The sequence below is a fragment of the Phragmites australis genome, chromosome 17, assembly GCF_958298935.1.
Source record: "Phragmites australis chromosome 17, lpPhrAust1.1, whole genome shotgun sequence".
Classification (NCBI taxonomy): domain Eukaryota; kingdom Viridiplantae; phylum Streptophyta; class Magnoliopsida; order Poales; family Poaceae; genus Phragmites; species Phragmites australis.
Genome location: NC_084937.1, coordinates 25,246,330 through 25,317,907, shown reverse-complemented (window position 1 = coordinate 25,317,907; position 71,578 = coordinate 25,246,330). Strand labels below are relative to the sequence as shown.

General features: G+C 44.2%; 6 protein-coding genes across 10 annotated transcripts in view; 1 reads left to right on the top strand and 5 right to left on the bottom strand.

Annotated features, from left to right (window-relative positions):
• LOC133897332 (uncharacterized) overlaps window positions 1–4,238 on the top strand; it is a 5,310-nt gene extending 1,072 nt beyond the window's left edge. For 2 of the 5 annotated variants that reach the window (XM_062338026.1, XM_062338029.1), the window contains exons 2-8: window positions 772–1,790; window positions 1,886–2,180; window positions 2,320–2,526; window positions 2,610–2,783; window positions 2,961–3,161; window positions 3,283–3,396; window positions 3,541–4,238. In XM_062338026.1, the coding sequence (XP_062194010.1) occupies window positions 808–1,790; window positions 1,886–2,180; window positions 2,320–2,526; window positions 2,610–2,783; window positions 2,961–3,161; window positions 3,283–3,396; window positions 3,541–3,885 (2,319 nt within the window). In that variant the 5' untranslated portion in view covers window positions 772–807 and the 3' untranslated portion in view covers window positions 3,886–4,238. The other 3 variants (XM_062338027.1, XM_062338028.1, XM_062338025.1) reach the window with 3 other exon arrangements.
• Window positions 4,239–30,662: 26,424 nt separating this feature from the next.
• On the bottom strand, window positions 30,663–32,386 carry LOC133897541 (serine/threonine-protein kinase UCNL-like). The gene has a single exon (XM_062338302.1). It carries the CDS (start codon window positions 32,330–32,332, stop codon window positions 31,031–31,033), a length of 1,302 nt encoding a protein of 433 aa, XP_062194286.1. The 5' UTR covers window positions 32,333–32,386; the 3' UTR covers window positions 30,663–31,030.
• A 12,919-nt stretch (window positions 32,387–45,305) lies between these two features.
• Window positions 45,306–46,325, bottom strand: LOC133897185 (zinc finger A20 and AN1 domain-containing stress-associated protein 1-like). Its single transcript, XM_062337808.1, has one exon. It carries the CDS (start codon window positions 46,162–46,164, stop codon window positions 45,673–45,675), a length of 492 nt encoding a protein of 163 aa, XP_062193792.1. The 5' UTR covers window positions 46,165–46,325; the 3' UTR covers window positions 45,306–45,672.
• Window positions 46,326–49,940: 3,615 nt separating this feature from the next.
• On the bottom strand, window positions 49,941–51,497 carry LOC133897740 (uncharacterized). Its single transcript, XM_062338557.1, has 2 exons — window positions 51,362–51,497; window positions 49,941–51,270 (listed from the first exon to the last, which is right to left on the bottom strand). The coding sequence occupies exon 2, from the start codon at window positions 51,164–51,166 to the stop codon at window positions 50,597–50,599; it is 570 nt and encodes a 189-aa protein (XP_062194541.1). The 5' UTR covers window positions 51,167–51,270; window positions 51,362–51,497; the 3' UTR covers window positions 49,941–50,596.
• Window positions 51,463–52,282, bottom strand: LOC133897741 (uncharacterized). The gene is made up of 2 exons (XM_062338559.1): window positions 51,951–52,282; window positions 51,463–51,828 (listed from the first exon to the last, which is right to left on the bottom strand). Exons 1-2 carry the CDS (start codon window positions 52,279–52,281, stop codon window positions 51,599–51,601), a joined length of 561 nt encoding a protein of 186 aa, XP_062194543.1. The 5' UTR covers window position 52,282; the 3' UTR covers window positions 51,463–51,598.
• Window positions 52,283–59,656: 7,374 nt separating this feature from the next.
• LOC133896736 (zinc finger protein WIP2-like) lies at window positions 59,657–63,285 on the bottom strand. The gene is made up of 2 exons (XM_062337340.1): window positions 62,510–63,285; window positions 59,657–60,279 (listed from the first exon to the last, which is right to left on the bottom strand). Exons 1-2 carry the CDS (start codon window positions 63,233–63,235, stop codon window positions 59,806–59,808), a joined length of 1,200 nt encoding a protein of 399 aa, XP_062193324.1. The 5' UTR covers window positions 63,236–63,285; the 3' UTR covers window positions 59,657–59,805.
• Between the last annotated feature and the right edge of the window lie 8,293 nt (window positions 63,286–71,578).

The window sequence follows — 71,578 nt, the reverse complement described above, 5'->3', positions numbered from 1 at the left end:
GCCAGAACCCCACCGCCATGTGCCTCCCAACTACCTTCTGCCCAAGCGAATTACTTACTAGTCCTATAGACATATTATCTGTACCCAATTCTCTTGTTAAGTTATTAGAGCATTTATTTTGTTTTGCCTGTGATGTTTCTTAAGATGATTTTTTTTTGCTTAGCTGTCTGGTCCTGGAGGATTCCTGCAGCGCAGCTATTTATTTGATGCCCCATCTCTTTTTTTATGATGTCAACATCTGCTTCTAAGTATGCTAGTCAGGACTAAGGATTCTGGAACCGACTGCCGTGCGCTATAGTGAATGTCTTATTGTGAGCTGCTTTTTTTTTTTTTACTTAGGGTGATGTGCAATCTTGTTTTATGATTTATAGTGGGTGTCTTTTTGGAAGCTACATTTATATACTTACGATCTTTTTCTTTTTGAAAGGGGTTTACTTACGATCTGAATATACGTTTCTTCCTATGCTAATCAGAATTCAGGAATTGAGCATCATGCTCTGTAGGGATTTCTTACTGGAAGCTGCATTATTTTAACTTGGAGTGCAGAGGACATTACCTGTCGGCTCTGAACTTGCACTGCAGCTTCTCATTTTCTTTAGTACCAGTAGCAAGTTATGTGCTTGTTTTTTTTATATATTTTATTTTCGCCATTTCATAATCGTTTGTGGTTTGTTGGACCATCTTGGAATCCCTTTTGCTATACTGACTATTGACTTACTCAAGCTTTTAGAACTTCGCTCATGTTGCTAATTTTGTTGATGGTCTGTCCAGGTATCATATTTCTAGAACATTATACAGGATACTGAAATGGGTGCCAAAGAGAAGGGAGAAGAGAGAGATGATCATTTAAGCGATGTGGAACGAGGTGGTAAACAAGGGAAGGAGGCTGAATCAGACTACGAACCGGCTAGAGATTCCCTTTCATCTCAAGGTGAGGCTACCAGTAATGAAGATTCTAAAGTGAAAAGAGTCTCAAGGGTTCCAAAGAAGCTAGCAAAGAAAGAGTCAAAGCAAAACAGCCCACGCTCGGCTAGAAGTAATTCCAATCGTCAAATCCACACTAAGCTGCAATATTTATCTTCAAACAATACGCAGAACAAATCTCCAAAACCAAACAAAGCAGTTAATGGTGCTAAAACTGTAGAGGTGAAGAAGCCAGTGCCTGTGAAATTTCCTTCTTGTTCTTCATCTGAGGTGTCTGAGGAAACAGATGAAAAAGCTATTGAGGATAGAGCCACAGATGATAAAGCCATTGAGGGCAGAGTCAAGGATGATAAGGCCATTGAGGACAGAACAAAGGATGATAACGCCATTGAAGGTAGAGCCACTGATGATAAACCCATTGAGGGCAAAGTAACCGATGATAAGGTCATTGAGGGCAGAGAGACTGATGACAAAGCTGTTGAAGAGGCAAAGGAGATCGATGTATTGGATGAAGCTCCAAAATGTGATCAGAGTACTGGTACTGATGATGAAATTGCTGATACGGAACAAAACATAGTTGATGGTGACAAATCAATTGCTTATGAAAAGAATGATGAATTAGTTTCAAAAATTGAGAAGCTGGAGCAGGAGCTACGTGAAGTTGCTGCGCTTGAGGTTTCTCTCTACTCTGTGGTGCCAGAGCACGGTTGTTCATCACATAAGTTGCATACACCAGCTCGCCGTCTGTCTAGGTTGTATATTCATGCATCAAAATTTTGGTCCCCACATAAGAAAGCATCGGTTGCAAAAAATTCTGTTTCTGGGCTTGTGCTTGTTGCAAAGTCTTGTGGAAATGATGTTTCAAGGTAAATGAGGGCTATACTGCCTTTTATTTCTCCTTATGCTCGCTAGCATCAACTCCTTCATATTAAGATTTAAGAAGAATCTAACTTTTATGTAGGTTGACATTCTGGCTATCGAACACAGTTGTCCTAAGAGAAATCATTTCACAAACCTTTGGCATTTCACGGCAATTAAGTCCAGTTATGAAGGCTTTCAGCACAAACGGTAATGTAAAGAAGCCTGACAGGAATTTCGCTCCAATGAGATGGAAAAGTAACTCCAATGGCAAGCATGCTAGACCCAATATCATGCAGCTGCCAGATGATTGGCGGGAAACTGGCACACTCTTGTCTGCATTGGAGAAGATCGAATGTTGGATCTTTTCTCGGATTGTCGAGTCTGTGTGGTGGCAGGTAATAGTTTACTCAAATACTATCTTGTCACCCTCCAGAAAGCTGAGTATGATTTTGCTTCTGTATAACAGTGATGGTGAAATCTATTGCTGATTCATTCATGTTGTCAAACTTTTCTGAAGGATTTTTGTTTCCCCAGGCAATGACACCCCACATGCAAACCCCAGTGGAAGATTTATCAACTCCAAAGATCGGAAGGTTGTTAGGGCCTTCTTTGGGTGATCAGCAACATGGGAATTTTTCTATTGATCTCTGGAAAACTGCATTTCGTGATGCTTTCAGCAGAATCTGTCCTCTTCGTGCTGGTGGACATGAGTGTGGATGTTTACCAGTATTGGCAAAATTGGTACGCTTTAAGATGTTTTTTGTTATTTGAAAATAATGACAGTTTTTGTGAAGCCTATTCATGAATGGTTCTTTTATCATCAGGTGATGGAACACTGCGTAGCCCGTTTAGATGTTGCTATGTTTAATGCCATCCTTCGTGAATCAGCAAATGAGATACCCTCTGATCCTATATCTGACCCAATCGTGGACTCAAGAGTTCTGCCGATTCCAGCTGGCGACTTAAGCTTTGGATCAGGCGCACAGCTGAAGAACTCGGTATGTACATAAATTGCAAAGAAATACATCCTTAGATTAATACCACTTTACTTTGGAATAATGATGCTTGCAATTGCATGATGGACAAACAAACAAACAAACTAGCAGAATAGGGACTTTGCACGTCCTCTTCCTTGCAAACACTACTTATTGTTAACGCATGAAATGCTTCTGTAGGTTGGGAATTGGTCCAGATGGTTGACAGATACGTTTGGCATGGACGCTGCTGAATCTGAAAATGATGGTCAAGATGCAGAAGATAATGGTGATGACAGAATAGATTCAGCTGAATCAAATTGTTTTAAGCTACTCAATGAGTTGAGTGATCTTCTGATGCTCCCGAAGGACATGCTTATCGAAAAATTCGTCAGGAAAGAGGTAAGTGTTGACGCTTTCTCACAAGTCCTAATTTGTATTCTGCTACGGTGTTATTATTTTCTCTTCAATGTAACCATCAACGTGCTGTAGTTAAAATTTTGACCTTCCTGTTTTTTGTTAGGTCTGCCCTTCTATTGGCCTTCCATTAGTAACAAGAATACTCTGCAACTTCACTCCTGATGAGTTCTGCCCTGATCCTGTTCCTGGCATGGTTCTGGAGGAACTGAATTCTGAGGTATGTTTTCTCTTTGCTAAAATTGATTGTCTTAGATGTAGCGCTATAAAACACAAACATCATCTTGCTTACAGTATGCTACATACGAAGAATCGAATATACTTATATACCAAATCAATTGATGTTGTATCTAATGTCGCGCAGAGCTTGCTGGAGCGCTTCACGGAGAAAGATGGGATCAGTGCATTCCCAGTCATTGCTGCTCCACTTGTGTACTGCCCCCCTTCACTGGAGGATGTTTTAGAGAAAGTGGCAGACACCGGTTCCGGCAACGCAGAGTTGGACCGAAGGGTCTCAATGGTGCAGAGAAGAGGGTACACCAGCGACGACGATCTGGATGGCCTCGACGCCCCCCTGGCATCCCTATACGATAAGAGCGCTCCCCCCTCACCCTGCAAAGGCGCCGCGCATTTCAGCACGCAGCAAGGAGCCTCCATGGCGAATGTCAGATACGAGCTCCTGAGAGGAGTATGGTCCGAGCGGCGGTGATCGAGTAGCCTGTGAAGCCTCTTATGGTTTCTGCTTTGTAGAAAGGGTGGGATGACACTGAAGAAGAAACTGCTTTGGTTGCAACACTGATGCTGAAAAGAATCAGAAGTGATTGCTGATGTTGCCTGCTTAGGTCTTTCAGAATTCGGCAAAATGCTACATATGAATAATTCGGCAAAATGCTAGTTCATCTGTGAGCTCGTGCATTGATTATTTTTTGTAGCATACAGGGAAATTGGAAGTGGAAGAATATAGCCCCTTCATTACCTCCCATTGTGTGACAGTGGCTATATGACTTGTATTCTACATTGGTACGGATTTGGTGATGAAAGATTGGGTCGAGTATCACACTATAGTCTATAGCACACATTGCCATCATGCCATACATTATTCTGTCCGTCCTTTTGTTTTTTGAAGAAATATTCCGTCCGTCCTTGTGCCCTTGAGCGTCATTGATTTGTGGATTTCTTCTCTTCACCGACAGCTCGGTCAGAAGGCCACCTGTGCATGAGCTGTTTCCACTTTTCTTGTCGTGCTCGGTTCCAATCATGGTGATGCCGTGGCGTGCCAGCAAAAACCAGCCATCCAAGGTGGCGACGGTGAACGCTACTGACGTTCCACCGGCCATGGATGATGGATCACCTCCAGCTGAGCTGGAACCACGACGATAGGCGATAGCGATTAGCCGGCGGCCGTTTCGCTCGAAGCGCACCGTCCCCGTGGAGAAAAGAAAACGGACGTGTCTCAACAAGGCGCGAATCGACCCGGCCGTGGTCGGTGAACGGAACGGCGACCACCTCTGGGTCTCCTCCCCTGCACTGCACCCATTGGACCACACTGGCACAACTGTGAGGCATCTTGTTTTTTTTAGCCGTTGCTTATTTGCCATTTGTTTGTAGTCATTCTTGTTTATTCTTTTCAGCCATTGTTCCCTGCTAATTTCGCTCTACGGTTATTTTATTAAGTAAAAACATCCGTTCTTCTGTAATAGATGACAACGCTCCTGTCACTCTCAAAAACACAAATTAACACGTTAATATGAAGAAAAAAAAAATCTAGACAACTCAAACCAAATAGTACATATTAAATACGATAAATAAATAGCAAAATTCGGAATTAAAAATTATGAAAAATGGCAGTTCAATTTTCATATGGTTTAGGAAGCAAAAACATCTAAATAAAGAGTCCAAATAAAATAAAATAAAATAAATAATAATTGAAATTATGGTTTGAATAGAAAAAAGAAGGATTATCAAATATAGTCTCAGAAAAAATAAAAAATAAAATAAAATAAATAATAATTGAAATTATGGTTAGAATAGGAAAAAGAAGGATTATCAAATATAGTCTCAGAAAAAATAAAATTATTATAAAAAAACAAATACCTAAATACATGTAAAATACAATTAATCAATAGCTAAACTTTTTAATGAAAAATAAAAAAAATAAAAATTATTACTAAAATAATAGATTAAGAATCACCGTATAGCTTAAGATCGTCGCACCAAGCAAAGCACACTACAGAGGCAAAAGCATACATATTCTGATTTTTGTTAGGGTACCTACACCTAACACACAATTTTAACAGTTGATCAAAACATATACGAATCGAACTAATATATAGATATATACGATTTGGATACAAATTTAATGCATAAATAATTTTCGCTTTTCTTAATATAATTTTTATCTCTTCTTCTAATTTTATGTATTTTGCAATTATATGATACTAATCTCATAAAAAACTAAATATCCTAATTCTATTTAAATATTATTATAAAAAATATTACAAACAGACTGGTCATGAGAGCCACCTTAAAAAGAACTGCGAGGCATCCCGGCACAAAAAAAAAAACAAAAACGAGAGAACCACACGATTCCGCGGCCGGCCTGCATGCTAGCGACCTAGGCGGACCAAAATTGGGCCGACCAAGCTGACGTGGCTCTCAACCCAAGTCAATTCAGCCAGTGCGCGCGCAGCAGCTGGACCGAAACCCAAAGCGCCCAGCAGCTCGGTGGGGGCGGCCTCTCTGCCATACTCGTCGCGCCGGCGGCCCAACGGAAACCGCAGGCTGCTCGCGCGGCGCCCCGACATGCGAGTGTTTTTTTTTATATATTTTCCAACATTAATATTTAAATAAATAGATTTCTCGTAAAAAGATTTATAGAAATAGACGTCTATTGCTTTTTAAAAAGACTGCATCCCTTTAAAAAGCAGTTAGCATATCACGATAGCACATGTATTTCTTACCGTTCTATGAGAGAACGATTAGACCCCACTCCCAACACAGAACATGTACCACCCCTATCCGCCCACTTAGAGGACATGTATGCCCCCCTCAAGTACCCTTTACCACCCTCTCAGGGGCAGTTAGCCCCTCACTGCGCGTATCTCCCACATCCAACACACTATAAATAAGTTAAAAATCAGTCAAATTAGGCATTTAAATCTAACAAAAAAGAAAGTAGAACGAGAGGAGAGGGAGGCAACGCGGCGAAGCCTTACTATTTTTGATCTATGGATTTAGGATCTCGGTTTCTGGTAATTTTTCTAGACTTATATTTTTATTAATAATTAAAATATCACTAGATCCAGGGTTTAGCGACATAAGACTAGTTACATTATATGAGACCTAGGGTTTAGCAAGGTAATTAAAAAATGAGGTTTTTCTGTCTTTTGTATTATATTATAAAGATCTATTTCAATATGGTAGGTAACCGAAACCCAAAGCGCCCAGCAGCTCGGTGGGAGCGGCCTCTCTGCCATGCTCGTTGCGTCGGCGGCCCAACGGAAACTGTAGGCTGCTCACGCAGCGCCCCGATCTGTGAGAGTTATTTTTTAAAATTTTCTAACATTAATATTTAAATAAATAGATCGTTTATAGAAAGATTTGTATAAATAAGCGTCTATCGTCCTTTAAAAAGACTACGACCTTTTCAAAATGTGGTTAGCATACCCTGGTAGCACATGTATCTTTTACCACTCTCTAAGAGGATGGTTAGACCCCCACCCCTTAGCATAGAGCCCGTACTGCCCCTACCCGCCCACTTAGAGAATGTGTAGGCCCCCGAGCACCTCTCTTACCGCCCTCTCAGGGGCGGTTAGCCCCCTCACCGTGCGCCCCTCATCCACCCAACACACTATAAATAAGCTAAAAATCAGTCAAAATAGGTATTTAAATCTAGAAAAAAGAAAGAAAGAAAGGAGGACGAGAGGAGAGGGAGGCAGTGCGGCGAAGCTTTACTGTTTTTGATATATGGATTTAGGATCTCAGTTTCTGGTAATTTTTTAGATTTATGTTTTTATTAGTAATTAAAATACCAATAAATCCAGGGTTTAGCGACATAATAGTAGTTACATTATATGAGACCTAGGATTTAGCAAGGTAATCAAAAAATTAGGTTTTTCTATTTTTTGTATTATATTATAAATTTCTATTTCAACATGGTATGATAGCCATAAGATTTATAGTGGTACTTAGAGTACGGTAGTTACGATCATTTAGATTTTACAAAATAGTGATGTAGGTAATAATTATAGATAATTAGAAACTGTATTAAGTACATTGGGGTTTAATTAGTTTAAATTGGTTAGTTTGCTTAGGAAAAATATTGATCGTAGCGAACTAAACGTATTGTTAGGTGATCATCGGTTCCGGTAATTTTGTCAGAGATTTGATAATTAGAAGTATAGTTTTCCGGTATTAACATTGGACATATTTTCGGATGTTTCCAGAGATGTCCGATAAGCTATATTTTCAACTATATTATGGTGAAGGTTGTATTGGTTACGGTCCTAGCAATGTAGATCTCTCTAAATTTTAGCATGTCGCCAAGGGACTTAGTAGAGCCAATGAGAGGATTATAGTGGGTATGTGCAACTGGTAGATGCGTCATTTTCAACTGGATCCCCAATAACATGAGCTTAAGCTGAGAGTTGTACTAAACCGTGCTACTTAGGGGTACTTCGGGGAGCTCATCCCGATTAATGCGACATCTACTTGGAGACAGTATGTAGATATAGCATGTGAGCGTGGTCTCCCTCTTGTGCCACTAGCTGAGGCGTACCAGAAGGATTCAACAGAGAAAAATATTAGGGAAGAAGTAGAAGGAACAAGTCAGGTAGTGGTGGATGAAGCACACCCGGTAACTGTGAGGGATGAGCAAGACGTTAGGGATGTGCATGAGATGTAGCCGATGAGGGGAAGCACATCTTAGCATAATTGAAGAGATGGAGAGGGAGGATCAGGAACTCAAGGAATCTATTCCTGATGAGGATTCATCCAACGAGGAGGAAAATACTCATGTTCCTATAGAGTGCAGGAATCAGGAATTTTCAAAGCTAGTGATCAGTAAAGGTCATCGGACACCATGGGAATATCATGAGAACGAGATGTCCCAGGGTGCTATGTACCCTACTAAGGAGGTTGTTATTGATGTAGTGAAATTCTAGTCACTGTCTCTTTGGAGCCAGTTCAAGGTTGTGAAGTCAAGCAAAAGGGAGTATGACATCAAGTAGTTAGTGTTTGATTGTCCGTGGCGGGTGCATGCATTTAGGGGAAGTGGGTTGACCATCGGGAGTGTTCAATAGTTAAGGACCATAACAATCACATTGAGAAAATAGAGTTGTCCCATAGGAACCTGTCATCTACTTTTGTTATCAATGTTATGTACAAAGAGATTATGGATAACCTAAAGTATAAGCCACATTTAATAATCAGTGCTATTAAGGAAATTTTCCAGTACACAATAAACTACACCAAGACATAGAGGGCGAAACAGAAGGCTATTGAAATGAGGTTTGAGACATACGAAGATTCATATGATAACTTACCACGTCAACTAGCCACAATATGTGTGAGAAACCCTGGAAATTACTTTGACATCAAGTATTACCCCTCGAGTGAGAAGCCTAGAAAGCGAGTATTACATCGTGCTTTCTTTGCATTTACGGTAACCATCAAGACATTTAGGCACTGTCGACCTATCATTTGCTTGGATGGGACATTCCTCACTAGAAAGTATAAAGGATAGATACTGTCTGCAATTAGGGTAGACAGGAACAACCAAGTCATGCCATTGGGGTTTGCATACATTAGAGTTTGCATACAGAGGACGTGGTCTGTACCCCCTACAGCCACATGATGATACAAGACCATGTGTCTTTCGGTATGTCTCCATTGTGTGGCCGCAACGAGGACTACTGGCTTACGAAGAAGCCGCTCATCTTTGACATCTACGTCGAGGAGTACTCACCCCACCGCGTGATGAGGCAGTTCGGATGCTTTCAGGCGTTCCCCCTCATCAACGTTCGTAGGTTCTGCCCCACGTTCACAGGTAACTAAAATCAAAAACATAATCCATAGCATGCTTAATCTCATTTTTAGTTTATCTAACGTGGTTGACTTGCAGGTATACACGTAAGGACCAACCGGGTGGTAACCTATGGGCAGATTACTTGGCACCAGACGTCTCGGCGTGGGCCTATGCCCTTGAGGATGTCGTCAAGGAGCCTCATCCGTTCGCCAACCCACGAGGAGTACCTGCGGTGGTACATCCCCCGTACACGTACATGAGTCACCTACACCCCAGGTAATATCCAACCATACGTCGCTTCGACTATGGAGGCCTACTTGGGTCATTGGGATGAGTACACTGCATTAGTGGTATGCTTAATTAACGTATCTTTTTGTCATCATATAATCCCATATGAACCGCTATGAACTGAAATTCCCAATTTATGTTTGTTTCAACAAGCCGATATCATATACGATATCCGTAGGGATGTGGCTGGAGCCATGGGACGCCTCAGGCAAGGAATTCAACTTAGTGCGGTGGATGTAGCGGGATTTGTGAAACGGGTTTTCAACAAGACCGTCCGGGCCCTAAAGCTTACCTCATGCTGATCCATCGCAGACGTTGCTGGTGCTCCTTCCAGGTCTAGTGGGTTCCACACAAAGTCGTCCAGGAGGTCTGATGTGCAACGACCTTCACTGGGACCGCCATCCACACCGCCACCTCGACCCCGGCCTCCAGGGCCGGTAACAACAGGTACGCATTTTTTATACGCACGGCGTTTAGTTATATCTTTTTGTTACTGATGCATCAATTTCAAAAATTATATTAGGTGCACCTACAAACTTATCAAAACTGACACCTAGACCATGGCTAGCACCGACACCTTCACCATCTGTAGGCCTCTCAGGTAATGGGTGCCAATATACTGCCGTATTCAATATATTCAATAGTATATCTAATGTCATCATCCTTCCGCATGTTACTACGGTGATGAAGTCAGGACGTCTTCATCTGCACCTCCACCGTTCACACCCTACTTCGGCACTCAGGCCTGGCCATCTACAACTGCCCCTGCATACCATACATGTACCACATTGCATTTTTTTTCTAATACATTCATTTCCACATTTACCGTATCTAATACATTCATCCGTTCATATGCCCCTCTAGTGATTATGCATGGATGACAGTGGCACCATCGTAGTCGTCTTACCCGAGTCAGGAGGATGAGCCTGGGTCAGACCCCCCATTTAACCTCTTTAGGGACTTCTTCGAGGGCACACCAGACTACGAAGTCCTCACACGATCCCAGTTTCCCACTGCTCCACTACCGACGTAGCAGACCCAGGAGGAGCCCTCGACTCCCTTGATCGCTACGAGGCCTACCAGATAGGTTATTCCACAAAACAACTTGACCTACTCTAGGGGCCACATGAGGGTGAACTAGCGACAGCGGCGACATGACTATGATGGTGGAAACAGCCAAGGACAGCAAGGGAGGTAGTAGTAGGATTTTATCTTTGCTTTCGTAACTTAGATGTTTGTTTCATGATGCATGTTCGATTCACAAACTAGTCTTATATATTCAGACGTGTCTACTTTCTATGTACTACATGTGACGGTACGCTAGTGTCTTTTTAGATTAACGAAACCGCTTTTTATGTGCAATGTGACCGCACATCTGTTTTCTATGTATTACAAGTTCAAACATTTTAGATTAACGAAACTGCCTTTTATGAGCAATATGGCCGCACATCTGTTTTCTATGTATTACAAGTTCAAACATTACTACTTACCATGTCATTAATGCATTTCTTAATCCCCATGTGACATCACTCTACCAGCTTCTTAGAGTGAAGTTGCATCTCGCTGCCACCTTTTCAGCGAGATGTGACCCCTCGTTGTCAACTTTTTAGACTGACAAACTCTTGCAACCACCTTTTTAGACTGATGTGACCGCACGCTGCCGACTACTCATAGTCCAGTGACCACTCGCTGCGGGAAGGTATCAAATGTGTTGGAACCTAAGTTCCCAGACAAGAAAGGCCTTCGATCTAGAGGGGAAGCCGAAGGCTTCGAAGTGTGACATGTATTAGAGGGTGAGATAACCTTAATTTCTCTGTCACCTCAGTTATAGTGCTAGCCTATTTATAGCCCATACTCAACCACTCCACGCTAGGATTTACAGTTTCACCCCCCAACTGTCACATTTTCGGCATATTCGGGGGTATTATAGTACCATCAAGTACATCTGCACATTTACAACTATACCCTGAGCGGCTACACGGGCTTCGATGCCCACCAGGCACCTTCGGCCAGCCTCGGTGCTGCACCCCGAGTCACCCTTCGGTCTCCACCCGAAGGTTCGCCAGGATCTTCACCTATTCTGATCCCTAGCGCCGTGGGTCAACCTTCGGGCTCCGATCGAAGGCCCGCTAGAGCCTTCGCCTATGCTAACAGTTGGCATCGCGAATCGTCCTTCGGCCTCCGACCGAAGGCCCGCTAGAGCCTTCGCCTGCACTTCCTGAAACACAACTGCAATATTCATCAGTGCTCAACCACTGACGGACTTCGACTCGCCATCCGAAGGGGTACGAGAGATCATCCCCCAAAAAATGCATGCACTGTCTCTAAATTACATACCTACACTTGGAGCATACACCATCGATCCCTGCTTATAAAAGGTGAGGCCGAGGCAATGAGAAGGTCATGACATCACAGTTTTCTGAAACACCACTACCATCTGATACCTAATACCAAACCATGGCTGCCTCCTCAAGCAGACATTTCTTGTGGACATCCAAATTCTCAATGATAACCCTATAAACTATGAGGGAGACCCAGGCAAAAAGTGACGATGTGTTTAAGGAGGAGAACCTGAATAAAGTGCTATCAAAATGGCAAACCATGACCCCCTATCCTTGTTTCACCACGGAGGAATGGCGACGAACGGTAAGCTTTATGACCTCCATGGACCTAAAGACGCACTTGTTAGAGTGCCGTCAGAGATATATTAGGGTGTGCGAACTAGCCGACATAGCAAAGTGTTTTAGCAAGCGAGCACACACGATACTTATACACCCTCAACAGTACGAGGAGCACATTAAGGTACGTTCATTGTTATTACATGTCCAAGTTAATTGTTATGTTGCACTTCTAAGACACATTTATATTTCCGTATGCTCTTTTTGTATACTAGGTATTCCCTCGTGATGAAGAGTTGCTGAACAAACCCATCGAGAATTTTTTTTGTGCTGCATCTACTCTTCGGTGACTGCTACCTACCTGGACATAACTGGAGATACAAAGGTGGTCATTCGAGACCTTCATACCGTTGTGAAAGAGGCGGTGGTTTGAGCCGCCATGAAAGAGGTGGTCGTTCGTCAACAACCACAAGAGGATGTGCTTCTACCACTTCCGCTAGTTCCGACAATATTGTCAAGACCCCGACCTCGGGTTCTCCTGTGCCTCCTTTATCAGTCCTTGGATCAAGTAGTTGATACGCACAAAATTCTCCAGAATGATATCAAATACATACTTCAAATAAAATAGAGTAAAATAATTATCTGAAAATGATAAAAGATGGTCTTTTGGATAAGGATCCACAGCAGACCAGCTAGGCAGAAAAGCCTACAGTGGAGCGAAGTGAAACAATGGCGCAACCCAATGCCACAGGCAACTTGGGTCCGGACGGGACCTTAGACTTTTTCTCTTTAACTTCATCTAAGTTTAGATTGATCTCCATCTTAACAATCTGAAAGCAACAAGACTGAGTACGGAAGGTACTCAACAAATTATAATACTATTTCAAAGGGTTGAGTAGATGCATAAGGGAGGTAACCAAGGATAAAAACTATAGGGCTATAGTTTGGGCGCAAAGCCAATTTTATATGCAATGTCAATTAAAGTGTAACACTTAGTTTAAACCAGTTGAACAAAAACCAAGTTTAACTGATAAATGTTGTTGGCCCTGAGGGAAAGCTATCCATTCCCCGTAGTTCCCATCTTTCTGCTGGTTGACACGTAATCCAACCAGTTTTCTCCAAAATACAGGCACACTACCCATTCATACACCATAGGGGTATGCACACCACAAAACTAACCATTGTGAGTTTGTAACTTTAGCATGTTCATGACCATACACGGCTATTCGAATAGGTTTACACTCTGCAGAGGTTATACAGCTTTACCTACATGATATGCTTAGCTTCCAACTGCTGCAAGCAGAGGAGAAAATCATAACGAGTTCCCGTATCCATTAAGCATGTTTCTACACGGTCACCACCCATGGGAATACACCGACCATAGGCCTGCAGCTCCAACACTCCTTGAAAATGGCTCGAATCCGGCCATTATAATATCACCAGCCAACTTCAATTTCCGGAAGTCTTTTTCTGGCTCCCGTTGCACTATAGCCTCTAAGGTGGGTACCGAGCTCAGCTAATAGAGTGCGAGATCAAGTCCTGCCCATTCAAGACATGTGGTTGCACAGGGTAGCTAAGCACGATCACAATTGATTTGGTCCTTACATGGTCAGGGCAAGCATCTTCAATATTGGCACTAAGTATCACCTCAAGTCCCCAAGAACATCCTTCTTAAAGGAATACCCGCATGAGATAGCCTCCAACTTTTAGAGGACTACCCTGCTCACCCCTGCCAAAGCGGTATTCATGGTTTTCTTCTTAACACCAACGCCACTTTCCATTATTCACACCATCAAACACCTCAACACATTTCACTCATTTGCAAAACATGTGATCATAATAAAAAGTGATTAAGTACTCTCTGAAGAGAGATCAAACGTCTCCGAAGAGAGCAGAGTAACTACTCCTAAGCATACTAGTTAACAAGGTTTCATCCAATATTATTATATCAGGTATTAGGAGGATCCTATGGTTACTATTTGAATATTGTAAGTAGTGGTTGTAGTATGGCTCGGTAAATGGGTTATAACTAATACCAGAATTTTTAAAGAGAAATCTTTATATAGCATGCAAGTATAACTGCCATGTTTTTAGTTCGTCATGTTATTTTATTGCAAACATGGGTTCAATATGATCGAGGAATTAGGACTTGCCTCGACGAAGGTCAATTCACGATTGGTCTTGTCGTTCGAGCATCCTGGGTTCTTCATCATCGGTCTCGCCTTCAGTTCCTTCCTTGCATCCTTGCTTAGATTCTTGGCCCCAAGTCTACGCAGATTAACGACGAAAAAGTGTACAACAACTAAGCAACGGAACACAAGAGCAAAACCAAGGAAAACACCAAAGTGAAAGAAAGAACGACTGTGAAAATGATGAAAGCTATCATAGTGGAAAGATGATCGACAACTATTAGCTAAGCGAAACTGATACATAGAGACTATCGAGGTTATCTAGTGAAGTTATGTCAAGTTATTAACTAGTTGTTTTATTAACTTAAGAGAAAAACTAAACAAGCTATTAATAACTAGGTGAGCATCTACTAACTTAACTACTGGAAGTCGACAGTTGGGGTTTCTGCGTGTAGGTGAGTGCACGTGTATAGACATAAACGTATGTGTGATACTTACGTCTATATGTATGTGAGCATGTATACATATATAAGTAAGTATAACTCGAGATGATTATATATGCTTAAGTGTTAAGACTAAAATTCTAATCTACAACATTAAACTAGATTTATCTAGTAATTAATCTTAATTACCTAGTATTGTTTAATTTCCACACTAATTAAGTTATACTTTATTGCCATTGTAAAAGCATGCATGTAATTAATTAACTAGGTTAAACTATTATTTAAAACTAATTAATTAATTATTAAAAAGGTATTCAATTAATTAATTAAAAATGTTAAATTATTTTATCATATTCTAATGACATGTATTTATTTATTTATTTGCTACATTGGTTAATCTTATTACATTAATTAAACCAAGATTAATCTATAACTTAAGCATGAAATAACAAATTATTCTAAACATTTAAATTAAAGATTAATTCTTTAATTTATTCTAAAAAACATTAATTAAACAAAGATTAATCTATAACTTAGGCATGAAATAACAATTATTCTAAACATTTAAATTAAAGATTAATTCTTTAGTTTATTCTAAAAACTATTATTTAATTAACATGATGATTAAACCTACACTTAAGCAAGATTAATATAAGTGACTAATCTATGATTATAACCTGAGCATAATTATTGAATTATCTGTCGTCAACTTTATTTATTAAAAGACAAATCTAAATATAGAATAAACACCGCGACACGAATTAAATACCGGATGAGGAAATTAAATGAACTTCAAAAATTACAAGACTTAGTTGAGAGATAGATTATGATTCTAGAGAAATATTGATGAAAGAATTGTTAAAATCGAAGTTGAAACAAAGGAAATATGACTATCGAAAGTTTTGCCAAAATTGAAAATTCCTAGAAATAGAGAGAGCTACTATTTTGCGGACTTGGATTGGGTTTTAGGTATAGCAGTTCTTTGGGTGGGATCATTTAGGATTTGAGTCCAAGGTTAACTGGGCCGAGAACTTTGTGGTTCATCTACTCAATTCAACCCTAAATGAAAAACTGGTCAAATTAGCCTGAGATGGTCGCACACATGACTGAGTCCATAGTTAATTTCGTACTGGACTGAAAAGTAACTTGTTTTGAGCTGGAATTTGCTACAGGGCTCTGCGTTACTTGGGCTGGGTTCATGGAAAGGTCATCAGCCCATGGTGGCTTTGTGGTCCAGTAAAGGGTATATGGTCCTTCGGGCGTTTCTTCGGCTTGGGCCCATGCTAACAGAAGCTATCAGGAGCTCCAGCTCCATGCGCTGGCCTGCCATGGCCGAGTTCAGAACCTCAAGCCGGCGGCATGGGACTGGCCGGGGTTCCCAAGTAAATAGCAAAATGGGTTACTGAGGCTATGGCGAACACGACGTGGTGTCGGTATGGAGGTCGGCGGCCGGTGTATCGCTCGAACGCGGAGGTTCCTCGGTCGGTCGGCCGGAACGAACGGCAGCGGCCAAATGCTAAGGCGCAGCACTTACTTCGCGAGCTAACAGGTCACGCAACTCTAAGCTACTACGCTAGCGTCTCGGCCGCACGAGGCGCCCAGGGCCATCGGCCACGAGCGACACGACCTGCAAGGCAGACTCCTACGTGCTCGTGCGTGCACAGTGTGATGCGAGCCTAGATAGAAGTGAGCCGAAGCTCGGAGATGGACGGGCGGGCCACTGAGAAGCTCACCGAACGAGTGACGAGGAAGAAGCTTGGACGGTGGTTGACGGAAACGGAGAAGGTGGCTTGGCGGCGACGGAATCCATGGCCGGTGACGGCGGCCTTCCCAGGTTCGCGGCCATGGGTGCCTGCCGAGCCGAACTGGTCAGCACGGTTGGCTTCGCTAGGTGTGGCGCGCAGCTGAGCATTGTGCCGGCGGATATACGCACAATGACGGAGACCGTGCGCGGCGGCGCACACCGGCGCGCGTTCACGCGAGGCAGGTTGGCTCGGGCGCGGGCAACGGCCCTTGACGGCGAGCTCCTGCAGTGCTACTGTGTTGAAGTAGAGGAGTGCTACTGGGTTTGAGAGATGAGCAGCAACAGCTTTTTGCTGCCCCCGTGAGGAAGAACAGGGAGAGCAGAGGTGCTGTGAGAGAAAGAGACGAGGTTGGAGGTGTGGCACAAAAGGTTGATGATGTCCTGTCCGGCTGGTTAAATGGCTGCCTCAGTTCGTCGGTTTGGCTTGCACGAGGGGGAGGGAGAAAGGAAAGGCATCAGGCCAATGGGTTTTCTCGGCCTGCAGCAACCGGAAGGAAGAAAAACGGCCAAACGGGGCTTGGCTGCTGCTTTGCTCCCGTGAGAAAGATAGGGAGGGGTGAGGTTAAAGATGTTTAAATAGTTCGTGTCTATTGGGTTAGTTCGAGGCACGGTATTGTAGGTATAGTCTGAGTCGAGATGGGTCGGATCGGCATGGTACGAGGTCACGGGTCGTGCCTGAGCCGAGCGTATGGCATGACGGGCCGGCACGGCATAGCCCGGTTGAGTCGGGCCGGCAGGGGCACGGCCCAGCCCAGGTCGATACGGGCACAGCCCGGCACGACACGGCATGGCCCAGCACGGCACGGTCGGTCCGTCACGGTACGGCCGGCCCGGCACAGCATGGCCCACTGCGCCGACTCAGCACGCGGCTGCCCACGGCCCGGTCGGCACGCGGGGGCACGACGGGCCAGCGGGGGCACGCAGGTTAACGGCCCGTTAACCTGATATTTTTGAATTTTATAGCCGTTTTGTGACCGTTTGAGCTCCAAAAAAATCAATTTTTTTTGCAAAAATCACTATTTTTCACCTATAAATAGAGGAGCACCCTGCCCTTCCATTCCACACCAGCAACACCATTTTCTTTCTTGTTTCTTTCTCTCATTCTTGTCTCAAAGTTCTTGAGAATTAGCGATAATTTGGCAAAATTAGTTTGAATTGTTGCAAAAAAATCCGAACAATTCCAAAACCGTCATCCTGCTGACTTGCTGTCTTGAAGTTGAAGAAATCTTGGTGATTTTTTTTGCATCGTTGTTGAGTCTTATTTTATTATTAGTTTTATTACTTGATTATTTCTAACTCTGAATATTTGTAATTTTTGTAGTGTCATTCGACATTGATCATGGATGCCGGTGATCATGATACATCCATAGATCATGATTTTTTTCACCAAGGACTCACAGGGGACTACAACCCCTTTGATACCAGTGCTGCAGGTGATGATGGATCCGACGATGAACCTCCGGTTGGTTCACATCCAGGTGATGCAGCAGCAGTTTCATCGCCAGGCTCTACAAGTGCGCAAACATTAGCAAGCACCGGGTCTAAAAGATCAAGAGCCGGTACTTTCGAAGTTTGGCAAGACTTTGAAAAGTTCTACAAAGAGGAAGATGGGGTAAGTGTCAGGTATGCTAGGTGGTATATTTGCAAACATGAATTATCTGCAAAGCCCTCGGGTGGAACGGGGCACTTGAAGAGGCACGCAACAAGTTGCAAGCGAAAGAGTGGAGCAGCCATGAAGAAGACGGTGTTGCAGTACAACCCTGATGGCTCTGTTCGTCATCGGGAGTACGACTCTGCCAATGCTCGAAAAGAGCTATGTCGCTTCATTGCAAGAGCGGATCTACCACTCAATATCGGTGAGTCTGTTGCATTTGAAGATTACATTAAGCAAGCTCATAATCCTAGGTTCACACATGTTTCTAGACAAACAACTAGTAGGGATATGATAAAATATTACAATATGTGTCGTAGCAAGCTTAAAGAAATGTTACAAACATGTATATTTTTAGTTGCTTTGACCTCGGACATATGGGCAGGTAGAGCTAGAGAGGGTTATCTTAGTGTGGTTGCTCATTTTGTTAATAATGATTGGGAATTAGAAAAGAGAATAATAGGTTTTCGTTTGATTGACAACGCGCATACCGGTGAAAATATTACTGTAAAAATATCTCAAGTAGTTGCAGACTTTGGTCTCACGAATAAAATATTTTCTATCACTTTAGATAATGCCGGTGTAAATTCTAGAGCAATGGATATTCTTACTCCATTGTTTAGTACCTATACTGAATCTTTCTTGTTACATCAACGTTGTGCTTGTCATATTATCAATTTTATAGTAAAATCCGGTTTGAAGAGGTTGTCGCGATACCTAGACGATTTTTGTACTGCAATATCTTTTGTGAACTCCTCTAACCAACGAATTGCAGCATATAAACAGTATTTTGTTGCAATGGGTGTGCGTCCACGTAAGTTTGCTCTGGACATACCGATGAGATGGAACTCTACTTTCTTGATGGTTAAAAATATTATACCATATAAGAGCACATTACCATCAGCATGGGGGTCAAACTTTACTCACAGAAGCGCATTGGTATGTTGCTGAAAGGATACTGGAGTTTCTTGAATTTTTTTATGATTTAACTGTGAGTTTATCAATAGTTTATTATCCAACATCTTGTTTAGTAGTGCATAATATTGTTAAAATTGCTACTCATTTAAACAACTATGAAATCTAAATTCTTAAAGTATTGGAAAGAAATTCCTTTTTGTATGCATTTGCCTTTATTTTAGATCCTAGAGCTAAAATTGCAGCTTTCTGTAGAGTTCTCGCAATTCTAGGTGATGCTCTTGGCCATAATTATTCTAATTATTATACTAATATTCGTTGTAAGTTATTCGAAGTTTATAGTAAATATGAAATAAAGTATGGCGGAGTTCGCCTGCAACGACCTCCACTAGCACCCACAACAAGTAAGAAGACGACAACGTGGGGGAAAATATTTGGTGCAGGTTCTTCATCAAGCAGTTCAGACTCTTCGTCACGATCGTCTACGAGCACCGAAATTCCAACATCCGGAGGGGAGCTAACTACCTTCATCGACAGTGACGTTATCAGCCATGAACAAGAAAACTTCAACATACTGCAATGGTGGCATGAGCACAAGACAAATTATCCAGTGCTTTCACCGTTAGCGCGAGATTTGTTAACGGTTCCTGTATCTATAGTTTCTTCTGAGGCTGCCTTCAGTCTTACTGGAAAGATAATCGAAGAGAGAAGAACAAATCTGTCAAGTGAGATGGTTGAAATACTCACTATAGTAAAGGATTGGGAACAAGCTGAAGCTATATTGCAACACACTGCAGAAAACACTAAGCTTGAAAAATCATTCCAAAATTTGTATCTAGATGCTGATGAGAACGTGTAATTTCAAAAATTTTGAGCTAGGTTGTACACTTTTTTCCTTTGCTAGAAAGATTTTTAATGAGGCAACCTATCAATAAAGCTCATTTTTAGAATTAATCATGTGTCCCTATTATTTCTAAGTTTTTTTTATTTTATTCATATTTTTTATTTATTTTTTTAAAATAGCCCCCACGGCCCCACCCCACCCCCCACCCACCTCTCCTCTCATCTTGGCCTATAAATACCATCTCAAACTCCATGTGATCTTATCGGCCACCCATCTCTCTTTTTCTAGTTGCTAGTCAAGTAGCCAGTAGCCACTTCACATCAAGAAATCAATTCCATATTTCAATTCATGGATCAAGACGTCGAGAACTCGCGTGCATGGTCATGGGTGTGGCAACATTTTGAAAAGGTCTTTAGAGAAATTAACGGGGAACAGGTTAGATTTGCATAGTGTAATATATGCAGTAAAGAATTAGGTGCCAGATCTCCAAATAGAACAGGACACTTGAGGAAGCATATTAAATATTGCAACCAAATTTCTAGGGTTTCTAATGAAATCATGTAATTTTCGGAGCATAATCATAGGTTGTACTCTTTTTTTCTTTTAGTAGAAAAGTTTTTAACGAGGTAACCAATCAATAAAGCTCTTATGTATTTATTTTCTATATTTTTATTGATTTTTTGGAATTTTTTAGCTATTATTTTTGATTTTTTTCCTATTTTCGAAGTGCTAGCGGGCCGAGTGTGCCTCCACCGTGTCGGCTAGGCCCGTCGTGCCGAACAAGCCGGTCATGCCGGCCGGGCCCATCGTGCTGATCGTGCCGTGGGCCGGCCCGGCATGACACGGTGAAAGCTGGGCCATGCCGTGGGCCGACAACTCGGCACGCGGGCCGGCACGGCACGGCCTGTTATAGTAAATGGGCCAATCGGGCCATACCGTTTTCGGGCCGTGCCGGCCCGATTAGCCCATTTGGTCATCTTTGGGTGATGTGGCGTCGTGGTCCTCACGCGCACACGCAGGCACATGGACAGATCGAAAGTATCCGGTAATTGAACGTGAGGATAAGGAGATGTGATCGGGGAGAATAGAGAGAGATGAAAAGATCTTGAGATGTAGTGAGAAGGATTTGAACGGTGATTCAAATGAATCTTTCTTTATATTTACTAATTGAAGGTTCTTTGAAAGCTTCACGGTGATTCTAGATGAGACGTGCTTAAAAAAAGATAAATTCTAGAAATTTTAATAAAAAAATAAAACATCCAGCTATTGATTTGGTAGACTAAGAACAGTAACCATTGGATCTAACTTGTATCTAAATTACCAACCTATACCATTATAAAATAATGATCCAAAATATCTCCTAAACCAGCTTCTAAATTACCCACCTATACCATTAAAAAACCCAAAATACCCCTATATATGTTTGTAAATTACACATCTTTGTCATTATGAAAAATCAAACTCAAAGTATAATGTATCATGCGGGCCACCATCATACATGCATGCCGCCATGAATACCACTGTGGCTGCACTAGGCTACCAATGAGATTAGGAGGGAGCGATGAGCATATCGATTTCTAGGTTTAGTAATCAAGAAAGATGTTTCTTTAATATTAAATAAGAATTATGTAAGTTTCTACTATAAATTAATTTATTATATTTAGACCAAAATATTATAACATTATAACATATGTATATATAGTTTTATTATAGATTATAATATTATATCCGGTATCACGAGAACTGTGGTGCTGGCCGAAGTGCCTGTTTATGCCATTACAACAACTAAAGATGCAATATATGAGTTGGAATCCTAATTTCTTAATAAAATTCAAAGAGAGTGGTGCAACAAGAACTAAGGTTTCAACTTAATATGAAGAGGTAAAAAGTTGTTTTTACAACTACAGCCGTTAAGAATAAAATTGGGAAGCCAAAATATGGATTCATGAAATTACGATAGACATACTGTAGCTGAGAACTGACATAGTCCGAGCTAATGTTTCAATGAGACATGCGTCGAACTCAGACGGAGGTGCAATGCGGAAGGGCAAAAACTATAAATGAGAACGACTAGCCCGTGCAAAAGCACGGGTTGATGGACTAGTGTAATATAATTTGAATTGAATTAGATTGGCATAATTCAAATAGGATTTGAATTAGGAATTGACATGACTTTGGAACGAGGATTCAAATATGAGATTCAAACTTAAACTTGATTCGAATCGATTTGAAATGAATTGGATTGAATTGAATTTGCGAAACGATCAAACTTGAAATCATTTGCATATATCTCGAATGATTCAAATTGCATTTGATACGAAATTGATGATGATTTGAATGATTCTTGCTTTAAGATATTTGGGATTAAATTCAAAATAGAAGTATTTGAATTTAAGATTTGGATTTGAGATTTATTCAAAAAGAATATTTGAGTTGGATTGGAAGATCAATTTTCACACATTAATTTGGATTAGAAAATTACCAAAAGGAATTAAAACATATTCGAATTTAAGAGATAGTCAAATTCGAATCGCCACACAAGAACCATAAAAGCAATAAACAAAATACTTAGGCCCAATTTATTGCATCGATTATTTAGAAATTAATTTAGTGATCTTTGAAATACTTAGCCAAATAATATATTTGAATATATACATATAAGTATATATACATCAAATATATATTTTATTGATTTTATACTAATTAAATAATTAGAAAAAGTTTTAATTTAGAGTGAATTTTGCTATTTTCTAAAATACTAAAACTCAGGGTGTTAAAATAAGGACACCGTGTTTACTCCTAAGAGAACTCTACGCCGTTACGAATTCTCTGACAACGAGACCGATGACTGGGATCCTAACTTTGATTATTTTTCGTATATCCAGCATCACGTAGACAAAAATCCCTATAATATGATTACCATTTGATGGAACGGAAGATACGATATAGAAAATCTCCAAGGGCTATTTTATCTATAATATTTATGCTACTAAATGTTGTACTTATTAAATTCAAGATGATTATATCATTTTTAATTAATTACCTAAGTTGTGTATATATCTTAGATGTATCACATGTGCTACTTAGTAATGTTCAAATTCCATATACTCATCTCATGTATATATTTTATCTAACATTCACTGTGATTTTTTTATTTCACTTACATGTATTTATTCTATCTTCACTTTAATATTTTCTGAGATTTTATTATTTTTTATCTTAGATAACTTTTAAAATTTTTGTTATTTTAATAGTAAAACTGACTAACCGTCCCTGAGAGGACGGTAGTGGCAACCACACTCTCAGAGGACGGTGAGAAGGCAGGCACGGGAGTGAGCTTGGTATGGGTGTTAACCGCACTCTGAAGGACGATAAAGGGAGTTTATGGCTTAACCGTCCTCTCAAAGTACAGTAAGAGATACCTGTGCTACTATAGCATGCTAGCTGCTCTCTAAAAGGGTAGTCTTTTCAAAGGACGGTAGACGTTTATTTGAACAAATTTTTTTCTCAGGATCTATTTATTTAAATATTAATATTAAAAAATGTAAAAAAACATAACCTGTGACGTGCGGTCGATCGCCCGAACGAATCGAAGCCTAGCCCCCCGTGCGCTCGTGCGGCTGCTCCTGCCTGTAGTCTACATGCAGCTCAGTCGTTTTGTTTGGATTGCCCCGATCCCTCCAATCCACGTCGCGTGCCCCAACCACTGCGTCGGCCATGGCCCAACCCTCACTTGCTCGGCGTATGGCACCGTCGATGACAACGAGGGAAGGAGATGCTGAGTACCTGCTGCATCGTGACATGATCGTAGATATATAAATCAATTTTCAGTGAGTCTCACGTGTCACTAACGACATAAGAGAAACCACTTCTGAGCAAGTGTTCGAAGCGTGTCAGCTTTGAATGGTTCATGTCTTGTTTATTTTTTTCTCCCCAGAGAAAGCAGCAGTTTTCTCTTCTGAGCAAGCATTCCAATTTCTTTTTAGCCCGTAGTTACAACAGGGAGAAAAACTGAGCTCTCGTGTCGCTGCCCTGAGGGGTGACATAGACCCCGCCTGTTAAGGTCACTGCCTACAGGCTCTGTCGTGGCCACCGCCAGTGCTAGCCAGCAACGATGGCCTCCAGCAGTGGGCCTCCGTGGTTTCTCCTCTCCACTATGCTCCCTTCTTTCCTCTACTTCCCCCTAAGTACTCCGTCGTGGTAAAATTCTGGCTTCCTCGTCTCTGGCCGAGCGGATCTAGGCGTCCTAGGGCCCGATCTGCTCATGACGGTGGTGGATCTTCCCTTTGGGGTCCAAATCCGAGCTCCACCAGTCCTGACTGGTCGCCCCTAGGTCGGCTGGCTAGGCCGACAGCCATGGCGGGGTGGATGGCGACCTCTTTGGCCAAGGGGGCTTCGGGGCGTCGCTGTCGGTTGGCGGCTCTATTGCCCCCTGGTCTGTTGGTGGGGAGGTCAACTCTGCCTCTCGTCGCCTACCATTGCTCCTTCCCTGGGCTTCCTCCTTCTGGCCTGCGAGGTCTCCTCGGTGTAGTGCTTGGCGATTGGGTGGTGAGAGTTCATGATGTTGTTGTGCTTTGGCGTGGCCTGGGTCTCTTTGCAAATGCCTGCCTCCTCCCTTTGCTCGGTCTGGGCTGCTTTGGTTTCACTAGAGCAGCTGAGGCTCTAAGTCCTAGGAGGCTGACGTTGTTTGCCTCGGTGTGGATCGGCATCACCGACGTGCTGGTGGCTGCACTACTCCACCCTCCCCCTACCCACCCCCTCGGCTTGGGCTACTCACGGCTTCTCCCCTCTTTTGCAGGGACATCTAATGGGGCTGCAGGGTCTCCAGCTTGGGGAAGGTGTTGGGATGGTGTGACTACGAGGTTTGCTGGTTGTCGGGCCCTGGGACAGTCTTACTTGGCTTCTGCCATCTTGCGTAAACATTGAGGTGGAGGAGTTGCAGGTGAAAACCTTGCTTGGTTGTGTGCCAGTGCCGATGACGTTGGTGTCCTTGGGCATCATCTCATTCCTTAAGGTGTTATTGGGGCGGATCCTTCTCCCTTGTTGCTCCTTCGGGTGAAAACCCTAACCGACTCTCCGGTCAAGCGATGATAGCGTCATCGTCGCTCTCTTCCTGAAGGTGTCATCTAGGATGCCTACCGTGCTCTTTGATGTCTGCATGTTTCTTTGTAGGTTGACCCCTACATCTTCTAGTTGGCAACAATTTTCCTTCTTGATCGGCGTTTCTTGACTGCCGCAATTGTCCAATATGTGCTTCTCCGAAGCGACACACTGTTGGCTTGTTGGTGAGAAGAGGTGTGGCGTGGGAGCAGAGCTCCACCGATCGAGTTGAGTTGATGGATCAATTGGTTGGTTGGTTAGCGTGTGAGTTGAGTTAGGTTAGAATTGTCCGGTTTCTTTGGTTGTATCTTTTGGTTGGGTGTTTTTTTGTTGATTAGAGATCGTATTTTCATCTCGGGGTCGTCAGCCGATTTTATGCTTCTAAACTGTACTTCAGCTATATAATTTTCAGATCCAATTTCACTTATAAAATAGACTAACTCTTCTCTTCTATTATAAAATTGGCCGCGTGACATGCTTTCGAAAAAGAAAAAAACAGCAGTTTTCATCTCGACAGTATCTTTGTGCAATGAGTACGGGTTTAAGACTCGCTAGCTAGCTCCTGCTTTACAACTGCATATTTGTAGTGGTATTTCAGTAGACGGATAAACAATACTCGTTATCGAGCCTCTAAAAATATATCGATCGACACACGACTTTCTCCGATTTGTCACCGCATGCACGTCGCCGTCGGCTGACCGTAACCTTGTCCACCCTCTTATGAGCAAACACCACATCAAGGTAGGACCTACCGGCGGACAGGCCGGCGCCCATTATATTGTTCTCTCCGGCGGTTACCGGACCGCACGGTATTATAAATCGAACGGTTTTCGATTTTAAATTTAAAAAATTAAAAAAATCCTAAAAGAAACTTGAGACAATTATAAGACATTCAATGAAAAAACTTCAAATATAATGTCGTTTGAATCCTATTTTATATGGAGGAAATTTGAAAAAAAAAAGTTGAGGCGTGCAGCTCATTTATTAACTTACGTTAAGAAAAAACTTAATATGTAAATGCAAATTTTCTTGTATAGGGCGTATATTAAGATGATATTTAAAATTGGTTTCATTTTATTTAGAGTTTTATTAATTTATCCATAATTTTTACAAAGTTCACAAGCATAAAGTGAATATGTTAAGAAACAATATTGTAATTAACTTTTTTATGTCTACTATTATTTTTCCTACATAAAGAGTAGTATAAGTAAACTAATAAAAGTGGTTTCACTAATTTGGAGGTGTGATGGATTTGTTATGAATTAATCTAGTTGCAACACATTTACACAATCCTACATCTTACGATAACTATTTCATGAGTTCATATGAAGACTAAAAAAAAATTGGTTTCATGATTTTTGGATTAGCAAAGAGTAAATTATGCATTTAACTTGGTTCAGAAATTACATTTTCTCATAGAAAATATTCAACTTTTTATGAGTATAAATACTTTTATCATATAGATCATGTTACAGGAAAACCAATAAAATTTATTTTACTTTATTTGAAGCTTAGATGAATTAATTATTGATTTTACAAGTTTGAGCCATTTTTTAGTTTTTTATTGAACTTTACTGAAATTCGAGAAAACTGTTCGATAAATCGCTAAAACTGAGCGGTTACTGACAGATTCGAACGGTTACCGATAATATAGAAAATGTGGGAAAAATCGGTCGATAAATCGTCGAATGCGTTCGGTAACCGATGTAATTCAACCGGTTACCGAATGTCAAATTGATTGATTTTGTCTCTAAATTTTAAATTTGATCGAGTACATTTTGAGTAAATTTCTACCGAATTTTGAGTAGTTTTCACGATAACTGCAAATTTCCGGTTACCGTGGAGGAGCGATTTTCAGGGTCCAAACAATTTTTTGAACCTTGATCGCAGCTAGCTATAGCTCTTGTTCCTTAATCCTGAGCAGGGATTTCAATATAGTTTTACAATTTTCTTCATCCACCAACGAAAAGGTCAAAATTCGTGAAATTGCACAGGAATTACAATTATATTTCATCCTCTCTGTGCATCTCACATATCAGTGAGAGAAAAATCCGAAATTAGACATTTTATTCTCCACCGAAATTCCCAAAAAGCGAAACTTTGGTGAAATAGTGCTAACCGCACGCACAGATCATCGATCCGTCTGTCCGGTTCATCCACTGGTTAACGTGCGTGCGATGCGATGCGAAGCTAGCTTGCGATCTTCCTGCAGCAATTGTCGTTATCCAGCAAGCTTTCTTTTCACATGCATGCTTGTTGCCTGCTGTTAGCTAGCATGCATGTGAGTTGCTTTTCACTTGTCTGTTGCAAAAACATCTGACGGATTCTCGGATTATATATTCTATATTAACCCACCTTCTGCAGTCAGTGTGGCCCATGCAGCTGCATGCATGGGGGCGCGTTGCAGGAGTCAAAAGCTTGAGTCGCGTGTGGGAGCTACAGCGAGCATTTCTGTAGTTCTATGCATGCACACGTGTGGTCGATATGCATTAGGGAAATGCAATTCCTTACGCCCATATGCACACACGACTTGTCCCATAATTATTCCAATATCTCTTTCGTATAAATCTTAATATAAATAAATGATCTTAATAATCTATGTATGTGCAAAGATATGTGAAAAATTCAGGTTCATATGCATGTGTACATGATACTCGAACAAACAGGTGCAGTTCTTACGCCATATATTTCCTTTCCCGAAAAGCACAATCAGCTAGCGCTTATAACTATCCGGCCGGTCCGGTCTATTCGAATACTAATTGCCACATGTTGTGTAGCGTTGAAGCTAACTTAGCATGCTGCATGCATGTTGTGTTAATAATCAAATTGGGCGTGATCGATCGATCGATCGATGGATGACACCAAATTAACAACTCATGCCTGCGTCGCGTAGTACGTGCTGTGCATATATGATCATGGCGCGTCGTGTTCATCTGGATTCTGGAGTAGATGTGTGAGGTGATCTATCGCCGTTGACCATCGATCAATCCATTAGTGCATGCCAAGCTAGCCGCATGCATGGTGATCTAATCCAGGCCACACCTTTCACGGAATCCGATGTTCTTATCGTGCCGGACAAAGCAGCATGCATCACAGTGCAGTTGCCGCGCGCGCCCGGCGGCCATCTCTCGCAGGCGACGTGCATGAGGATCACGTATTCACGTACGTGTGCTCCCGAACGTGCAGCTCGCCAGTACAACTGTCTGGCTTGGCCATATATATGCGTAGTCATTTTGCGATGCAAAAGTAGCCGGGATTGAGCAACCAATTTACCAAAATTATGTACCAATGCCTGCATCGGTTTGCTTACGACCTCAAGCAAAGATATTAGCAGCTAAAGTCTATCAAAAAATTTAATCTTACTTAGAGATGGGCGTAAAACGATTCGTATATCTATTTTAGTTCAACTTAATTAACTAACTAGTTATTTTAACTAGATCAAAATAACTAAGTTGGTTAATTAAGTTGTGCTAGCGTGGATCCACAGATATCTATTCAGGTTGCACGTCCATCCTTAATCTTACCGGTTGGCCCGGCCGTGTGTATGCAATACTCTGAAAGCAAGCTCTGGTCCAATGCCTTCTAACCATCGAACACTCCCCATCAACCATCCCGATCGCGCTTCGTAAATTACGTGGCTAAAAGTGACGTTTTCATATGTTTAAGTTGCGTTGTCGCCTCTGAACCGGCTGAAATACTCGATCGCCGTCTCAGTGACCTGTGAGTGCCTGCACACATTATATAAACTTCTGCTCAAGTAGTACGGCCGGTCGGTCGCTAAGCGCCAGCATTGAGCAATTAAGTATACCTTGATCAACGGTGACCTGCCTGCAAACGCATGGTCAAGTATAAAGCAGATCACCTAATTCTATCTCTCATCTCTGAGATGAGCAATCTGTATGATTAGCATATTTGTTTTCAGATCAGATAGGCTATGCACACGCTCGACGAACTATACGCTCAGAAATCAGAGATTCTGTTGAAGATAACTAGTGTTAAACTGTTACTTGATTTTGTAATTTACCTCAGTTCTATTTGTGTTGAAGTACAATAACAGCAATCAAGTAATATTAGCATCTTTGGTCAGTAACGAAGGACTAGCAATTTGGAGCTTGCCATACCGCATTCGTCGCCGTCATCCTTCACCAGTGTTTGAGCTGTCGGTCTTCAGCTTCACCACCTCCCACAGTGCTGCCCACTCGGTCGTCGGTCGGTCTGCTTTCCAAGAGGTTCCAAGCAAGCTATACTATTGGGCAGGCCTGGTCCTGATATTTCGGTGGTCCGAAGCGAGATTAAAAATAGGATTTATTATTAAATATAAATCCTTCAAATCTAATTTTTTTCAGTTTATTTTTAGACCGATATACACAGTATATATATATACATATGAGGCCTTTGAATTTTGAGGGTCCAGGGCGGTCGCACCGCTCGACCCTCCTCCAGACCGGCCCTGCTATTGGGGGGCATTTGTTGTTAGAGTCTTTAGGAGTTTCAGGCTGGTCGTTCGAGAGGCCTTTGAGTTTGTTGTCGTCGTTTGCAGATGTTAGCCAGAGATGCAGATCGACCGTCGAAGAGGCCTCGTGGTTCTTATATCAGTTGTTTCAATTCTGAAGGCAAGCAGGTTTATCATCGATGTGCCACTTAGGAGGAGGCGAGGAGTTGGGGCTATGTGCAATGCGCTTCTTCTGTGTGCCGTACACCATCCTGAAGATCAAACGGCCAGCATTTCTCTTACTAAAACACCTTGCCTTTGCTTCTATTCTTCTATCTCAAGCTCTGTGCTGTTATGGTCCTTCTCATCGCCAGGAGTTTGTTTGCTTGGCCGTGCGATGTGTTTTAGGCAGAGTAATGCTGGCTGTTTTGCTAGTGGGCATTTCGCCTCCAGCACGAGATTTTGCCTCCAGCACGGGGTGTTCAGTTGAGGGTTCCTCTCGCAGGTGTGGAAATCGCCTAGTTTGATCTTGGTTTTTTTTTCATGTTTAATCCGCCCTATCAATAAAAAATTGGTAGTTTGTCTTACGAAAACCAAAAGTTATGCATTTCCCATAATTTTGTTTGCGAACGCGAACACTCATTAAAGCATGGATCCGTCAGGATGCACGTACGGGTACCAGAGGTGGATCTGCAGTAGAAATTAATCAGAGATCATGGTTGTAAATATAGAAAGATTGTGAGCATGCACGAACGAGTATGTAATGAAGTACGGAAATATATATCTAGAGCTAGATATTTTGTATGATAGGAATTGTCTAAATATTACTCTCTCTGTCCGTTTTTGTAAGCCCTATTTTGGTTTGAAAAAGTTAAATTTTGAAAGTTTTAATCAATAATTTTTTTTAATGCGCAGCCAAATTTGCGCGGTCTTTCAGGAGACCAAGGGCTGGTGCAGGACAGGGGAATTGAACCCCCGCCGGTCGGGCTCCCACCTTGGAGCCTAACCATTGGGCTCCTGCCCGTCTGCATAATCAGTAATTATTCAAATTATATGCATGTTTAGTACACAAAAGCTATATCAATAGATTCATATTTCAAAGTATATTTAATATAATATTGATTTTGTAGCAATTGCTAGAATATTCTAAGAGAAAGTAATGATCAAAATTTATTTTTGGACAGAGTAACAAATTGGATAAGACTAGATGAATATTCTAGGCTAAGATACCTGTAGAGAAATGGTACTTGAGTGCTTTCTACTTGGCAACATTCTAAGAGCTTTGTAATACTGTCTTAGGGTAGTCAAAGATATCTAGATAAGACTTCGTTTAGGCGCGTCATACAAGGAGGCTAAATGTCAGCTCTTGTGTATTTTCTTGGAGTTACAAGTTGTATACACTTAATCAAGCAGCTCACATGGCTGTGGCTCCTTCGATGTTTGCTTGGAACTGGCTCAGTTATCCTCCGGCAAAATAGTGTTCGCAGATACCGCTATTCGTTAAATGGAATCCCCCATTTACACCCCTCGTTACCATACATAGTGCCTTTTGAGGGTGCAAAATGGAATAACAGGGAGAACAAATCTCGAGTGAAACAGCCGACATCAGAACTCTGGCAAGAGCTCTGCCTCTGGCGAATGCTCCGCCGGCGACGGTGGAGGCTGGTGAAGCTTATTAAAGTAGTCTACCAAGCTGAATCCCTCGAAGGCGACAATGTCATCGGCCAGCGGGGGGATGTAGGGCGGCCGGGACACCTCCCCGAGCAAGTCCCACGCCACCCCGGCGAAGAACGGGTGGGACCGGACCTCGTCAGCGCCGCCGGAGAAGCCCAGCCGCCTTCCGGGATCTTTTTTCAGCAGACGTGAGATGAGGTCGTTGAGCTCCGGCCACCGCCGCCGCGCGTCCGCGGAGAACTCCGGCTCCCGGAGCAGCACGTTCCGGAACGTCTCCTTCCGGCTCCGGCCCCGGAACGGCGTCTTCCCGTATGCCATCTCGTAGACGAGCACCCCGAGCGCCCACCAGTCGACGGCAAACTCGTGCCCATCGCCCCGCACCACCTCCGGCGCCACGTACTCCTCCGTGCCCACGAACGAGAACGACCTCTCGCCCGCGCTGACGGTCGCGGCAGAGCAGAAGCTCGCGCGCTTCTTGCCGCGGTCCATCGGCAACACCCTCGCCGACTTCGTCTTCTTGACCTGGTCGACCCCGCCGTCGCTTCTGTTCAGGTACCAGGCTTGGTTGTGCCGCTCCTCCTGTCCGGACGTTGTCGCGGCCACCGAGGACTCGCTCCTCTTGAAGATGCGCTTCAGGTGGTGGTACTGGCTCCGGCCGTGGCTCTGGAGCTGAGGTGGCGGCGACGACGTCGCCGAGCCCGACGACGAGGTAGACGTGGACGCGGAAGGGGACTTGGGCGGGAGGAGGCGGGAGAGGTCAAAGTCGGTCAACGTGACGTGGCCGTCGGTGCGGAGGAGGACGTTCTCGGGCTTGAGGTCGCGGTACGCGATCCCGGCGGCGTGGAGCTCGGCGAGCGCGGAGACAACCTCGGCGACGTAGAACCTGATGGCCGCGGGGGAGAACACACGGTCGGGCTGCGCGTGGCGGAGCTCGTTGAGGTCGCCGCCGGGGCAGTAGGGCACGGCCCACGCCAGCATGTCGGGCGTCTCGGCGCAGCCGAGCAGGGACGGCAGGTGCGGGTGCGCAAGGCGGGACAGCACGGACACCTCCCACCGCGCGCGGCGCGTGGCGTCGCCCGCGGGCGGCCGCCTGGACACCGCCGCGGGGGAGCGCTTGTCGAAGACCTTGAGCGCGTAGGCCTCGCCGCCGCCGTCCACGACGAGGAAGACCGTGCCCATGGCGCCGCGGCCCAGCACGCGTACCGCGCGCACGGCGTCCAGGTCAATCTCCATGGGCGGCACTGGCACCTGCACGAGCTCGCGATGTAGTGGCCGGGCTAGAGCGAGCGAGCGAGCGCGCGCGCGGGGGCGGGCTGTGCTGCGTCGTGGCGTGTCGCGTTGCCAAGGGCGAGGACGTGGAGCGGTGATATGAAGGTAGGGGAGGGTAGGGGCCGGCTAATCATAAGGTGGCAGCTTAACTGGTTTGCTTGTCTTATCTCATTTCCCTGCAAATAAAACAAATCAAGTGGCGTTGCCACAATGCCACTTCGCATGGACCAAACTTAAGCCGAAATGACAATAATATCTTCATTTCATATTTTACAGATTGTTAATAAAAAAATTCTTTACCCTGATACTAGTGCACTACTTAAGTCAGTGGTGAATCCACCGGGAGGAGGGCTGAGAGGGCTCAAGCCCCTACAGTGGTGCACCATGGAGAATCGTGGAGAGACGAGGGAGAAAATGTGGGAGAGGAAGAAAGAGGGGACAGGAAGAAGGTCAATCCTCTCCGGTTATAACAATTATTAAACATATCTTATCTGATATAGATGAAAACTATTGAGTGCTTCGATGATAAAACTTCGCAACAAGAGTGAAGTATAATAGTTTAAAGTCTGAAACGTGTAAGACTTGTACTAGTATTCAAAATAAGTTTTCACTTCGCCATGAGAATTATATTACACTCGTTGGCGGCATGCCGTCATCTTTGTGACCCAAAAGAAAAAGAACTACACTGGGTGGTTGCAAACAATGCAGGATTATGGCGTACGTGTGGCTGGTGCAAATAAATCAAATGGAGCTTGCTCATATGATCATTTCAGATGGTGGTTTGACAGGCTACAGTGCTACCAGCAATGATGCTTGCATCGGTTATTCGGTTGCTCGATAATCTAAGCGAACAAGAGAGATCATTGGGCGTTTAGCTCAAGGAGGGAAAAGCCAACCCGTACACGTGTGGACAGGAGCAGGAATCGGAGAAATTCCTTTCAGGGACGGTTCAAACGAGGACTCAAATGCTCATGACAAAAAAGATGGTGATGATTCGATGGGACGTGTCGTGCCTGGAATTTCGCTTGGGGATGCGGCTCGTGCCTCGCTCTCTTGTTCACGTACCGTGCTCTCGACGAATCTCAAATGGAATGAAGAGGCCAAACCTGAAAACTACACAACAAAATCATCCTTCAGTGGAGTACGTTCAGTGGAATGTACTAGCCCAACTATGCAACAAAAACATGCATCCTCTTCAATGGAGGTGACACTGGCTGAGATTGACCTGAAGTCAAAATCTGTCAATTTTTTTCACAGAACGCGCGAAAGCTTTGCATGTAAGACAAAATTCGCGAGGTATATTGCTGTCGACGGCTCCACCTTGAAAATTTATTGAAGAGCCCAACAAGGCGAGTAGAGAGCGGGGAGGGGTGGAGTGAATACAAGCCTCACTAAATTTTTGGACGATGTTTTTTAATTATCACAATCACGTCTCTTCTTTAACATAGACAAGTTTATATACTCATAGCATAGCAACTGAACCTAGAAACTAAGCTAGAGACCCCTTGATGTAAAGTGGAAGTAATAATGCAAGAGGAAAAATCAAATCTCAGCACATTGAATATTTGCGGTCTGACCATAATAGCTTGGTGGTCTGATTGCTTGGTTGGTTCAATCCAATCATGAAGGGAACAAAGAGATTTGAAATCTGTCTCTTTGGCGGTCTGACTACTACCCGTGGTGGTCTAACCACGGCTCTGACGGTTTGACTCCTGGCACTTCACATTGAAAACATAACAAAAACCCTCTCGCGCTATCGAGATTCAAAAGGTGAATCCAATCCAACAACTTCCAAATCCAATAAAATTTGAACCAAAGGAAAATATAGACATGGCGAATCCCAGTAAAAAGATTCATCCCAAAATATCAAGAAATCATCACAAAGTTCACGATTTTCACAGAAACCAAAGTGAGGGATGAACAAGTGTAAGAATTCTAAATTTCTAATGCTCATGAGATGGATTGATCCAGATCATTCAAGAGGTATTCTCACACGTCCTAGCACCTTGGAAACTCACAAGAATTCATTCAAAATTACAGCACAGGGAGGAAAACGAAAATCACCAAAAAGAGGTCAAAACCGAGCAAACCAAGCAAATTTTGCAATTTCTTCACCAAACTCAAACTTGCTTGGATGTATGGGTTGATATGAGAATAGAGAATATTTCACACCACTTACACCATGGAGAAGGTTTTTCGACCACACACAAGAAGGGGAAGGCAAACAGTCTAGAAATCAACTCAAGAACAAAGAGATGAACAATAAATACATGGAGGCATATGGATGGGTGAACTTAGCTATGTATTACACTTGGATAGATGTTGTTTACAACCAATCTTTAGCACACTCCAAGTGTCACACCCGATTTTTTCCAAAAACAAAAAAAAAACTTTTCTTCTCTCTCTCACCTCCATCCTCTATCCCGTCCCATCATACAGTGTCGCTTGCGTCACCGCCATCCTCGCCGTGCACTGTAGCCACGCCCCTGCCGCCGTCATCACCAACCCCATCGTCTCGTCATGACGTGTGCGGCACGCACGTCCCACGATTCGTAACGACGCCACTCCAGTGCCATGTCAGGCCCACGCCTCGGTCGCCACTTCTCTCCTCACCGGTCGCCTATAAAAGGAAGGCGAGCCCCCCCTACCGTTCCTCTTCACCTCAAGCAGCACCTCCTCTTTTTCCCATCTTTACCCGAGCACAACATGTCCGTACTGAACCTGCCACCACCCCGGTCATCATCCTCGTTGACGACCGCCTCTCACGATGAGCTCCCTTCTCCTCTCCTCCTCCCCTTCCCTCTCCCTCTCTCTTCCCCAATCGAGAAGCCCCAAAATCTTCAAATTCGAGCCACATAACTTAGTCACTACTTCAATTGCCTCCACCATGGTGTAGATCAGGCCATCCTCGCTCCATTTTGCCGATCACCGAAACTTCTCCTGCCCCAGCTCGCCACCGACTGCCACTGTCGGCCATCTTCTTCCTCCTCTGTTCATCCCTCTCTCCCTCTCGATCGGTTCTAAGCCACAGAATAACCACCGCCTCTCTATCCCTTATTGTCGGTGACATGGGAACCAGAGATCCCCGAGTCCCGAGGCTAGAACAGCAGAGTGCCACGTGGCGCTCTCCCTTGGGGGTTATCTCCCGGAGGTCCGAGAAGACCAAGTCCCGAAAGAGGGTGCTCGGGGCCATGCACAGTGGTCCCCGAGCACCCGAGTTCCAGGACAGGGTGCTCGGGGCCATGAACAGTGGTCTTCGAGCACCCGAGTTCCCCGTTGACAAGAGAAGTCAGTTCCAGGAGAGAGTGTTCAGGACCGTGAACAGTGGCCCCCGAGCACCCAAGTTCCCAGAGGACCCGAGCAGTCAAATTCCGGGAGAGAGTGCTCGGGGCCGTGAACAGTGGTCCCCGAGCACCCGAGTTCCCCGAGGACCAAGATAGGGCATATCCGGGAGAGAGTGCTCGGGGCTGCGAACAGTAGTCCCCGAGCACTCACAGTTCCCGGATGGCCTGAAAAGTCCTTCACCGGTGGTCCCCACAGGGGCTCAGCGGTGAGGTGTCAACTGGTGAGAGGCCCGATGCTGCATTTAAGAGGGCGCGTGGCCTGTCACTTCCAACCACTCCCCACACGCTTGCTGTCAGTCCCTGCCACGGTCTGGCAGAGAGGCGTGGGGACATTTAATGCGCGGGTCCCATCGCGCGTCATCCGACGCGCCTCGAGATAACATCGCAGGACTCGAGGCATATCGCCTACCGCGCCGGTGTGTCAGGCGCGCTCTGACCGGGCGGGCACGCGGGGCTGCTCGGTGGCTGCCTGGCGGGCCCTCCACACTGCGCCCACTGAAAAACGGGATGATGACGACAGGACCGGACGGGGGCGCGTTTTCAACCCTCCCGTCACCTCAAGATGCAGCCAATGATGGTTGCTTTTCTATTTATGGTGCCTTGGAACTCGCACCACCCTTTTTGGGTACGCTACCTGCCCCGACAGGTATAAAAGAGGGACGGGCTCCCCGGAGAAGGAGGACTTGGTTTTGGATAGACAGAACACATCGGACGGAACACATTGAACAAGCTCAGAAGACAAGTCGACGAAGAGCAAGGAGCACGAAGCTCTAAATTTAGACAAACATTCTTGTAACACAGCAGATCCTCAGAGAGATATTTTCAGATCATTTATAGCATACACACAGGAGTAGGGTATTACGCTCAGTGCGGTCCGAACCTGTCTAAAAATCCCCTGAACATTTACTTCCTCCTGCATCCGATCATCCACTCCACATGCATCTCATTTACTCCCATTTATTTCACGTACAAGGTGAGTTCAGAATCATGCCCCTGGCCGAATCTCAAAGGGGTCCCTCCGGATCCCCACTTGAGGAGTTCACCCTCCGACACTTATCCCTTCACGCTGACATGTGGGCTCTGCACTTTAGCTGAGTCGCTGAGCTGTTGAGCCAAGCCGTGAGCCATCTTCCCCCCGAGCCGAGCTGCCCTTTTAAATGAACCCGAGCTGATCATTCACCGAGCCGACCCAAAAATGAGCCTGGCCGAGCTGAAGGAATATTCCTTTTCGTTTTCTGAATTAATCTTCTAGTAAATCTTCCAAAGCTCGTTTCTCCTCCATCCTAGCTTCGTTTCCGTTGATTCTTCCATCAATATTCATCTAAATTCAAGATATATCCAATCATGTAAATTTCATGATTTTGCTAATCTAATTATTTTTTAATAATTTGTTTAAATCATTTTTGCATTGCTAAAAACCTATAATTAGCTCTTCAGCTAGTTTTATCGTAGTTTTAGATGTAGATAAATTAGATAATCATGCCCTAGGCTATATAACAAATCTTAGTGCCTAGTTTATGCTAGTTTAATTTGTGCAAATAATAATTAATAGTAATGTCCTTTAGGATAAATAGTATCTTAATTAGAATAATTAATAAATAAATACATGTTTATTAGGTTAAATACTAAATATGAATTAGGGAATATGACACACATGCACTCAATAGTGTAGAGTAATCACTTAGATCTCATGCCTCAGTTTCCCAATATATAGCAATGGAGCCTACCCCTCTAGAGCCGTTAGACCCGTTCTCCCTAGTGTTCGTTCCTCGTTAGAAATCCGTGTAGTTATTTTTCGATCAAGCGCTTATCGACGTTCGCTTTCGTAGATTAGAAGAATAAGTGATCAAAGAATACCCCGAGGACCGGACTACTAAGAAGAAGCAGACGAAGACTACAACGAAGGCAAGTCCTGTACCGTTGATCATATTGCACCCATGTTTGCAAACACAACCAATAGAGCCTTTGTTTTAAATTATAGTAATATGCATGCTTAAGTTGTTAACTCTAATTTAAAATACTGAGATGGTTATGACCTAGCTTGTTATAGTCATACCTTGTTATTGATTATCTTTATTCCGTTGAAACCCTAGAAGGTCCCCCAACATCAGCTATATTGATTTTTTGGATGATTGATTGCCTACTAGTATGCTTAGAACTGCTCTGTTTAAAGAAAAGAATCACCATGATAACCTAAATCATGTTTTTTTTCAAAAGGTGTGAAATGTGGTGTGTGCACTTGGTGGTGTGAGTGTGTGAGTGTGTTAATAAATAAATCCTAAAGATGTTTTGACAGGGGTGAGTATGATGAGCAAGATATTGGGAGACACTCACCTCGATCGCACAAGGACCAGTTCATTTTGACATCTCACCTAGCGACCATCTGTACAACCACATGTCGCTAAGAATGGGTAAAGGGTTTGGCAACTCACCTTTCGCCCTTTCTGAAGGACCGCCTGAAGGTAAGCGTTACAGCGGGAGCTAGGAGAAGACTCGAGTCGTCCATTGGGAGGCTTAAGGTACAGCTAGAGGTTATTACATTCCGTATAAGCCCTAAGAGGCCCTAGTCCTGAGCGGCTGACTTGAAAGCCAAAAGCCCCTGGTCATGGATTTCCCGTAGATGGGAATTCGGAAGGTTCGATTAGCGAGTAGCCTCATTATGCCGCTCCACTGCTGATCCCAATTGGAGGTTGGGCATATCATGTGGGTAAAGTTGTACACCTCTACAGAGTGAAAATCTATTCAAATAGCCGTGCCCACAGTCATGAGCGACACTACAGTGGCTTTAATGATTAGCTCTATGGTATGCGTATTCCTTGATATGTGAGTGGGCAGTGTGCCAGTGTTTTGAAAATGCAGGCTTTGAGCCTTGAGTAGGTAGGGATGCAGTGTGCACCAACTATAAAATTTGGGAGCTGGCGAGACAGATTGCATCTCCCCCAGGGCCAACGACCCCATAATAATAAACTCAACTATGGTTTCCTCAACTACTTTGAAAAGGTCTTTGCAAATTGAACCCCTACATCAAAAACTGCTTTCCGCAAAACCTAAAAACCCTATAGCCTTATCCTTGTTCTACCCTTATGCATCTATTTATTCCCCTTAAGGTAGGACTTAATGAGTACCTTATGTACTCACCCTTGCTTTGTTGAAATTCGGTTAAAGATCATGAGAAAGATTGCACCGATGGCTATGAAAAGTAGAAGACTAAGGTTTCGTCCACACCCAAGTTGCATGTAGGGCGTGGGTTTACCCATTGAGTTCCGCTGTAGCGTAAGTCTTTAATTCAGGTAATTTTCGAAGTATGTCTGTGATATCCATTTCTGTTGAAATTGTGCGTATCAGCTACTGATCCAGGGACTGATACTGCTTGCACAGAGAGACCTAAAGGTGGGATCCAACACCAAGCCTAGGATGACAACAAGCTCATCTACAAAAAGTCATCTCCTCTCTTCCTCTTCTTCCTTGCCTCTCTCAAACCCTAACTCCACACCACAAAAATGGAGGCCTCAAGGGGCAGCATAATCAACCCTCTCACCTTATCCTCTTGGACATTTTGATGTTCCCAGAATGCCCCTACATTAACTTACACACGTGCCCTTCCTGATGAGAATTTGATAATTAAGAATTTACTAGAAATACGATATATCTTGAGAATAGAGTACCATCGTACATGTATCTGTTACCTTGTACGGTAGGTTTAATAACCACCGTAAGGTAAATAAGGCATGTGCGGATATTTTAGGTAGTTCTTCGTGTTCCACACGAAAACTATTCTCGGATTAGGAAAGAATCATTCAGATAACACAATCCAAGAATGTTATGCTCAAGAATCCGTGTACAATACGCCTCCCATCCCGACTATATAAGGAAAGGGTACGTCAGAGTGAGGGGTCTGATAGAAGCAAAAATAACTCATTGAGATCCACAGCAGATTCAAGTCACAATTAGATTCATCCGACAAAAGCTTCAAGATCTAGAACATGAGAGAACTCACCAAGATTCATTGGAGTAGATCTAGACATACCCCCATTGTAATTGTCTTTTCCTAATATTAATCATGACAGCACAACATGTATGGCTATTATCCTAAGGAATGCCCGAATCTATATAAAATACCATGTCCTCCTCTTCGATACACACAACTGGCCTGTGAACAAGTATCCCTACTTTAAATAAGTATTAGATAATTGGCTTTACTAATTGTCGGCACTTACATAGGGGCATTTTCATCCAACTCTTTTCCCTTTGCCCGAACGTAAGCTTTGCAACGTTGCCATGAGCACAACTATCAATCGCCTGTGATTTTGAGACCAAACCGTCATGAACGCTTCTAAAAGCTTGACTTCACGCTTGCTTCCACCCGAAGAGAGTCTTCTCATTCTTGAAGTGTGTCACCTCGTCCCGTGATCCTCCATGTTGGCGTGTCTCTCCCGCTTCCACTCTCACTGACAACCTCATCACTTGCACCGACCCTAATCGTCTTTGACGTGTCAACCTGCCATCTTGATCAACCATCTGGTGCTTCTTGACCTCTCCATGTGTGTTGTGTGGATCACCTATGACTTCACTCGGCATCCTGATAGTTTGATCCTAAACATCCGCCTTAGTCTTGATCCTCTCACCATTGACCGTCGTGTTGACTCTATTGACTTACACATCATGGGACAAGAAAGCATATTTCTCCAATTCCACAATATAGCATCCATCACCTTTTATTAACTCCGGTCAGTCATATAACCATCTCCATACATTACATGCACCTACATATACCTACATGCACCATAAGCCATTCCATACAAAAACATGAATTGCAACAAATAGACATGCTCATGCAATCCTAAAATCCCACATGTCAACTCAAACTCCAAACTGCATAATATCAATTAGTCATCATAAATACTAAATCATGGCACTATCTCAGTATGGCTTCTCATAAATCAAGAAATAAAAACCAACACATTTCCCCCTCTTGGTCTCTAGTGAATCAGCAATTCAGCACTAACATTGTTTAATGTGATGTTTAATTCATGGTTTGCTTGCTTTTCTATTTATGTACTACTTTTTGAGATGAGACTTGAGTATGCACTCTGTGGCCAAAATCAGAGTTGAAGTTGACACTATGCTTAAGCGCCACCTAATTACAGTGCTGATGGGGCCTCTATTACTGCCTCTGCCCCTCGAGCGATTTAATTAGCTAGTGTATTTGGCTCCTGTCTCCAGCTGCTCGAGTGCGGTTGCAACATGCAGCGACCAAACCATGTTGGCCTTTGCTTCAAACCTGTCAAATGGACCCCAATTCAACTTGATACTTCTCTCATAGAACGTTTTCTTTTTCTTTTTTTGCATGAAGATTTATTTTTACATTTTTCCCCTTTATTATTCAGTACGAGCACTTGTGGCATAGGGCACTGTTCAGTATGATCGATCTCTTGTTGCAGAAAATAGGCCCCAGATCAATGATTCAGGTCTATGTTGTGACTAACTAATTTTAGCTGCCATGCCAGAGTGCCTGTATGTACTATAACCACCACAGTGCCACAGTATATCAGTAACAGTGTGTACATATATTAAGATGTGAATCTGTCATGTGATAAATAAGGCACTAATTTCTTATTATTTCAGAAAAAAAAATGCTCGTTTGCCCAAGAAAAGACAGTGCAATGCAGGCCCTATCTATTTATCATGAACAGAAGACAACCAAAATTGCCTGAAATCTAGCACCAAGTTGCAACAGGTTGAAATGGCCAGGTTGGGGGAGGCAAATTTTCAGCCAAGTTTCTTAATCAAAAGAAAAATGGATTCAATCATCGAGAGGGGCCACTGCTGCATATATTAGTATTACTGGGTTGTTCGTAGTACAAAGGTGTACTTGTCTGAAAACCTTGTGTGGAGTTATCTTGAAGTTAAGTGCCATCTACTCGACTATTTTTGTTCTCTTTTGAGGGGATGTTTGATTGCCAATGAGTGTCGATTTGGATGGGGAGCATATTATCCCATTTCTGTCTCTTCTGGGGACTTGTTCATGGAGCCCAGCCTGAATTTAAGGGCGCTGGTCAGCCTTAGCTACACATATTATTCATTAGAAACCAAGAAACTGTACTAAGTTTTCTAGTTGCATCCTTACATTTCAATCTACAACCAAGCTTCATATATGTTAGAGAGTATCGCTTGTACGACAATATTATTAGGATAATAGAATCACTTGCTGTCCGATCTAGTTTCTTTCATATCTCTAGTAGATTAAGTCGATTAGTATTTGTATTCGTATGGTTCCTTATATATTCGATTAGCATGTTAAAATTGAGACGATAGAATAGAGAGCACTGGAGCATGGCTAAGAGGGACCATTAATTCGTGCAGGATCAGGCCCCGGTTTGGTCAAGGCTAGACCTCGTTAGGTGGTTGCCGTTGTCCCTGATGAGCCGAAACCTTCTTTGTTCCGTTCCTGAAACAGTGAGTACACGAAGCAGGGTTGGCGAACGTGATTAAGCATGGCGTGTTTGTGCGTGTCACGCAGCTGCAGGACTCCCGAATCACGTTATTACTGCTTCATGTTGATTGCTAAATAGCAAGCGCGTTGCAGCCACCCCCACACTCTCTTCGGTGAAGGAAATTAAACTGTAGTTTCAGAATCCAGATGGCTACGCCATCACTGAAGCTCTGAAGCTCACTTGGCGCTTCGGCATGTTCTTGTTTCTGTGTTGAGTACCTGCTACCAAGTACCAACTGATCACTGGAGGAGCTAGCCCTGGCATTAACAATTCGCAAGTGGAATGTGCTCAAGTCGTAAAGCGAGATGGCGAGTTGCCAACATGCTAGAATGCTAGCCCACCAGCGCGAGGGGCGGAGCAGAGGAGGAATCGAAGAGAAACTCCTCGCTCCTTTTCTACAGCCGGCTTGGTCGGCCATTACACTGCAACTGCAAGCTTTCTAGAGCGGAGGAGCTAGTGCCGCCACCATTTTTGAGCATGATTCGGGTAGTTGTGAAGCGGTTCCTGGCCGTGCAAAGGGGGGACAGGGACAGGGGAGGTAGGAAAGGCCGGCGTCCGGTACATAACAAGAGAGCTTTTGATCTCTTGTCTTCTCCTTGCTTTGTGATGAGCAGCTGATGATGAATTAGGGTAGGGGGGCCTAATCAGTAGGTCCCTCCTTTGACCTTCGGCGCTGCGAACAAGGAGTGGCTAGAAACTCAAAGCTAACTGAAATAGTGTTTCGGGTTTCAGAGTTCAGAGTGCATGCTTTCAACCGGGCAACATTTCGCACGGTTCGCAGCTCGCATCTCTCCTATCTCCTGTCGGGCCGTGAAGCCGCGCGGCCCATGGTCCACGCCAGCGTTTCTTCGGTAGAAATGGGCTTGTTTGCTCACTCGCGCAGACCATAGGAATCGATGGACGAATTGGGCCGCCCAAACGTGCGCGCCGGCATTCCCAAGGTATCCGCGGCCGCGCCCGGCAGTCCACGGGCTGCTGAGACCTCCTCGGGAGAATTTCATGGGCTCCCACGCGGCAGATTCTTATGGGCTACATAGGTACCCTGCCGGCATTGGGCTGTTCCGCGCGAATTTTCACTTTTCTGGGCTGTCGTTGCTAGGTTGGGTTACTCGAGTCGCCCAATGCCGGCAGGAAACATTTGACTTGTACAACTGGGCCTGGATTCTTCTCGAACGAATTGCTACGTGTTGTTCCGTGCTCTCTGCTCTTTGGAAAGGTGCAGTGGGATGCGACACATCACCATGCTGTGACGCATAAACGCCAAGCCTACAAGTGTAGCGTTCATTATCCCTCTAGTACCTCTGCTGTCAACGATATGCATCCATCAGGCAACGCCGGTAGAGATTTAGAGAGGGGTTGATTTGTTAGTTTAGAAGAGATCCTCAGAAAGGAGATCTGTTTGGTGAGACAGTGGAGGCCCTACCGGCCACGGATGACAGAGAATAATCGATAGGCTAGTGTTAAAGCGGGGAGGTAAGTATTTTGAGTTAGCACAACATCCAGTAGCACCGTCACAAATAGGTGGAGGAGGGTGGATGATAGGAACAAGCATATGAACTTGATTGAAGGGCGGATGAGAGTGAGGGGGAGTCGTCAGGAGGTTAAAGATGTTATGGGCAGCTGAATATAACCACTGTCGGAAGAAAAAAACTAAAAACACCCATTTGTATTTTAGTATCACCCTTAATAATAATTAAATAAACAACTAGCTAATTTATCAAGCAGCCTAAATAAGAGCATCTTTAAGAGACTTTTTAAAACTCGCCCATATATACTCGTATAGGGAGTCTTTTCAATAATATTTACTCCATAAATCTCATTTCTCTCCAATAAACTCCTATTATCCCATTTTCAATATTTATTCTTATATGTCACCGATAGGTGAACCTCACCTGTCATATGTATCTTTTCTCTTTCTCTCTCCACTTTTCTTTTCACGAGCAAACAGAGCAACACTCAGCAGGGGCGGAGGCCGTATGCGAGTCCGAGCGAGAGGTCACCCGCATGGCCCACCAAGACATCGCCATCGTGTTGTGCTGCACAGCCACCTGCCTTGAGTGGGCTGAGAACCTCCGCACCTCGTTGGTGGCCCTTGACGGAGAGAGCAGTGACGACCCGAACAGGGGAGCGAAAAAGCCCAAGGTGGCACGGGGTTCTTGAGCTTGACAAGATAGAAGACGAAGAGCCTCTTGGCCGAGGTCCCGGCGAGGAGCTCAGCATCAACGTCATTGGGCACAACCTTAGCTCCGCCCTGGCGCTCCTCATGGCCGATGAGGTCACTTTGTGCATCCCTCTCGCGCTCCTCGTCGTCGTGGTCTTCTTTGGAGGGCAAAGGCCGAACGGATAGACGACGAACGGCAACGAACAGGTAAGTAGGGACAACAAACGGTGACGAGTGAACAGAACAGCAGCCAAGGCACGGGCAGTTGCACCCAAGTGGGTGGGTACAATGGGATCGTTAGTCTAACTGGTTTTCTACTTCAAGGAGAATGAAGAATGATACTGAGAGTCTCTAAATATTTAAAATTATATGTGATATTTATTGGAGATGATTTTTAAAAATAAAATCTCTAAATTTAATTATTGAAAGTAAGGTTGGAGGATTCTTGAGATGCTCTAAGCAACCTCTCGACTAGAAACGCAACTCGCCAACCATCACCAATAGTTTACTATCACATGGCACAGCAAGATTAATTAAGGACGGGTGGCCAGCGAAGAACAAGTCAGCCGCCGATCTTTTTTCTTTTTTTGAGGCAGTCAGCCGCCGATCTGGACTCGGGAGGGCGATGGCAACTGCGAGCCTGCGAGGAAGAAGACGAGTCGACCGGCCGGCCATCACGAGCGGAGAGGAGGCGAGCCGGAGGGAGGAAGGAGGCCGGCGTGCGTCTCCACTGCGGTCGAGCCATGTGGCGTCCACGACAGCGACCGCCGACGCGCGCGTGACACGGGCGGCGGGTGACGGCCCCCGAGATGGCGCCGATCGACCGCGGCGCGATAATGCGATTCCATTGTGGAGCAAGTGGGCCCGCCAGGCTTATGATTCTGCTGCAGAAAAGGCTTTCTTCTCGGGGAGAAACGTGGAAGTTGAAGAGAGAGAAATACGGAATCGGCATAGATCAACTGATTGATGCTCATAAAGCTATTAATTCATAAGCTTGAATGATTGAGCAATCATCATACCGGTGTTTTTTGGAATTTCTACGAAAAATATAGAGAAATGGAAAATAGTTTTGCACAAAGTTGTGTGTGAAAAATACACCCAATCCATTTTGTTCTTCGTTTCCCCCAGCGACCTCCATTATTACACTATTCTTTTTCCACCTCTTTCCCTCCCATTTCCATTAGAAAAATTAAAAAAAGGAGATTAAAACCAAACACTTTCAAGAACAGCATAATAATACCCCACACCTTTCCTTTTTTTTCACTTTCTTCCTTGTTTTCTTCCCCTCTGGAATTTCTCTCCGTCTCAAAACCTAACGATCTTAGCGGCGCGCACCACCGGGTTCTCCCTGGCGATGGCGTCCCTGGCGGCGCCCTTGTAGTCGTAGCTGCAGCCGTGGCGGTCCGAGTACCGGTGCTCGCCGCAGAACAGCTCGTTGCACCGGCAACGGAACCCCATCAGCCCCACCCGCTTCCGGCAGCTGGAGCACCGGTTCACCGACGTCCTCGACACCTTCACCTCCGCCGCCGGCCGTTCAACGGCAGCAGCCGGAGAGGCCAGCTCCATCGGCGCGTCCACCAGCGCCGGCCTCGGCTGCGACACCGCCGCCTGCGCAGAAGAAGAAGACGAAGAGGTAGGTGACGACGGCGACGACATCGACGCTGTGGCTGCCAAGAAGCAGCTCTGGCACAGGTTCTGCGTGGCCGGGTTCCCGGGGAAGCCGCAGTTGTTCGCGCACAGCGTGATCTCCGGCGCGCGGAGCTCCGTGGGCTCCTCCTTCTTGTCGCGCTGCGCCATCCGTCTAGCTAGCAAGAACCTGGACAACCCTTGCGTGAGTGGTGGTGCGGGAGCGTTTCGCAGGAGGACCGGAGACGGAGCAAATTGGGAGGTGCGTTTGATCGGCGAGCGAGGAATGGACGAGAGACGACGGCTTTTTATCGGGGAGGAGACGGGGACGCGGACGCGGACGCGGACGCGCAAGCGCAGCGGCAAAGGGCAACAGCCACCTGCCCGCGTGTTATTCCCGGCCCGGCCCGGCGCGGCGCGGAGCGGAGCGTGTCAAATTGCCGACGCTGCCCCTGCCTCCCGGTTCTGGCTGTCCACCTGGTTCTCCCGCGAACGGCAAAGGAACGTGAGCAACATGCGACGCGTGGACGTGGCGCGCTGCGGGCCACGGTTGGGTTCGGATCGGTAGGCTGGGTGGACGGCGAGGGGTAGAATGGTCAGAATGTTTTAGGACGCGGTCGCACGGAGGGGCCGTGTGCGGGTGGGTTAGGTTGGATTGGGTGCCGCTGGACGGGTCAGTAGCCGCCCGGGCTGACCATGGGAGACGCGCAGCCGCCGAAGGATGTGAGCAAGAAACGGAGAGAAACCAGCCGAAACCAACCATCGGCGGGCCGTCGCGGGTTTTGTTGGCGTACGCTGTGGGGCTGCAGCCTGCAGTGACTTGGAAGCCGTCGACGTCGGCGCCGCCCCACCGCACGTTCTGTCCCAAGGCCCCCGATAAAACAGTAGAGAGGAATTGAAGATAGTAATAGACTTATATACATGGATGTGACAGGAGTGTACAATTTATAAAATATAGTGTATATCGCAAATATAGTGATTTAATTCTTCGACGGTTGTCACTAAAAATAGTGTAAATTGTATAGTAATAGTTTAACATTTTGATGGTAGTAAAAAAAAAAGTGTAGACCGTATAGTAGTGAGCGAGTAATTCGTTGTTATGAGCATAATATGCAAATATTGCAATAGACTTCATAACATCCACATATTGTATTATACCAATATTTGTTGAGGTAGTCACTTAATTTTGTATTAATTCTGCTTGAATTAAGTATTTTTAGGCATAAAAGCTCTTTGAGCTTAATTAAATTGAATTAATATGTAATTCTGCAAGAAAATTATCATTTGCAAAATTAACACGATCGTTAATTCAACTGCATGTTATAGGAAATACTTAATAGCAAGCACATTAAATATTACATCTTTTCCAGAAAAATAATGTCTAGAATACAACTTTACATAACTAAATAGCATACCCGAGTGGGCTAAGCCAACCTAGGTTGCAGCCCAGGCGACCTTTCCAGCCCACTCGGCCCAGCGGGCTCTCCCACCTCACCCCATATATAAGAGGAAGGAGCGGCGGATTAGGGTTGGACGCTCGACCTCCCTCATAGAGCGCAGCCGCTGCTAGATGGCCGGGTCACGACGCTGCCACCACGTCAAAGACGTCATCGCCTGGCCATGAGAGTTGGTTGCCACCAAGAGTGGTGCGTCCGGAGGGGTGAGGGACAGGTGGATGGGTGGTGACGCCAAAGGGCGCGACCGCAACCCGAGGAGGTGTTGAAGGAGTCTGCCTGAGTGCGGTTACGTCGGAGTGCGGACGGCGAGGAGGCCTCGGAGAGCGAAGGGGCGCATCATGCGCCATCGATAGGTGGAGGTGCGTCACCATCAAGCGGGCGAGGAGCCGCCAGGTGGCGGCTGGACGTCGCCTCCAGCCAATCAACGTGCCGCCGGATTTGGTGTGGCCATGGAAGGCCGCTGCTGAAGGGACTGTGTAGGGCGCCACCGTCAGGACGGCTAGGTGCCGTCGAGTGATGATGATGTCGTGGTAGGTTGGCACACCCTCTCTGGGAGTAGGGCTTTTGGCGCAGAGTAGCCCGTCGAAGCGTGTGTGCAGAGGCGCTATTGGGACCGGCGGTGGCTCGCGCGGTGACTCACCGCATGAAACGACATAGCTGATAACGTATTAAGAGTAGAGAAAACAGTGGAGAGAAATTGAAGATAGTAAAAGACTTGTGTACATTGATGTCGTAGAGTGTGTAATTTATATATATATTTAAAAAAAAAACAGGTTTCAACCGTTGAAATCCCAACCGGTGCCTCTATAGGATATAACTGCCTAATACAGCACATGCTATTATTTACAACAAAAATCAAGCTCTTTACGTCAAAGTGAAATAGAAAATAAAAATAAAATAAAATAAAGCTCAGCCCGCCGCGCATGGCGTGCTTTCGGACGCTGAGCTGTCCGGATTAGCACGACCATTCCCCTCCCCTCCCCTGTCCATCTCACTGTCTACATACCACCCCTCTGACACTAGCACCAGGTCGCTAAAAGACGCGGGAATAGTAAATCATGTGACTTCTTCTCCGACCCAATTTGCGTGTCGACATGGGAAACTCATGGCCCCGGCCAATATGCCATCTTCTGTTCGGTGCATGCGGCTAGCTCCAGCTGCACGTAAGACTGCTAAAGGTTTGGGTTTTATTTTGGGTAAGTTTTGGTTGGAGTGAGAGTGGACTGAGGCTGTAAATGGATTGGTTCCGTCTGGGTTCCTAATTAAAACGGCTTGGGGTGGTTTAGTGTGGGCTTAAACAGGAGTGTGCTCAACTCTTAAGATTTTAGACCAACAAATGCCACATATGCAGGCAACTTGTTGAGCATCTTCTGAAGATTGAGGTCGTCTTCTCGAGCTATACTAAATTCTATAGTCAATAAGGGAGATTTGCTAGATTGTGAGCGGAAAAATAAAAAATTATACAAATCATGGGACATGTTCTCACCAAACTAGTAAGTGCAATAATCCTATTTCCCTGCTCTTGCTGAGCACTATAATTTTAATTTCCTTTCATATATTTAAGTTTTTTAGTTTAAAAAAGTTATATGATTTCTCCATCTTTTATGATTTGAGATCTCGTTTTCTCACGTGTGTCACTCGTTTTGACCGAGATCATATCCTCCTGTGTCCTTGTTAGTTTAGCACTATACTTACCTCGCCAGACATTATTCAGAGACACAACAATGGTTTGAAACTGGGTTGAAGAATCGGATTGGAACCGAGATCTGAATTGGTTTGGTTCGGCTTGGGTGGAGAAAGCTAAGTGGGCTGGATCGGTTTGGGGGAACAGCAAAGTATGTGGGCTGTGTTGGTTTCGGAAGTAGGCTAAGGTTTGAATGGTTTGGGGTGGGTTTGGCTCGATTTCACACCATTAGCAAGTTTAGCTGCATGTGGGCCAATCGAACAGAAAAGAAAAATACAAGGTGGCCAATCTGCGACGGACAGGCAGTGCGTGCGAGAGCGATCGCCGATCGGGATAGGCAGATGCCCTCCTCGCGGGAGAAAAGACGTACAGGAAGAGCAGCAGCTTTCCCCCAGCTCGCGTCGCGCAACTGGCATCCCCGAACACGAGACCCCAGCTATTTCGTGCGGATAGTATGGCTGTGATCAGACCACGCGCGAGGTAGGCCAGCAGCCAGCAGAGCTCAGCTAGCTAACCGCAGAGGTTGGAAGACAGTCGCGATCACGGTCGCACGGTTGACTGCGCGCGCTGCCGACATCGGATCGGTCGGCCGGCCTGCAGCTACGGAACTGCGAGCTGCGTAGCGCACCAGAAAATGCAAGGCTGGTCTAATAGGTAGGCTAAGAAGTAGATAGAAATTGGACACTTGTTATTATAGAAAAGAGAGTTTTTTTTAATAAGATCTTATAAAATTTGTTTTTAAAAAATAAATTTTATAAATAATTGAACTGAGAAGAAGAGAAAATACACTTATCGCAGGCAGAGGGTCCTCTCTCTGCTCGGAAGGGTGAGCTCGAGCACAGTTCGAGTGATATGACAGGTCAAGCAGCCAGCTAGATCGCTACAAAGATAGCGTACGTTTTAGGCTGTCTTTATCGACGAACAATCCTCAGGTCGGGACTCGGGAGCATGAGAGCCAAGAAGGCAAGATCCGGCGAGATATTATTTGTAGTACTAGCTCTGTGACACATCACCCAATTGTACAGGCTACCAGCAGCAGATCAGTCAGATGGTTCAGGCGGATAGTAGATAACTATCCGGGATACCTGGAATCACGAACTGTATGCTGGCGGCGACTGCTGGTGCTGCTTCAGATCAGGCTTGAAGTTCAGATATTTTTTTTCAGGTTTTGAGACTGCAGCTTTTGCTGTCCTTCACTCGTAAATTTAGTCTCGAAATTGTTCGAATTGTGCAAAGAATAACTACTGTTCAGCACTTCAGCGTCCAAAAACACAATGTTGTTCTTCAGTCATCTGCTTCGCCTGTACAGAGCAGGCGAAGATACGCACACGCGAAGATATGTCGAAATTTTCACTTCTTACTCACGCGGAGTATTCACATATTACCAAATCTGCACACGCACACTGACAAGCATCAGCATTCGCAAGAACCGCGCTTCATCAACACTCCGCTTCTACCTCGGTCACTGAAGCGAGTCCTGCTCTGCGAGATCATCGCAGATCCTCTCCACGACCTCCCGCCCCTTGGCCGCATTCTGGGCGAACCTCTCCGCGCAGCGCCGCTCCACAAGCTCGGCCACCTTGGCCGCCACGGCGGCCAGCGGCGCGCACCGGATGGTTGTCTCCTGCCGGAACAGCGTCCATTCGTCCGGCCGCACTGGGTGGGGCGCGTAGCTGCACCGCTCCTCCACGTCCACAAGCCCCCGGAGGCTGGCGTTGCGGGAGACCACCCGCATGTCGCGCGCGGGCGCGTCCACGTCTGTACTCTCGACGCAGAGCACCACGTCGCCCGCGCCGGCTGAAGCGAGGCGGCGGAGGAGGAACGGGATCGGCGGGGCACGCCCCGCGATGGCGCGAACGGCGCGGAGGTGCCCCGAGCGCGGGTCGACGTCGCGGGACAGCGTGTGCACATCGATGATGTGGCAGAGCGCGGCGGCGCGCGCGGCAGGGTCCGTGAACTTGCGCCACGCCGCGGCGGTGACGCGGTGCCAGGGGTGGTGGTACACGTGCTCCTGCGTGTAGGAGACCACCATGCCGTGTTGGCGTGTTCGCAGGCGGCAAGACCGGAGGGGAAGGACGAGAGGAGCTGGCGAGAGCGATGGCCAGGGCGGAGCCGTGGAGGAAGTTGCGACAGCAACTTTAGGAATGGAAGCGGGGATCTTTGAGTCATGCAGCCGTGGGGTGTCGGAAGGTGGAGCAGGAGGAGGGGAAAGGAATATTCGCATTACGTTGGGAATTAAACCTGACTCGCCGAAGTCTTTCTTTCTAGCCTGGGCCCTGGGCCTAGGAAAGATTTCGGCCATTGCACGCAAGTAGAAAGAGGAGGTCGTCGTCAAGCGAAGCCATATTACTTCTAGACCGAAAATTTATCACCCGTCACCACTTGACCTGCATGAAGTTCTACATTTTTTCCCGACTGACGAGTCCATAAAATGTTTGATAGGCGTCTGCGATACAGTACCAGCCTAGAAGAGGGTGTAGCCGTCGTCGTAGGAGACGTGCCACCCGCGTTGGCACGGCGGCGCGTGCTCGTCGCGCTCCTGGCAGCAGCTCCACCGCTTCTTCCAGTTGGCGCGGCCGGTGTTGGGTCGGCTCCCTTCGTCGTTCCACCGGTACACGATGACCCCGCTCTTGTCGCTCCACTCGCCGTCGATCCCCTGGTGCGGTGGCGACAGCGAGAACAGCCCCTTCTCGCCTGCAACGCAAGCAAACACGTCTCGGCTCTCACTCTCAAATCAATGGGCCTCCACACTGTGGCATATGGGTTTCTTCTTCGTTTTTTCTGGCAACGCTTCCAGAGTCCAGCGGAGAGGATACCTGTGACGTGGCCGTGGAAGGCGCAGGCGGCGGGGTGGTTCTCTTCGTCCAGGTACATACCGCCGCACCTCAGGCACCGCTTCCTCTCCTCCTGCTCCTCCGTCGCCGCCGAGGCCGAGCCGCCACCGCCTTGAGTTGCTCTGACTCGCTTGCGCACGGGCTCCCATCGCGTAGCCGCAGCCGTCCGACGAGAAGGGACGCACGGCGGCAGGTGCAGCTTGGGCACTGGTGGCGAGTGTGTCCGGGCCGCCGCGAGCGGAGGGGACGCCATGGCGTTGCCGTGGGATGACAGAGGAATGGCGTCCACATCCTTCCGGTGGTGTGGTCGCATCTCGATGATATTGAAAACGCGATTGGGCTTCTGGGCCTGCCACCCTCCCTCAGCCCACTAACAAAGCTTGAATGCCAGCCCAACAAGGTCCCAAAAATCATGAAGCTGAACATGTTTCTGAACATGTATGACAGGTCTCCAGCTTCAAAATCCAAACCACCCTATTGTATCCATAACTTCGGCTTCATAAATTTTTGGAGTAGCATATCTTATTGTGCAAATCCGTCGTGATATTGTAAGAGTGTTACCAAATACTATACATAAACACAAACGGGCAATTGAAAATTTAACAATCAATTAGCATTCGGACATTGAGACATTCAATAAATAGGAAGAAATGTGATTTTCTGCATTTGAGCTTCAGCATTTGCATTCTACAGTCTAGCATAGTGTCCATGACACTCTCCCTCCACACTCCTCACGAATGGCAGAGTTTTAAATCATACGGCTCAAACCAACCACATTATCTACCGGTGGATGCAAATAGGAAGAAGGTGAAACCATGTAAATAAAAATGTAATAAACAAGATTTGAAGAGCCTAATTGGCATCTATTATTTGCACAAGGACAAGGCCAGGTCAGCTAACGTGTTGCCGACCTCAGGGCTCAATCCGAGAGGGGAGATACAAGCAAGCACCTTGATGAATGATGATGGTGTTTGCGTGTTGCCGACCTCAGGGCTCAGGAGGGGCGGATCCAGGCGGCAGGCGCTGATTCGAGCCGCCGACGACTCCAGGGGTGGGGCGCGGCCGGCAGGGTCGGATTCGACGGGCAAGGTCTCACTCCCTGTCCCCGACCTCGAGCGACCAAGCCTCCGGTAATCCGGTGTCCGGCACCAGGAGGGGCGGAGGGCCAAGGAATCGCGAAATTTGTGTGATGATGTGACATTGTGGGCAGGGATTCCGCCGCCGGGCACCTCTGGCGACCGCCCGACCCCGTCCCGGTGGTGGATCCGCCCCCGATCCTACCGAAGGTTAATGAGTTGGGTCTCCGAAAAAATGGTAGTTCTAAAAACACTCGAGCGTTTCTTGGCCTCTCAACGCTTCACTTTTGGTGCCTCGGATGTGTGCCGAGATTGGCGCTCAGGGATGATGGCTACTTGAGGTAAGAAAACTCGAGCGTTTTTAGATCATCCAACACCTGAATTTCTGTTTACGCCTCAATTATAGTCAGTTTACATACTAGAGTTATAGTTAGTATATATTTGAGTTACAGTAAAAGATATAATATTCAAGTACTGTTGGTGTAAATGAAAAATTCAGGTGTTGGAGTCCCAATAACACTTGATTTTTTTTGCTAGTACGAATCTAGATAAAATCTGAGCTGCACGTCTTAAATTAGCAGGCTAAAAAAATCAGGTGTTGATACGCCGAGAAATACTCAGCGACACATAGACAACTCTGTAGCATCTAGCTCTCTGTATAAGCTATAAGTGTTTCGGTGATTAATAACAGTCGTATCATTATGATTAACATGTTTATTTTAAAGGGTATTAAAAAATTTAGTTCACAATGATGATTAAATATTATTGTCCTTATCACGAGAAGATGAAGAATACTTAGAGTAGTATATTTATCTTTTCTTAGTTTTTTTACCATACTATAAAGAGCGGTTAAGAATAGTAGTTTGAACTAGTAGAGTATAGACTTGTTAAATACATACTTGTGAAGTTCTAGCACTAGGTACCTCAGACAAACCTATGGTTGAGATGTCGAGAAGTTAGAGCTCAAAAAAATTACGAATTGAATGAGCTCAAAAAAATTACGAATTGAATGAGCTCAAAAAAATTTATTCTTACAGGATGGTGTGACGTTCAATGAATTAAACTCATCAGAACATTCTTGTATTAGATCAGAAAGATGATAAGTACACCGGATGATCTGACGATCAAAAAGTTACTCTCACTGGAGTATTTTTTATTGGAAAAATCATAAGTCTTACACTGGTGGTCTGGTGTTAGAGTGGAGAACGCCAGAATATTTCACAGGAGAGGTGCAAATTTTCAGAAGATACAATTATTACTCACAGGATGGTCTGACGTTCACTTAGTAACTTTAGCAGAGCAATTTTTTCAGAGAAGATTTCAACTTCTGTTTTGTGTGGTTCTATACGCCAAATGGTTTGACGTGTGAACAGGAGGCTTCGCAAAAGCATTTTAGAGCAGTAACGACTAGTGACAGCTAACAATGACAAAAGTCTGAAAAAGGTACACACCAGATGGTTCGGTGTATGTGAAATGGTGCACTTTGGATCATCCAACGTTCATAGTAAATGTGAGTGGTTAGGCAAAGACTAGATTTAGACTTCTAGCCTATAAATACCTCCTCATTTTATCTCACTAAGGATTCTTACAAACCTAGAGGAGCGTATACGTTGTGTGTGTCATCAAGAAACAAGAGAGTGCACTAGAGTGATTTGTAAATTTTTAATTGAAGATTAAAGACATCATTAGTGCATAGAGAGTAGCAATTATACATCTAGCTATAGTTTAGATTTGATCTTGGTTAAGTGAAGCTAGTAGTTTGTTATTCTTGATGATTGATAACACCTAACCAATCTTTGGTGATTAGAGATGTTTTGGTGAGGTCTTGTAGTTCTTGTGAAAGCCTCGAGAAAAACAATGTACTTAGTTTGATACCCGCTAATTCAGAGATGAATATGTGATAATCATGAGGGAGCATTTGAGTTTTGGTAGTTTAAGGGGAGCGATATTCTTAGTGGATGCTCTAACGAATACTAGAAAGAGTGTCAACTCCTCGATATCTCAAGAAAAAATCAATATTTTCTTATCCATATTTTACTTTCCCATATTTACTTTGAGTACTTACATTTTTACAAGCTTTCAAATTCCGTATTTGTGTTGGTTACTTGCCTTATCGTGTTGTTACATTTTTTTACATTTTAGTTAAGATTACTAATTGTTTTAAAATTCAATAAAAATTATTTTTAATTAAAGCTCAATTCATTACCTCTTAGGCCATTCCCTCCTTTCAAAACTCGAAAAAGAAAGTACTTGGTCAGCAAGATATGCTCGTCTTACGCTGAATAGCAGTCTCCGTCACTCTCTGAGGAAAGTAACGAAATGTCGTGTCCTAACTGCTAATCCAACTAGAGTATCTGCCATATCTCAAGAGCATACAAAGTTACAAATAGCTTTGCTTGGTTACTTTTGCGAACAATATATATCAACTTTATCTTATCGGCCCAAAAAAAGCATACAAAGTTACTTTTGCGAATAATATATATCAGCCCAACGAATTGCTTTTATTTAGTTAATGTGTCCGCTAACTCAATCTTATAGAATCAACCTGCGGCCGGAAAATCCCTATCGCTTGACTGAAAAATACTCGTTCAAAGACCGAAATTTTTGACAACTGAAAAATCCCTTTCTAATGGCCAGAAAAACCTATTAAGAATTAAAAAACCGACGATCAAAAATCTCCAACGAATTACTAGAAAAAACCCATTAAGAAACTAAAAATACTTACCGTGACCATAAAAATAATATAGTTCATAAAAAAATATGATTTTATGGTTATGGGATTATTTTTACGGTTACGTGAGTTCTCTTGGTTGGGTGGCCAGCCTGCTAAATAGCTTTGAAGGAAATTTTACGATTTACGAGCCTGCAGTTAGACTGTACTCCTACTTTCTTTTTGTTAGGGCAGAGTTAGATGGTACTTTCGCGCACCGGCGTACCCAACTTTTCACGCCAAAGGATGAAGCTGCCTGGGCGGTGACGAGACGTGACATAGCAGGGCAAAGTAACTTGCATTGCATCTCCCAGTTTCTTGCCACGAAAAAAATATTCAGGTGGAAACGGAGTATTTGACAGGCTGAAAAAGATGCAAGTACTGCGTACTACGGCGCAGCGGACGACTGGACGATGAGAGAGAGAGGGAGATCAGACGTGGACCTTGAGTAGAGAGAAGGAAAAGAGTGGAGTTACCCGTGGGTCCGGTACTAGCAGGTTCTGTATCCGAGGGGATAGGGTTCAGATCCAAATTTTCAGTCATCCGACACATTAAGTACCTGATGAAATAGATTGGATTGGGTTTTTATTTTTAATTTTACCTGTGGATACTCACATGTCGCCCAAAATTTATTCTCACAGAGATCCGTGGGTGCCCATTGTGTTTGTCTGTTCTATATTTGAACATCAAATATGTAATAAGTATTAATATTGGTCTGTTGAACATGTTAGATTTGTGTGTAATATGTTATTAGAACTGCTAACTGTTTAGATATACATGTTACTACAAAACTGAACCTGATGAGTACCGAACCCGATGCGCGCCTAACTGGTTCAGATTTAGGTTTTAGTTTTTGCCCATTTGGCAATTCAAATTGAGATTGAGTTGAGGTTAACGGGTTTCGAATTGAACATAATTTTACTTCATCCGGACTGAACCCGACCCGTACTACTGCCAGCCCTATTTCAGTCACGTTGCTGGCCTGACTCTTTCTCCTTTCTGCGACCCGAATCTCCCGGACGCACCACGGTCTACTCGCACAAAGGCAGAGCCGACGGATGCGGTTCTGCCTCTTCCCCTGCTTTGCACGACGGGTCTACGCAAGTCCGGCACCGGTGTTCACAAACGAACCCGCTTCGGGCACTACAAATTCATCCTGACACGCTGCTAAGCTCACTTGATTAAACGAAGGAAATCCTGACAGAAAAAATGTGCATCTGAATGGTGGTGCGGCGTGCATACACTCCAGTCTGAAGTGCACGCAACACCAACGCCACGCTCATCCGTCGCCCGCATGCAAGAACACAGAGCGTCCTCGCGGGAAAGCAACCCCTGCAATAATACGTACTATTACAGGCCCCAATCGCAGCACGATCGCAGGGCCCCCGTTTGATTCCTCCACTTCTGCAGCTTTCCCTTACTATCCAGGAGACGCAAGAAAAGATCATCATTTGACGCGAACGTATCATGGCGTGTGCGTGTATGCATCTGAATGTGACGTTCCATCCATCCATCCATCAAGCTTGCCTGGGCATTTTTTTTGTCGGCCATTCCACGAGCCTCAGGTGCGCCCAAAAAGTTGATCCTCCGTCGATCTATCTCCTCGATCTCATGAAAAAAGAAGATCCGCCGCCATCGACCGGTTGCTTTGTTTCTCTCTCCTCGTCTTTTTACATGCGTGCATGCATGCACAAGTTAGGTCAAGGCTCCATGCAAGTTCCATCATCGGTGGTATATGCGTGTTAAGCTTGGGAGGGAAACCTCCTTGTTTTTGGAAGTATCTCCGGCTACAAAACCTTACGCTTTTCCTTTTTCTGGGGCATGCAAACAATGGGACATGCCTCACAGCCTTTCTGCAGGACGGTCGCACAGAAAAGAACGCAGAGCTATAGTGAAAGCTTGACTGCCACAGGAAGGAGAGGTTTTGATGGTCCACAAGATGATGAATAACAATGAGACATTTTGAGCCATATGCGTTGCCAGATGCAATGCAAACTCGATCTATAGGCAGAGTGCCATGCTAATTAGGAAGCATGGCAAATTTATCCATTTGCATGACACAATAATATTGTGTTGTTTTCTAGGATAAGAATCGCTAGGAAATAATTTTACTAAATCACGCATAGAATTTAATAACTATTTGAATAAAAAGTGAAGGAATCTAGAAAATAGTGTATGTTGTCATGTATTAGCTGTCGCGTTGCCGACTAGATCTATATCACAATACAAGCAGAAGTAGATGGAAAAGAGAGGGACGGTCCCAATTGTTTTGCTTTATTCCACAATGTGGAGAATCATAGGTTAGAGCCGGGAGAACAATTCCTCTAGCAGAAATTTTTAGGGGCCTTATCAGGTAAAAATGGGCAAAGTGTTGAAAACTTAGAAAGTGTTGCTGTAGACGTCGTTTCAATTTGTTGCAACCAATGTGATCATATTTGTTGCAACGAGCAGAAATTGTAGCAACAACATTCAAGTTGTGTAAGGGTTTGTTTGCGCGTGTTGTACTGTACTGGGCTATACTATGGAATTTAGTCAGTTATATTAGAGAAATATTTGCCATTCCTTGTGTGATTTTTACTATTACATATCATAAAATGATGCTTTCAGCTAACATCAACAACTAAAAGTAGAAATAAATAAATGTTTTTGAAAAGCCAGTGCAATGTCAAATGGAGCCTCACACTTCGAAACACTTCACCTGCAATAAATACAAACAACGCCATCAACAATTTTAAAGTTTTCAAAACTTTGTCATTCTCACCGGATATGCCCACAAGTATCAATGCCATATAGACATTACTTGTCAAGTGTCCAGTCTCACGAGGAATTGGTAAACAACAGTTGCAGTGACAGCCTACAAAGGAAATATAATCAAAGACTCAAAGTAAAAGACTAAACATCGATGCATCGGATGTTCATCACAACTTGCAAATGTATTCTCACTCATAATGTCTATGGCAAATTGGCAACGAATTAGGTTCGATGTTCATACTGTTTGAAAAGGGAGGTAGTGAGGGAATGAGATCATCTGACTTAGAGAGTAAAATCACGGGTAAACAGTAGATCTATCGCTACAGTTGCTACAGTATTGTGCTACAGTACAAATGGTACAATATTTTCATGTGCATTGCCGCAGTACTGTTTGCTGTCTCACCGGTTCCGGTAGTGAGACAGGGGTTCACTCCTGCACGAATCTCCAAACCAATGTAACAATAATGATAGAAGAAAAGGTTGTCTCGTGATAGATTCAAAGGCGTGATCGATTGAGATCACATCAACACCATCAATGAGCATCCACTACCAATGTAGTTCTTATGTACTAGCTACACTACTATATAAACCTTAATCACCGTCGGTTCATAATTGACATCACTGTCAGTTTTTGAATTAGCACTAAACAATCGATAATGATAATATATTCAAAATTATCGTTATCGGTTGAATTGGTAGTGATACTCTTTACCTATTTTGGTTCGTGACATGAATAAATAGTGATATCATAACTACCATTGTCAATTTTAATTAATTTTAAACCAGCAGTAATGATTCCATATCTTAAAATGCAAAATATAAACCGATAATAATAAGTGATACACCTACCGGTTCTTACCACTCAATGATTATTTAACCGTTAGATATTGTAAATTGATAGAGATACTTTATCACTATCAATTTTAGCGGGACGAAGGTGACGGTGGATTGGAGTTTATGTGGGAGTGATAGATGATTCCTACTACAGCTAGGAGCAGAGGACAAGTCGACCACATGATGCTGCCGTACTTACACGTGCCCTGATGAATTCACACTCCAACTAACACAGTATGTACCTAAGAGCAAATAGAAAAGAACAGCAGAAAAAAAAAGAGCAAATAGAAAAGAACAGCAGAAAAAAAAAAGAGCAAAGAGAAAAGAACAGCAGCAATGAAATAAAAGATCATCTCAACTCTTTATAGTACAACACATATTGTTTTGCACGTACGTGCACAGGCTGGCCTGGCCTCTCATATGGTCTGTGTGTACATATGATCGATCAGCAGGTGAGAGAGCTCGTTCAATCAATCGATCGCATCGGCCTGGCCACCGCCGCGGCGCCGTCGTGTTCGACATCCGAGACGGCCCCGTCCTCGTCCTCGTCAAGGCCGCTGCATCCGCCGCCGCCGACGGCGCCGTGTCCGTGGCCGAAGGCGCGGGCGTGGTCCTTGAGCGAGCGCTTGTGCTTGAACTCGGAGCCGCAGAGGCAGTACCAGAGCCTGCCGCAGTTCTTCTCGTGCGTGCGCCAGTCTCCCTTGACGGCGAAGGCCTTGCCGCAGCGGCGGCACAGGAAGGGCTTCAGCCCGTGCTTGCGCTTGTAGTGCGTCTGCAGCGTGCGGAAGTCCTTGAGCGGCTTAGCGCGCGGGTGGTCAATGTTGTTGCGGCACCCCGGCGCGCAGCAGTAGCACGGCAGCCGCAGCATCGCCGTCGGCTGGATGCCGCGCAGCGACTCCGGGCCCTTGCGGTACTGCGACCCGTGGCCCCACATGTGCATCTGCAGTAAAATCATATCATTGATCACACACGCACGAACATACTACATGCGTATGTACGTACGATCAAAAGCACACAACAATCAACACATGTATACCTGTACCATGTACACTAGTGCTAGTACTACAAGGGAAACAACATGCATTATCTGATCACTCAATCCAGTGATTAATCAGTAATTGCTGTACATGAAGTGAACTAACTATATATACATGGCGATGGCATAGCTGATAGCTTACATGATCAATATGCTGCAATTTCAGGTAGGGTGTTCATGTGATCATGCATGCATGAGGTAAAACCAACTGTACTATACTCCAGTACATTCATTTTCTCTACATTGGCCTCAAACAACAGTATTCTCTTACTATAGCACAAATATTTTTTTCCCCTTGCAGCGTGCAGCGGCAGCAGGTCAGCAAGTGAAACCGGAGAAGCCGAATGAGTGCCGAGGCCTACCTAGCTTCTGAAAGCGAGAGGGCTCTGGCTAGCTTCCAGGCTAGAGCCAGACCATTGCTTGTGTGTTTGTGTTTCTTTCGGAAGAGAGCTGAGCTGAGAGAGAAAGAGAGTGGTCTACTGGTCTACCGTGCACTACGTGATTGCGTCTGTGCACAGTGAGTGTGGCAGGGACGGCATAGCTAAGCTACAGCAAAGAGTACCGCACATCTCTTGCAGTTCTTGGGAGACGTGAAGGAGGCAGCGAATCCCAGGTCAATGCTTGATTAGATTGCAGAGAAATAGTAATCAAAGAAAATGAAGTTTGTTGTCCTGAGCTACTGATCAATCAATCATCCTATCTGGACAAAGCTAATACTACAAGGTCAAAATCTAGATTATTGCTAAGGAGTGGTAGTGGACTGGAAGATCAGGTCAGTGTTGTAGAAGAAAGTAGCGGCCGGCCATGGCCTGCAGCATCCACTTACGCGTCAGGTATTCAGATCAGACACGCACTATCTGATGGCCGAGCATGCATGCATGTTCATCTGTTTCCATGGCCAGATACACCATGCTTATGTGATGAACAAGCGCTGCATGCATGCAAGCATTTCGAAACGAAAGACGAAGAGAAATCAGCAAAGGCGAAGAGATCGATCTTCACTGGGATCTCCACAGCGCCACCCAGCACTTGCCTGCATGCGGATCCAAAGGAAAGACGAACTCCCGGCAAAGCTAACGCGTCCCACAAAAGCACTAAAGTTGCATGTATGCATGGCTTCTCCTGGCCATGCCTGTCTTGTTAAATCACACGAAAAAGGCGCCCACTGCGGCCTTCTGAGAGCTTAATCTCCGGTAAGGGACCGGCCAGACACGAGCACGTATGTATCTGGCATTGCTAGCTACTACAGTACCTCACTAGCTACCTCCTCTTTCACATGAGCAGCTAAACCAAGAGACACGCACCATGGACGAAGAACTGTTTGCTCCTTCAGAATTGCTTTGTCCAAACGAAACAGCACGAGGATATGTATCTATGCTACTTCAAACAAAAAGAAGGAAGATTTGTACATGTAGCTGACTTTGGATCAACATATATGGATCATTTGAGATTTGATATATCGCATTAATTCCAAGATCAGATCATTATTACACTAGTAAGTATCTACACGAGAAAAATATATGTAACACTGCGAAGTGTTGTAGTACTTATAGAGTTTCAGAGTTTCATTGACAGGTCGATCGAAGCTATTGCTTGCAACAGCATACGGTAATAAAGGGGTCAAAAGTTAGAACTCAAGAGAAATTCAGACGTATTGTTCCACTTTGTCATGACAATGGAACCGAATATTTACAGCAACAAGCTGTTATGGGTTCCGTTCAAGTTCATTTCACAACTTGTTTCACAACTGTAGAGACTTTATCTAACCTACTGCCACATAATTTATTGTTAGGTAATTCCAATTATTGGGGATCGACATATATGTTCTGGTTGCCGAAGAAACTATCAACCCCAGAATTATTTTTGTCTCAAACAGCCAAAAAAAACTGAATAAAGGAGGCACTCAGGAACAATTTTATTGATCACGGTAGAAAGGAATATATCCTAAAGAAAATTGAGGATCATGCACTAGTTCAGTTTGTAAATCGTAATTTCCTTTGAGATTATTTTGTTAGTAGTTCCAAACAAAATAAAGCCATAAAAGAGAGGAGAAAAGATCCGTGCGTTAGATGCAGCAGCTGCAAGAACGAAGAGCGGCAACACTGAACTCATGAACTTTTGGCTAACGGCTCACCTGCATGTTGTTGTATCGGTTGAAGGTCTTGAAACAGACGGGGCAGGAGAACTGGGTCGGCCCGATGAGGATCTGCGACGGCGTCGGGATCCAGTATTGCCCCTTGTTCAGCCGCCCGATCGGCGTCGACGGGAACCCTAGCGGCGGCGCCGCGGCCTCCTCGTCCTCCTCCCCGCCGCCGCCGTTCTCAGCACCATTCCTCCCATCGTCCTCCTCGATGCCGTCGTCCTGCCTGCGGGCGCCCGAGATCCCCGAGACGAGGTCTGCCGCGCCGGCGCTATTCGTCGGCAGGCCGATGCGCAGCGTCACCATTACGTCGCCCGCCGCGGAGCCGGAGCCGGCGGTGGCCTCCGCGTCCATCGAGTCGCGGGCCGCCTTGGCGTTCAGATCGGCGAAGAGCCCTCCCAAGCGCTGCTGGCCGTGGTTACTACTCGCGGGACCCTCCACCTCCTCTTCCTCCGCGTCCGCGTCCTCGTCAGAATCCACCGCTGCCCGCCCGCGCTGCTCTACTTGTCGCGTGAGACCGCGCGAGGCGGGGGCGAGCGAGAGGAGGGGCAGGGCTTCCCGGAGCGGGGGCGAGGACGGGGCAGACGGCGGCGGCGCCATCGGGGCAGGCGACAGTGTAGGGAAGAAAGGGAGCGAGTAGGCGGCAGACGGCGCGGGGTGGTAGTGGTAGCGGTGGTGGTGGGGGTGGCTCTTGAAGAAGCTCGTGTATGGGTTCTCCATGACGCGGCAGCTGCTAGTAGCTTGCGCTCACTTATCGGCCACTACTAGCTCCTGCTATAGTTAGGCACTGGTGTGCTCTGTGCGGCGAGGGGTTATTATAGGGTGGGTGGGTGAACACGAAAATTCCAATAAACACGAGGCCGTATGAAAATTTATTTGGGTTAGGAGTTATATTTGGCGTGTAAGTGAAAAAATAATTATAAATTAAATGAGAGAATCAATGGATAAATGGTCGAGATGAACCGTATGTACTAAAGCATATCAAGTTGTAGATTCGTGACTGGGTGCACGTGTGAGAGGATGGGTACGACAGGTCCGGCCTGATATTTCGGTGGTCTAGAGTGAGATTAAAAATAAGATCTTATTATTAAATATAAATCGCACATATCTAATTTTTTCAATTTTTAGATCAATATACACAGTATACATATATATGAGATCTTTGGATTTCGGGGCCCGGAGCGACCACCCCGCTCGACCCCCCCCCCCCCCCCCGGGGTCGGCCCTGGGTACGAGTGAAGTATTCAATGTGGAGCTTCGATTGTCTAGTGCAGGTAATGCTTGGACTAGAAGAGGAACTGTGCGTGGTGTTGTTTCTTTGTCAGGATGGAGTGCCTTCCATTTTGAAGGCACTACACCATTATCAAGCCACTCGGGTATTTTAGAGTTATTAGAACCTGACTTTTTTAACCATTGGATCTTGCTTTTCTCTGGCTGAGATTTGGTCTCACTTGCTAGTAGACAAAAATTCGGGTATTTTTTGGGACTCCAATACCCGAAATTTTATTCACAACAACACTACATTTTTAAAAAAAATATTATAACTCTGATGTAAATAAACAATAACTCCAGTATAAATTGACTGTAACTGTAGGTATCAACAAAATTGATGTGTTACAGGGTAAAAAACACATGAATTTATTTTACCTCCAACCCCTAACGCCCTTAAGCACAAATCACAATATAATCTGAAGGCTACAAAATTCAGACGATGAAGGCCTCTAAAACACTCAGGTCAAATTTAGCATTCCCCTATATATCTACCCATTCATTCATCGAACTTGTGGGAATCTCAGGTGGATAAATGCTGTGCCATCTGGTCTAGTTCAATGAGATCAAAAACTTTGTTTAAATGTACATGCTTTATTTTGAATATAGGATTTTTCCAGTTCCAACGGATAGTATTGAACTGTTGGTTCCTCTGAACCCTAAAATGTATAAACTAGGTAGGTAACCTCTTAATGTAAATGGTCTAAATATTCTTTTTCTTTAGTTAACTCTGCCAATTCACTTGATTGAAAAACGGGCTAATTGACAATATTTATATCTACTTGGATTTGTCTCCAAACAAAAACTCAGGTTATGCTAACCAACAGTCTTATTAGCCTGGCTAGTCTAGCAATTTTAGGAATAAGAAGAATTTTCAACCATCATTACATCAATGGATGAAGTCAATATGTCTAAGCACAACAGACAGAGAAAAAAAGAGAGATTACTTTGAGAAACTATTACCGGTGCCTGATAAGTAGCAAACCAAGTCAATTTAACCTTGAGACTATATATCCAAACTTCCATGGCTTTGCTTTGGCATCTAGGTTGGTCAGGCGGGAACCAAATGTGCATATTCCCTCCAGAGGCACCAAAAAAAAGTTCTTATGGACACTGACATGATCTCTAACATCCAAATTAGACCAGTAGTTTGTGTAACGGACGGGATTCTGAAGCCTAGTAATCAAAACTATGAAAGATTTGTTTAGAGAAAACTACGCACATTGTTTTCATATACGTTCAATCTCAAAGATAATGGCAGAGAGGCGGTGGGTACGGGATCTCTTCTTCTTCCTCCTTCATCTCCACCTTATCTTCCTTATTTTCTTCTCACTAATATATAATACCAAATATGTGACGGTGATATTATAGATATTTTAAGAAAACAATGGAGATGAACGAGGAGGAAAAAGAGAGACCCCTACCCACGGGCTCTAGTCCGTCACTATCCTTAAGATTGAACATATATGAAAACAATGTAGATAGATTGAACATATATGAAAACAATGTAGATTGATTGAACATATATGAAAATAAGGTAGTCTTCTCCTAAAAAACCTTCATAATATTTTTTAACATAGACGTTTCTAAGTAAAAACTATGTGATATTTTTTTTTAAAATTTATAATGATATTTTCAAAATTCATCACTTTTCATACAAAGTTGAATTGAGACAAATTTTATATGAAAAGTATAATTCTCGATGAGATCTACAACTTTATAGATAGTGACTTTTTTGTTTGATGTCATCTATGTGACTAAATCTAATTTATAACTAATTTGACATCAATAACTTATCAGGTTCGACTTCTTCCCGTGTAGATAGTGTATAGTGTAGAGGTGGTCTGGGTGTAAATTTTTATTATTACTTTTCAGCGCTAAAAAGTGGGTTTTTGTTTGAAAACCATCTATAATAACTCCACTTATCATAAATAATTTTACTTTAGAATCATATGTGACAACATACATCCTAAACAGTTCCGATCTTTAGCCGTACATCTATGATTAGGAAGATCATTCATATATACTTTAGGGCGGATGGAAAGAAAACCATATTAGATATGTGTGGGGCCATATGGAAGAAAGCATTTTGTAGTAGTGTCTCCTTCCTCTCCCGAGTAGAGTCAACCCCACCCCCGGCGATAAACTATAGTCAATGGTACTCTAAGAAACACGTACTAAAATAAAGTGGGTACCTATTTGAGATGGAAATTCATCTATGTTTCTAGGTACAATACGTGGTATACATGTATTGCTTAATGTTTGGTCCAATATTTAAACTTTTTGACGGTTTATCGTATTCTTCATCAGCACGGTTGATTCATGTACACATCAGCTACTCACCGTCTCGTTTTCTCAGGTCAGGGCTCACCAGTCCTGGATTAATGACGGGTGCTATTTGCCGTGTGCCCGTGTTGTAATCAGGACACCGACACGTTAAGCACCGCGTCAAATGTCCAATACGGACGTAAATATCGGAACTAATCCAGGAGCCAAATTAAAAGAAGTATGGCATTCACACATCACGTACAATTCTACGTACGTATACGGCCTAACTTGAACCATTTGTCATTACTCTACGTGTAATAAATTTAGCACCCGATGCATCGTATAAATTGTGATACCTTGGACTAAACTGTTTGGTCCGCGGGATTTTTTTTTACATGTTTTTGTAAAAAAAAAACTGATACCTGTCCAGCGCGTGCGACAGAGACAAGAAAAAAAACACGTGCAGACTGTTTAGTCCTACGCGATGATCGAATACAAGGCTAACTAATTTAACCCATGTCATCTAGGTGCAGTAATAATTATATATGCAAGGTACTAAATTTAATCTAGCAGATCGTGTAGGGTGGGAGACACAGGTGACAGGTTGCTTGCTGCTTGGACCAGCACCTGCCTCTGGGGTTCGTGTGTCGCGGTCGGTCCTGCTCTGGTCGATCGGGGGTCGGGTTCCGAGCTGCACCGAGCAACCAGGTGCCCCAAGCCGCCCTCGATCCCAGATCCCAGCGACATGGCGGACGGTGGCCGGCCGACGGCTCGGCGCAGAGGGAGGAGGACGACACAGCGCAGCAAGGGGGCAAATGCATGCCGTCGAGAACGATCCGCACGAGAATGTGGTTAGTTATTGCGATCTGAAAATTAAGCAAATTTATGGTGGCTCATGACAACAAATAAACATGGACCATGCATCACGATCGTAGTAAATGACGGATGTGGTCACTGCACGCCTGTCGGTATGGTTCATTTGCTACTTGCTAGCTACAGAAATAAGTACCAATATTTATCCCTTTCGATCTACATATGCTACTGAAATTAAGATGAAACCATGCTCGTTTTCTGCAGCTTGAAAGAGAAATATCAAAGCTTGACAATGACTGGATTATCCCTGTCCAATCTTCGCGTTCGTCAGTCTGTATATATGACATGGCACCATGCTGTTTTTCGGCTGGGTGTAGTATCTGAGTTCCGAATTTTTTTATCAATATTATTTTATGAAAAAATTGCAAATAATACCTAAACTCATAAAATTGCTACAATATGTACATGTCGGTGCGTGGAGTGTCGACTAGTGACATGTTGACACTCTATGTGCTGATTTCTTAAGTGGCAGTGAGCCTAGGGGCTAGTCGGCACTCTACGTGCCGACAGTGTAGAAAATTTGCGACAAGTATTAAGCCCAGATTTTATTAGAAGGGAAACTACACATGAAAATTTAGATGCAAACACTACAACTAGCAAGTATATCATATACTTCAGATCGAAATAGATATTTCTCATGATTAAAAGTTGCACGCATAATTTACTTGTTCGGTTGATGAACATGTGCTTTCGCGAGGGTTATCTGGTCGGTGTAGTGGAAGCAGCTTGACGTCATGGGAGTAGTCATTGTCAACAAAGTAGTCGAGGATGATTCGTACTCACCGAGCGATCGGGGGAAAAAGCTATCCAAAAACCTAATTGCCGCCCCGTGCAGGTCTCTACGTGGCACGAGTTTCGGAGATCCCGCTCTCCTCGTCCTCGGTGCACGCCGAGACAAGAGGATGACAAGGTCGCGACAAGAGAATAGTTCGGTGCAGCAACTCAGGAGAGAAAAGAATTTGAGGAAAATGGAGATACCAAAAAATCAGAGCACACACTAGGATGTCTCTTGGTTTTTTATAGCCATAAAATATCTGTTTCTCTCTATCACAAATGACTATCAATCGCTTATTAAATCACCATATTAAAATATTATATTTATCTCAGACGTTTAATCTCATTAAATCGTCAGATTAAAATGTCATATTTAACTCTAATTTCAAATGCCTGCTTAATCACAATAAAACATAATCATCAGAATAAAAAGAAAAAGAATATTGCACAATTGGCCACCAACATTCACACATACGCGTTGTGCTCATCACAAGTCACAAGTTACACAATTTTTACTTGAAAATGCGCAAAATGCACACGCGTGTGCTTGTGTATATAGGCAAAGTCCCTCCCTTTCTCTCTCACATGTGCTTCCAGTTTAGATAAAGGAGGGATACATATATTTAAGTATGTCTAACTCTCCTTAACTAGCAATATGAGACTAAATTGTGCATGCTTTGGAATTTTAGTAATAGACTATAACTAGGCCAAATTCCAACAGACAGGTGGTGGGTCCGTTAAATCAGGGGTGGCATGTTGGCTTTTGGAGGACCCGGGGATCCGTCGGCACGCGGAGTGCTGACTTTTGTCAGCATTTTGCATCTCGACATGTCCCTATTTATTCCCGACCACCGTCGATTTGTCTTCCACGGGCCACGCACACACATACCCTTTTGTCTTCCATAGGAAAGTGCGAGTGGAGGCGGGCGCAGGCGCGACGACTAGTTGTGGGGTGACTCGTGGAGTTGGGGTGGCGGCGTGGGCAACATCGGGGTGTGGCGGCGGCACGGTGAGCTCCGGCGGCCGACTGCCAAAGTTATATTATTCTTTACTTTTCTTTAGAAATATAGGTAATAGTTAGTGAAATTTAGGAAATGTTATAAAATCAGTAGGAAATTAGTTGAAAAACATTAGAATATATAGTATAGTTAGGAAATTAGTTAGAGTAGAGTAGAAAAATAGTTAAAAATAGTAGAAAATGCAGTATATTTAGAAAAATAGTTAAAGTAGATTAGAAAATACAGTATTGTTAGAAATTAGTTAGAATAGAGTAGAAAATATTTAGGAAATTAACTATAGTACAGTAGAATTTTTTGAAAAATAAGGATATTAAATTTAGAATAGAGTAGGCATGGTTCAGAAATTAGCAATAGGTTCTTTAATGTTTTTGAAATTTATAGATTTAGAATATTTTGACATTGCATTGTTATGAATTTATTGGTACTAGAATTAAGAATTTGATATGAATAGATGAACACATTTTCCGTTGATGTAGGAATTGTACAATAGAAATGTTGTTGATTTTCCCAAAATTATATTTAGAATGGTAGGAAAAAAATAGTTTAGTTTGGAATTTGGAGTATGAAAATTTAGAATACAGTAGAATAGACAATTTAGCATAGAATATACATAAGTCAATTTTTTTAACAGTTTGAAAAAAGTATTGTTAGGTACATAATTTAGATAAGAATAGTTATAAGTAGATTTTGAATCTACATTTTTTAGGCCGTTTATGTAGTTCAAAAATATTTACAATTTTTGGACAATTTGGCTAGAATTTTTCAATAGTAAGATAATTTAGAGTTAGAATTTTATGTTGAATAGATAGACAAATTATGTAGTTAAAAAATATTTACAATTTAGGAAATTAGAATAGTTTGAAGTTGAATTGTTATGAATGTAGGAAAAATATTTACAGTAGGCCCTCTAATTCTCCCTCTCCTACTTCTAGCAGTCATTGTTTCGTTATGCCTACTGTTTGAACTATGAGAACCCTTTTATAGATGCACTGCCATGAATTATTTATGTTAACATTACCGTTACACCTTACGTACGACATTTATCGTAACATTTAACCCTAATATAACTATTTTAAGATATAACATTTTCAGACGTAGTTTTTTCAGAAATTGACTTTTCAGACGTAGCCTTTTCAGGAGTAGTATTTTTAGAAATAACATTTTCAGATGTAACCTTTTTAGATATAGCCTTTTCGGATGCAGCCTTTTCAGATTTAATCTTTTTAGAAGTAGACTTTTCAAATGAAGCCTTTTCAAAAGTAGCATTTTCAGACTTAGGCTTTCAAACGAAATCTCTATGGACTCAATCCATGAACCATCATTGATTTTTTTTTATAAATAGTAACCTAAGAGGCAACTTGTCCAAACAAACTAAAGTCTTCTCCTCTAACCCAAATGACATATGATCTTCGCCTGATGAAGTCAATACCGAATCTTTTGCCTGTTGGGGTCAAAGTTCTGATGTGCTGGTGTGGAGACCTGTGTAGGGTTAGAAAATCCAATGACTTTTCAGATACATATGGTTGAAAGTTCTTCATGAAACTACGAGTACAACCCACCGGAGGGTAGCATCTGTGGTGGCTACTATAGCTAGGTACTCACATATTGCAAAACAAAAATACAACTATCTATTGTTTACTACTTATGAATTTTTTCTTCTTTGCTAGCCTCCGCCACCACTATGTAACTTCATACAGTTGATTGATACTAAGCAGAGTGAAACAGATGTGTTCATCCTGCACACCCAACACCGGGCGGCATGGAGAAGATTCCATGAAATTGAAGCCAAAGAGAGGACACAGGCGATCCCACAAACACCTACAGGAGGAAGAGCGGAAGAGGAGAGAGAGGAGCAGAAACACCTCAAAGCGGAGGCGCGTGAGGCAAATAGGGAGTGGAAGCACGAGAGGGCACGTCTGGCTCGTGAAGCTAGACCTGAGGCGGCGAGGAAGTGAAAGTAGCCATATTGTACTTAGTAGAGTATCAGTAGTAACTATACATATTAGGTTTCAATTCCTTAAGACATATTAGGTTTAGATCAGTGTATGTCTGATACTTTCATAATTGTACTGTACATGCCAATACTATGTTTAATTCCCGAGCCATGTTAGGTTTAATTTCTCAAAGGCATGTTGTATTCATCATCGTTGCATACCTATAATATAATAAAAAATGTATCGAACATGTCACTATCATTGTTAGAGTCGGTGTATGGCCTATGGTGCTTCGCGCAATTCAACATTACAATATTCTAAGCGGTATTGTTTAATGTCGATATATGCCTAACCCGACCATATGAATGTACACTGAATTTTGTTATGGTTGTGCATCATTAAATACATGATTCTTTCAAAATTAACAAACCACTAAAAATAAAAAACATTAAAGAAAATTTACCTGTCAAGGGGCTGAAAGTCGATTATCACTAGCCTGACAGCCATATTGGTGTTTAACGGGGCCAGTCGGCACGTTGAGTACTGACAGACCTTTTTGGCCGCACATGCTTACCGACAGATACCTGTGCCCACTGCTATATAGGTTGTCGACATGCGGAGTACCGACAGGTCACTAGTCGGCACTCCGCATATCAATATGTACCTATTTTTTGTAATTTTATGATTTTGGATATTATTTTTTAATTTTTTAATAAAATAATATTATTAAAAAAATCTCTGAGTTCCTACCATACCGCTTGGGAAATTTACGGAAGCAAATCCAATTCTTCCGGTGGGCTAATCTAATGTATGAATCAGAAGGCATAAAGCTATAGGGAACCGGTCATATGAAATAACATGTGACCAACCTGCATGCATCTCGTGTTACAAATATGCACACGCATGTTAAAATGTGTGGAGACAGT

Bases quoted from the DNA above. Each gene is read 5' to 3' on its own strand.
- LOC133897541 (XM_062338302.1), bottom strand. From the start codon at position 32,332: ATGGAGATTGACCTGGACGCCGTGCGCGCGGTACGCGTGCTGGGCCGC.
- LOC133897185 (XM_062337808.1), bottom strand. From the start codon at position 46,164: ATGGCGCAGCGCGACAAGAAGGAGGAGCCCACGGAGCTCCGCGCGCCG.
- LOC133897741 (XM_062338559.1), bottom strand. From the start codon at position 52,281: ATGCGACCACACCACCGGAAGGATGTGGACGCCATTCCTCTGTCATCC. The intron at 51,829-51,950 runs GTATCCTCTCCG...CTTGCGTTGCAG, and splicing joins CTTCCACGGCCACGTCACAG to GCGAGAAGGGGCTGTTCTCG.
- LOC133897740 (XM_062338557.1), bottom strand. From the start codon at position 51,166: ATGGTGGTCTCCTACACGCAGGAGCACGTGTACCACCACCCCTGGCAC.
- LOC133896736 (XM_062337340.1), bottom strand. From the start codon at position 63,235: ATGGAGAACCCATACACGAGCTTCTTCAAGAGCCACCCCCACCACCAC. The intron at 60,280-62,509 runs GTGAGCCGTTAG...ATTTTACTGCAG, and splicing joins ACCGATACAACAACATGCAG to ATGCACATGTGGGGCCACGG.